We start from the raw sequence: 72,089 nt of genomic DNA, 5'->3' as shown, positions 1-72,089 counted from the left end.
GAATGTGGATAGTGTTCTTTCTCATAAATCCCTCCAAGTTGTTCAAGATCACTGCATTGCCACTGATGGAGAAGTCCATTACATTACCACAGTCTCTGTCTACAATGTTGTGCTGGTTCTGCTCCTCTCACTCTACACCAATTCCTGGAGATCATTCCAGTTCCCATGGAATTCTTCCAGTTTATTATTCCTTTGAGCACAGTAGTATTCCATCATCAACATATACCACAATTTGTCCAGCCATTCCCCAATTGGAAGGCATCCCCTCATTTTCCAAATTTTTGCCACCACAAAGAGCACAGTTATGAGTATTCTTGTACAAGTCTTTTTCTTTATCTCTTTGGGGTATAAACCCAGCAGTGCTATGACTGGATCAAAGGGCAAGCAGTATTTTAGTGCCCTTTAGGCATAGTTCCAGATTGCCCTCCAGAATGATTGGATCAATTCACAACTCCACCAGAAGTGGATTAATGTCCCAACTTTGTGACATCCCCCTTCAGCATTCATTATTTTCCTTTGCTATCATGTTAGCCAATCTGCTAGGTGTGAGGTGGTACCTCAGAGTTATTTTGATTTGCATTTCTCTAATTATTGGATATTTAGAAAACTTTTTTATGTACTTATTGATAGTTTTGATTTATTTAATTGAAAATTGACTATTCATGTCCCTTGCCCATTTATCAATTGGAGAATGGCTTGATCTTTTGTACAATTGGTTTAGCTCTTTATAAATTTGAGTAATTAGACCTTTGTCAGAGGTTTTTGTTATGAAGATTTTTCCCCAATTTGTTGCTTCCCTTCTACTTTTGGTTGCATTGGTTTTGTTTGTACAAAAACTTTTAATTTAATGCAATAAAAATTATTTATTTTACATTTGGTAATTTTTTCTAACTCTTGCTTGGTCTTAAAATCTTTCCTTTCCTAAATATCTGACATGTATATTATTCTGTGTTCACTTAATTTACTTATAATTTCCTTCTTTAGATTCAAGTCATCCACCCATTCTGATTTTATCTTGGTATAGGGTGTGAGGTGTTGATCCAACCCCAATCTCTTCCAGACTGTCTTTCAATTTTGCCAGCAGTTTTTATCAAATAGTGGGTTCTTGTCCCCAAAGCTGGGATTTTGTGATTTATCATAGACTGTCTTGATGAGATCACTTACCCCAAGTCTATTCCACTAATCCTCCCTTCTGTCTCTTAGCCAGTATCATATTGTTTTAATGAGCACTGCTTTATAGTATAGTTTGAGATCTGGTACTGCAAGGCCCCCTTCCTTCGCATTTCCTTTTCGTTATTTCCCTGGATATCCTTGATCTTTTCTTCTTTCAAATGAACTTTGATATGTTTTTTTTTAATTCAGAAAAAATGTTTTTGGTAGTTCGATGGGTATGGCACTAAATAAGTAAATAAGTTTGGGTAGGATGGTCATTTTTATTATGTTAGCTTGTCCTACCCATGAGCAGTTAATATTTTTCCAATTGTTTAGATCTATTTTTAATTGTGTGGAAAGTGTTTTGTACTTGTGTTCATATAGTTCCTCTGTTTTGTCTTGGCAGATAGATTCCTAAGTATTTTATATTGCCTAGGGTGATTTTAAATGGAATTTCTCTTTCTAATTCTTGCTGCTGAGATGTGTTGGAAATGTATAGAAATGCTGATGACCTATGTGGGTTTATTTTGTATCCCGCTAAAGTTGTTGATTATTTCCACTAGCTTTTTAGTTGATTCTCTAGGATTCTTTAAGTAGACCATCATATCATCTGAAAAGAGTGATAGCTTGGTCTCCTCATTGCCTTTTTTAATAGCTTCAATTACTTTTTCTTCTCTAATTACTACTGCTAGTGTCTCTAGTACAATGTTAAATAAAAGAGGTAATAATAGGCATCCTTGTTTCACTCCTGATATTATTGGGAAGACTTCTAGTTTATCCCCACTGCAAATGATGTTTGCTGATGGTAACTACATCTCAGGATGTAGTTACTTTCCCTATCATTTTCAAACAGATCTATTTTTACTTTGGCTTTGAAAGATATCATGATTGCAACTCCTCCCTTCTTTCTCTCAGCTGAGGCCAAATAGATTTTGCTCCAACCTTTAGTTCTAACCTTGTGAGTGTCTACCCTTCCCATGTTTGTTTCTTGTAGACAACATATGATAGGATTTTGGATTCTACTCCACTATGCTATTTGTTTTTGTTTTATGGGCAACTTCATCCCGTTCATGTTCAAAGTTATGATTGCCACTTGTGTATTCCTCAGCATTTTCATATCCTCTCCTAGTTCTGTCCTTTCTTCTTTTGCTATATCCTTTTAAACCAGTGGTTTGCTTTTAATTAATTCCCCCAATCCCCACCCTTAATATGCTTCCCTTTCTGCTCCCTCCCTTTTTGTTCCCTTCTATTTTTTTAGGGTCTGTTAAATTCCCTACCCCCTTCTTTCCTTCCCCTTTTGTATTCCCTGCCCCTCTATTCCCCTTAGTTTTCCCTTCTCACTATCCCTGTAGGGTCAGATAGAAATTGATACTCCAATAGATCTAGATGCTCTTCCTTCTCAGAATTGATTTCATTGAGAGTAAGGTTTAAGTATTACCTATTAGCACTCTCTTCCTCTCCTTCTCATAATAGTATTCTTCCCCTCCCCTTCCCGTGTGCATTTTTGTGTGGTATACATTAGCCTATTTATCTTATTTCTTTAAGTTTCTCTTGGTGCCATCTTCCATTCCCCCCTCCCTTTTTCTTTTCTTTTTTTTTTTTGTATATCATCTTATATCATTTATTATCCCAAACTCTTCCTGTGAATGATTCTTCTGATTACTATAAGAGTGAATATAATTTTTGAGAGTTAAAATAATATTTTCCCCATGTATTTATATAAAAAATTGATTTTATTAAAGCCCTTAAAGAAGAAAGTTTGAATAAAAAAACCTTTTTCTCTTCTCCCCTCTCTTTCTTATTTATATTTTCATAGTTCTCTTGATTTTTGTGTTTGGATATCAAACTTTCCACTTAGTTCTGGTCTTTTCTTTACAAATACTTGGAAATCTTCTATTTTGTTGAATGCCCATACTTTGCCCTGGAAGCATATAGTCAGTTTTGATGTGTAGGTAATCCTTGGTTGAAGACCCAATTCTCTTGTCTTTCTGAATATCATATTCTAAGCCTTGCAGTCCATTAGTGTGGAAACTCCCAGATCTTGTGTAATCCTGATTGGTGCTACTTGATATCTGAATTGTCTCTCTTTTGACTTCTTGTGAATTTTTCTCCTTAGCTTGGAAGTTCTTGAATTTGGCAATGACATTCCTGGGAGTTGTCTCTTGGGGATTTAGTATAGAGGGTGTCCTATGAATTCTTTCAATGTCTATTTTGCCTCCTTAAGGAAGTGTTTTTCTTCTATGTTTCTACTCCCACAGTTCTTTCTCTGGGTGTGGATAGCATTCTTTCTCGTGAGTGCCTCAGAATTGTTCTGTATCATTGCATTGCTGTTAGTAGAGAAGTCCATTACATTTGATTGTGCCACAGTGTATCAGTCTCTGTGTACAACTTCCTAATGGTTCTGCTCCTTTCACTCTGCATCAATTCCTGGATGTTGTTACAGTTCACATAGAATTTCTCCAGTTCATTATTCATTTTGGCACAATAGTATTCCATCACTAATAGATACCACAATTTGTTCAGCCATTCCCCAATTGATGGACACCCCCTCATTTTCCAATTTTTTTGCCACCACAAAGAGTGCAGCTAGAAATATTTTTGTACATGTATTTTTACCTACTATCTCTTTGGGATATAAACTCAGCAGTGGTATGGCTGGATCAAAGGTTAAGCAGTCATTTAAAGCCCTTTGGGCATAATTTCAAACTGCCTTCTAGAAAGGTTGGATCAATTCACAATTCCACCAGAAATGCATTAGTATCCCAATTCTGCCATATCCTCTTCAACATTTGTTACTTTCCTTTGCTGTCATGTTAGCTAATCTGTTAGGTGTGAGGTAGTACCATAGAGTTGTTTTGATTTGCATCTATCTAATTATGAGAGATTACAACACTTTTTTCATGTGCTTATTGATAGTTTTAATTTCTTTATCATAAACCTTTGCCAGAGCTTTTTGTTATAAAGATTTTCCCCCAATTTATTGCTTCCCTTCTAATTTTGGTTGAATTGGCTTTGTTTGTACAAAAACATTTTAGTTTAATGTAATCAAATTATTCATTTTACATTTTGTGATATTCTCTATTTCTTGCTTGGTCTTAAATTCTTTTCTCTCCCATAGATCTGACAGATATACTATTCCATGTTCAACTAATTTACTTATAGTTTCCTTCTTGACATTTAGATTATTTATCCTTTCTGAATAATCTTGGTATAGAGGATGAGATGTTGATCTAAACCTAATTTCTCTCATACTGTTGTCCAATTTTCCCAGCAGCTTTTATCAAATAGTAGGTTCTTGTCCCAAAAGTTGGGATCCTTGGGTTTATTATGTACTATCTTGCTTAGGACATTTACCCCAAGTTTATTCCACTGATCCTCCCTTCTGTCTCTTAGCCAGTACATATTGTTTTGATGACCACTACTTTATAGTACAGTTTAAGATCTAGTACTGTTAGGCCCCCATCCTTCACATTTTTTCCATTACTTCCCTTGATATTCTTGATCTTTTGTTCTTCCAAATGAACTTTGTTATAGTTTTTTTCTAATTCAGTAAAAAAAATTTCTTGGTAGTTTAACAGGTATTGCCCTGAACAGATAAATTAATTTGGGTGGGATTTTCATTTTTATTATGTTAGCTTATCCTACCCATGAGCAATTAATGTTTTTTTTTCAATTATTTAGATCTATTTTTAATTGTGTGGAAAGTGTTTTGTAGTTGTGTTCATAAAATTCCTGTGTTTGTCTTGACAAATTTCTAAATATTTTATATTGTCTAGAGTGATTTTAAATGGAATTGCTCTTTCTAACTCTTGCTGCTGAGTTGTGTTGGAAATATGATAGAAATATTGATGATTTATGAGGTTTTATTTTTAGTAATTTTGCTTAAGTTGTTGATTATTTCTACTAGCTTTTTATTTGATTCTCTAGGATTCTTTAATTAGACCATCAAATCATATGCAAAGATTGATAGGTAAGTTTCCTCATAGCCTATTTTAATAGCTTCAATTACTTTTTCTTCTCTAATTACTGCTTCTAGTGTTTCTAGTACAATGTTAAATAACAGAGGTGATAGTGGGCATCCTTGCTTCACTCCTGATCTTATTGGGAAGGCTTCTAATGTATCCTGATTGCAGATGATACTTGCTGATGGTTTTAGATATATACTGTTTATTACTTTTTAGGAAACATCTGTCTATTACTTTACTTTCTAGTGTTTTCAATAGGAATGAGTGTTGTATTTTGTCAAAGGCTTTTTCGGCATCTGATGAGATACTCATGTGATTTTTGTTGGTTTGTTTGTTGATATGGTCAATTATGTGTATGGTTTCCCTCATATTTCTTTTAAACTCTTACCTTCTGTCTTAGAATAAATACTGTTTATTGGTTCCAAAACAGAAGAATGGTAAGGGCTAGGCAATGGGGGTCAAGTGACTTGCCTAGGTTCACAAAGCTGGGAAGTGTCTGAGGTCATATTTGAACCTAGGACCTCCCGTCTCTAGGTCTGGCTCTCAATCCACTGAGCTACCCAGCTACCCCCAAGTTTTCCTAACATAGAGCCATCCTTGAATTCATGGTATTAACTCCACCTGATCATAATGAATAAGCATCATGATCACTTGCTGGAGTCTTTTTGCTAGTATTCTATTTAAGATTTTTGCATCTATGTTCATTAAGGAGTTTGGTCTGTAGTTTTCCTTTTCTGTTTTAGACCTGCATGACTTTGGAATCAGTACCATATTGGTGGTGTAAAAAGGAATTTGGTAGAACTCCTTATTTGTTTATTCTGTCAAATAGTTTGTATAATATTGGGATTAGTTGTACTTTGAATGTTTGATAGAATTCATTTATGAATCCATCTAGTCCTGGGGATTTTTTTAAGGGAGTTCTTTGATGACTTGTTCAATTTCTTTTTCTGATATGGAGTTGTTTACGTATTCTATTTCTTCCTCTGTTAATCTAGGCAACTTATATTTTTGTAAAGAGTCATCCATATCACCTAGATTGCCATATTTATTGCCACATAATTGGGCATAATAGTTTTTTTTTTAAACCTAATAACTTGTATTGTTACAATGAGCAACCATGATTCCAAGGGCCTGATAATGGAGCAGATTTATCTCTCTTTTTTTAAACATTATTTTATTTGGTCATTTCCAAACATTATTCACTGGAAATAAAGATCATTTTCTTTTCCTCCCCTCCCCCTCTCCCACCACCTTTCCCTCTCCCATAGCCGACACACGATTCCACTGGTTATCACGTGTTCTTGATTCGAACCCATTTCCCTGTTGGTATTTGCATTAGAGTGTTCATTTAGAGTCTCTCCTCAGTCATATCCCCTCAACCCCTGTAGTCAAGCAGTTGCTTTTCATCGGTGTTTTTACTCCCACAGTTTATCCTCTGCTTGTGGATAGTATTTTTTAGATCCCTGCAGATTGTTCAGGGACATTGCATTGCCACTAATGGAGAAGTCCATCACCTTCGATTGTACCACAATGTATCAGTCACTGTGTACAATGTTTTCCTGGTTCTGCTCCTCTCACTCTGCATCACTTCCTGGAGGTTGTTCCAGGCTCCATGGAATTCCTCTACTTTATTATTCCTTTTAGCACAATAGCATTCCATCACCAACATATACCACAATTTGCTCAGCCATTCCCCAATTGATGGGCTCGTTTTCCAATTTATGGACACCACAAAGAGTGCAGCTATGAATATTCTTGTACAAGTCTTTTTCTTTATTATCCCTTTGGGGTACAAACCCAGCAGTGCTATAGCTGGATCAAAGGGCAGACAATCTTTTATCACCCTTTGGGCATAGTTCCAAATTGCCCTCCAGAATGGCTGGATCAATTCACAACTCCACCAGCAATGAATTAGTGTCCCCACTTTGCCACATCCCCTCCAGCATTCATTACTTTCCATAGCTGTCATGTTAGCCAATCTGCTAGGTGTGAGGTGATACCTCAGAGTTGTTTTGATTTGCATCTCTCTGATTATAAGGGATGTAGAGCATTTTTTCATGTGCTTATTAATAGTTTTGAATTCTTTGGCTGAGAACTGCCTGTTCATGTCCCTTGCCCATTTATCAATTGGAGAATGGCTTGATTTTTTGTACAATTGATTTAGTTCTTTGTAAATTTGAGTAAGTAAACCTTTGTCAGAGGTTTTTATGAAGATTGTTTCCCAATTTGTTGCTACCCTTCTGATTTTGGTTACATTGGTTTTGTTTGTACAAAAACTTTTTAATTTGATGTATTCCAGATTATTTATTTTGCATTTTGTAACTCTTTCTAATTCTTGCTTGGTTTTGAAGTCTTTCCCTTCCAGAAGGTCTGACAGGTATGCTATTCTGTGTTCTCCTAATTTTCTTATAGTTTCCTTCTTTATGTTCAAGTCATTCACCCATTTTGAATTTATCTTGGTGCAGGGTGTAAGGTGTTGATCTAAACCTAATCTTTCCCACACTGTCCTCCAATTTTCCCAGCAGTTTTTATGAAATAGTGGATTTTTGTCCGAAAAGCTGGGATCTTTGGGTTTGTCATATACTGTCTTGATGAGGCCCCTTGCCCCCAGTCTATTCCACTGATCCTCCTTTCTGTCTCTTAGCCAGTACCAAATTGTTTTGATGACCACTGCTTTATAATATTGTCTGAGATCTGGGACTGCAAGGCCCCCTTCCTTTGTATTTTTTTTCATTATTTCCCTGGATATCCCTGATCTTTTGTTCTTCCAAATTAACTTTGTTATGTTTTTTTCTAAATCAGTAAAAATTTTTTTTTGGAAGTTCCATTGGTATGGCACTAAATAGATAGATGAGTTTGGGTAGGATGGTCATTTTTATTATATTGGCTTGTCCTACCCATGAGCAGTTAATGTTTTTCCAATTGTTCAAGTCTAGTTTTAGTTGTGTGGAAAGTGTTTTGTAGTTGTGTTCATATAGTTCCTGTGTTTGTCTTGGGAGATAGATTCCTAAGTATTTTATTTTGTCTAAGGTAACTTTGAATGGGATTTCTCTTTCTAGTTCTTGCTGCTGAGCTCTGTTGGAATTATATAGAAATGCTGATGACTTATGTGGGTTTATTTTGTATCCTGCAACTTTGCTAAAGTTGTTGATTATTTCGATTAGCTTTTTCGTTGAATCTCTAGGATTCTTTAAGTAGACCATCATGTCATCTGCAAAGAGTGATAACTTGGTCTCCTCCTTGCCTATTTTGATGCCTTCAATTTCTTTTTCTTCTCTAATTGCTACTGCTAGTGTTTCTAGTACAATGTCAAATAGTAGAGGTGATAATGGGTATCCCTGTTTCACTCCTGATCTTATTGGGAATGTGTCTAGTTTATCCCCATTGCAGATGATATTAGCTGATGGTTTTAGATATATACTGTTTATTATTTTTAGGAATGACCCTTCTATTCCTATGCTTTCTAGTGTTTTTAATAGGAAAGGGTGTTGTATTTTATCAAATGCTTTTTCTGCGTCTATTGAGATAATCATGTGGTTCTTGCTGGTTTGCTTGTTAATGTGGTCAATTATGTGGATGGTTTTCCTAATGTTGAACCAGCCCTGCATCCCTGGTATAAATCCTACTTGATCATGGTGGATGACTCTTCTGATCACTTGCTGGAGTCTTTTTGCTAGTATCCTATTTAAGATTTTTGCATCTATATTCATTAGGGAGATTGGTCTATAATTTTCTTTCTCTGTTTTTGGCCTACCTGGCTTTGGAATCAGTACCATGTTTGTGTCGTAAAAGGAGTTTGGTAGAACTCCCTCTTTGCTTATTATGTCAAATAGTTTGTATAGTATTGGGATTAACTGTTCTCTGAATGTTTGATAGAATTCACTGGTGAATCCATCAGGCCCTGGGGATTTTTTCTTAGGAAGTTCTTTGATGGCTTGATGGATTTCATTTTCTGATATGGGATTATTTAAGAATTCTATTTCCTCTTCTGTTAGTCTAGGCAGTTTGTATTTTTGTATATATTCATCCATATCCCCTAAATTGGTATATTTAATGCCATATAATTGGGCAAAGTATTTTCTAATGATTGCCTTAATTTCCTCTTCATCGGAGGTGCTGTCCTCCTTTTCATCTTTAATGCTGTTAATATGCCTTTCTTCCTTCCTTTTTTAAATTAGATTGACCAGTACTTTGTCTATTTTGTTTCTTTTTTCAAAGTACCAGCTTCTTGTCTTATTTATTAAATCAATAGTTCTATCACTTTCGATTTTATTAATTTCTCCCTTATTTTTTAGGATTTCTAGTTTGGTTTTCTGCTGGGGGGTTTTAATTTGATCGCTTTCGAGTTTTTTCATTTGCATTTCCAATTGATTGATCTCTGCTCTCCCTAGTTTGTTAATATAGGCATTCAGGGATATGAATTTACCTCTGATTACCTCTTTGGCTGCATCCCAAAAGGTTTGAAAGGATGTCTTGCCATTGTCATTTTCCTCAATGAAATTATTAATTATTTCTATGATTTCTTCTTTAACTAAACGGTTTTGGAGTATCATATTGTTTAATTTCCAATTGGTTTTAGATTTGGTTTTCCATGTACCATTACTAATCATTATTTTTATTGCCTTGTGATCTGAGAAGGCTGCATTCATTATTTCTGCTTTTCTGCATTTATATGCTATGTTTCTGTGACCTAATGTATGGTCAATTTTTGTGAATGTGCCATGTGGTGCTGAGAAGAAGTGTATTCCTTTTTATCCCTATTTATTTTTCTCCATATGTCTATTAATTCTAATTTTTCTAAGATTTCATTCACTTCCTTTACCTCTTTCTTATTTATTTTTTGATTTGATTTATCTAAATTTGATAATGGTTGGTTTAAGTCTCCCACTAATATGGTTTTACTGTCTATTTCTCCCTTCAATTCTCCTAGTTTCTCCATTAGAAATTTGGGTGCTATATTATTTGGTGCATACATGTTGATTAATGATATTTCGTCATTGTCTAAAGTCCCTTTTAACAAAATATAGTTACCTTCCCTATCCCTTTTAATCAGGTCTATTTTTGCTTTGGCTTTATCAGATATCATGATTACCACTCCTGCCTTCTTTCTGTCAGTTGAGGCCCAGAAGGTCTTACTCCATGCTTTAATTCTGACCTTGTGGGTGTCAACCCGCCTCATGTGTGTTTCTTGAAGACATCATATGGTAGGGTTTTGGATTCTAATCCATTCTGCTATTCGTCTACGTTTTATGGGTGAGTTCATCCCATTCACGTTCAAAGTTATGATTGTCATTTGTGGACTCCCTGGCATTTTGATATCCTTCCCTAATTCTAACCTTTTCTTCTTCGGCTCTACCTTTTAGTCCAGTGATTTACTTTGAATCAGTCCCCCTTGTCCCCTCCCTTGATGTTTCCCTTTTTAGTCCCTCCCTTTTTGTTCCCTCCCCCTCCCCCCTCTCTTTCCCTCCCCTTTTGTTTTCCCTCCCCCCCTCCCCTCCTTGGTTTTCCCTTCTCCCTACCCTTGTTGGGTAAAATAGAATTCAAGATCCCAATGGATCTGGATGTTTTTCCCTCTCAGAGTTGATTTCCCTGAGATTAAGGTTTAAGTAAAAAACCCTCTCTTCCTCTCCTTCTTATAGGAGTTTTCTTTCCCTCCCCTTCCCATGTGAATCTTTGTGTGAGAAAGATTATTCTATTTGGTCTTTCTTTACCCCCTATTTATACATTACATTTTCCCCACATGTTAGTATACATAGATTGATATAAATGTAGTCCTTATAGAAGCGAGTTTGAGTAAAAGAAGAAGATAACATTTTTCTCCTTTCCCCTTTCTTTAATATTTACCTTTTCAGGTATTCCTTGCTCTTTGTTTTTCGGTATCAAACTTTCCACAGAGCTCTGGTCTTTTCTTTGCAAAAAGTTGGAAGTCTTCTATTTTGTTGAATGCCCATACTTTCCTTGGAAGTATATAGTCAGTTTTGCTGAGTAGCTGATTCTTGGTTGAAGACCCAGCTCTCTTGCCTTTCTGAAGATCATGTTCCATGCCTTACGATCATTCAGAGTAGAACTTGCAAGGTCTTGTGTGACCCTGATTGGCATTCCTTTATATCTAAATTGTCTTTTTCTGGCTTCCTGTAGGATTTTTTCTTTTGTTTGAGAGCTTTGGAATTTGGCAATTACATTCCTGGGAGTTGTCTTTTGGGGGTTTAGTGTAGAAGGTGTTCTGTGAGCTCTGTCAGTGGCTGTATTACCCCCTTGTTCTAGAATCTCTGGGCAATTTTCTTTGATTATATCTTGTATCATGATGTCGAGTTTGGTGTTTATTTCTGGCTTTTCTGGAAGTCCAATTATTCTTAAATTATCTCTTTTCCCTCTATTTTCCAGATCTGTCATCTTGTTGGTGAGATATTTTATGTTCTCTTCTAATTTCTTGGTATTTTGGCTTTGCTTTATTAATTATTGTTCTTTTACAAGATCGTTGTCTTCCAGCTGCCTGTTTCTGGCCTTTAAAGCCTGGTTTTCCTTTTCACTTTGGTCAAACTGGTTTTGTAGATGCCTGAATTTCTTTTGCATTATTTCCCACTTTTCCTCCCAGAAGGCTTCCATCTTTTTGGTCATTTCTGATTCAAATTCTTCATGGGTTTGTGGAGAGTTTCCATTTCCTTTGGAAGGTTTCAGAGCATTTTCTTGTGTATCGTCTTCTATCTCCTCTGTATTTTGTATTTTGGTTCCATAGAATGTGTCCAAAGTCGCCCCTTTCTTCTTATTTTTCTTGGGATTTTGGGGCTTCTGTGCTTCTGTGGAGTTTGCCATCTCTGAATGTGGAGGATTAGCTTTTCTTATCTCTGTCTGGTGTTCAGAGGCTTTAGTCCTGGGCAGATTGTCGGTTCTATGAGCTTTCCCTGGGTTAAATTGAGTATGTCTTTAGGCAATGACTTTCACTGGAACTGGAATGGAAGGGTCGGACCAGGGGGCCACACTCTCCCCCGGCTCTATCTGCTTCCCTGCTGCTAAGGTGCCCCCTCGACTGGACTGGGTTGGGTTGTTTTCTGGAAGTTGCCTTCAGATTAGCTGGCCATGAGGCTGTTTTGTCGGCCCTGAGGGTTGCTGTTGTTTCAGACGACCCTGCTCTCTTCAGGGGGATGGGCTGCAGCTTCCCAGAGCTCCGAGGGCAGTGACTTTCACTGAGACTTGGATAGCAGGATCCAGCTGGTGAGGCTGTCTTGCCCGCCCTGAGGGTTGCTGTTGTTTCAGAGGACCCTGCTCTCTGAGGGGGGGGGGCGGGGCCTAGGCTTCCAGGAGCTCTGAGGGCAGTGACTTTCACTGGGACTCGGATAGAAGGCCCTGAGGGTTGCTGTTGTTTCAGACGACCCTGCTCTCTGAGCGGGGCAGGCCTGCGGCTTCCCGGAGACTTGGACTCTGCGCTCCTACCCCTTAGGTCCGAGTGATCTCGGGTTCTGGCTTTTGAGGGGGGCCGTACCTTTTGGTCCAGGTCCAGGTCCAGGAGGAGGATTCCCAGGGTTTGTGTTGTTGATCGTTTTGAATTTCGGCGCCTTAGGAGCTTATAGTTTGAGATTGGTCGGGAAGGGTTTTCCGGAGATCTGAACTTTAGCTTTCTCTAAGCTGCCATCTTGACCAGAAGTCTGTGATTTCCTCTTTTAATCCTGCACTTTCTTCTTTCACTATTTCCTTCCACACCAGTGTTTTGCTTTCATTCAATCCCCTTATTACCAACCCTTATGTTATTTTCCTTCCCACACCCTCTCTTCTTATTCCCCTCTTATTTTTATTTAAGGTCTATTAAATTCCCTCTCTCCTTCTTTTCCCTCCCTTTTGATACTCCTCGTCCCAGTCCACCCCCACCTTGGTTTTCCCCTTTCAACTTACCTGTAGAGTAAGATAGAATTATATACACCAATAGATCTAGCTGCTCTTTCCTCTAAGAAGTGATTCCACCAAGAGTAAGGTTTAAATATTACCTATTACCACTCTCTTCTTTTCCTTTTTTAATAGTATTCTTCCCCTCCCCCTCCCATTTACTTCTTTATGTAGTATAATTATTCTATTTTTCATCTTCTGTCAAGTTTCTCTTGGTGTCATGTTCTATTCCCACCCCCACCCCCCTTTTTTACAGATCATCTTAAACCACTTTGTATCTCAACCTCTATCTATGAATAATTCTTCTATCTACTATGATAATGAAAACAGTTTTTGAGAGTTACAAAGATCATTTTTCCATATAGGAATATACATAACTTGATCTTACACAAGTCCTTAAAAAATTTCTCCTTCTTTCTTATTTACTTTTTCATGTTTCTCTTGAATTTTGTATTTGGACTTCAAATTTTCCATATAGTTATGATCTTTTCTTTAGGAATACTTGGATATCCTCTTTTGTTAACTGTTCATACTTTCCCCTGGAAGTATACAGTCCATTTTGCTGGGTAAGTGATCCTTGGTTAAAGACCCAATTCTCTTGTCCTTCTGAATATCATATTCCAAGTCTTGTGGTCCTTTAGAGTGTGGGATGCTAAATTCTGTGTAATCCTGACTATTGCTCCTTGATATCTGAATTGTCTTTTTCTGGCTTCTTTCAATATTTTCTCTTTGTCTTGGAAGCCCTGAATTTGGCAATTACATTACTGCATGTTGTCTTTTGAGGATTTAATGTAGAGGGTGGTTTATGAACTCTTAATTTTTATTTTTCTCTCCTGTTCAAGAATGTCAGGGCAATTTTCTTGGATAATTTCTTGTAATGTGATATCAATGCCTCTACTTTTTCCAGGTTTTCAGGTAGGCCTATGATTCTCAAAATGTCTCTTCTAGACTCGTTTTCCAGGTCAGTTGTTTTCTCAAGAGATATTTCATATTTCCTTCTATTGCTTCATTCTTTTGACTTTGCTTTATTAATTCTTACTGTCTTGTGGGATTGTTAGGTTCTAAGTGCCCAATTTTATTCTTTAAAGACTAGTTTTCAGCTAAGATATTTTGATTTTCCTTTTTTTATTTGGTCTATCCTATTTTTCATGGCTCACAGCAAGTCAATTCTGGTCTCTAATTTGCTTATTATTTCATGTGGTTTCTGTTCATCTTTTTCCAAGTGGGATATTCTGTCTTTTAAAATGTTATTTTCCTTTTGAATTACTTTCATTTCTTTCTCCTACTTTTCTTTCTATTGTTTCTCCATTTTTCTCACTTGGTTCTTGAACTCCTTCTCCAATTCCTCAAGAGCTTGTGACCAATTTTCACTAATTTTGGAAATCTTGGATGTGTTTGCTTTGTGACTCTCTGCTGTTGCCTCTGTACTCTGCTGTTTTTCACCAAAGAAGTTCTCTAGGGTCAGAGGCTTTTTTCTATTGTATCTTATTAACTTTTTTTTTGTACTTGTGGATTGTAGTTCTTGGGTGTTAATGACCATTATTGTGTTATTTTTCTCTTCCCTTCCCAGGCATAAGTTTGAGTGAGGAGGGCAGGCAGCAAGAATTTTACCCTGAGGCTCTTTTTCCAGTTTCTGTAGAGTCTGCTGTGGCCCATCTCTACCCTATCTCTGTGCCCACACTCCATGCTCTTCAACCTCGATTCCCAAGTCTGGCTGCTAAGGCTTTATACCACCTTCAGGGGTAAGCCTGTGGTGTCCTCAGTCAGCCCTGAGAACCTAGAGATTGCCCCAGCCCTTGCTCTGACTCTGGCGTGGTAGGTGGTGTGGGGAGGGGTGATCACCTCATGCTTTGGTAGGTGTAATTTTACCCCCATATAGTGTGGAAATGCCCAAACCCTGCCTACCTTCAAGACTTCTCCCTGCAGCTGATCCCCTTTACTCATCTGATTTTGATTTTTGTCCTTTTGAGATGTTTTATCCCAGTAGCTTATGAGAAGTCCCTTCCTTCTACTTTTCAGCCATCTTAGCCCAGAAGTCCCAAACATTTCTTAAGCAGCTAATATATGTTGAGCTTCATGCCAGGCATTGGCACTTGGAAAATGAAAATACACATTTTTTGTCCTTGAATAACTTACAGTCTCATTAATCATCACCACCCTCATACCTTCCATTCAGTTCTTATATTTTTCTTCCAATTTTAACTTTTGGCTGGCCTTTGGTAGGTGGGGTTTGGGTGATGGTTTTGTGGACACCATCATTCATGACCAAGTTTGAGCCATGAAAGACTTCAAGAATCATTCATAAGTAGGCAACTTGCATGTCTTGAGCTTTCACACTCCATCCTACAACTTTACTGATGAGATAATGAGTATGAACCTTCACTCTTCTCTTTTGAAAATTTTTATTTTCAAGTCTAAGTTCTCTCCTTCCCTCCACTCCCTCCACTCCCTCTTCTACCCATTGAGGAGAGAAATACAATACCAATTATATATATGAATTCTGCAAAATTTTGAACCTTCACTTTTAATATATGATGTCAAAGAAAGAATGAATGGAGCAATCAAATCCTATGTACTCTACTACCTTCTTGCCTTTAATCCTCACAGGCCATCTGTCCCTAGAATCCATCTCTTTGAATCCTTCCCAACTTAAGTTAAATACCATTCTATCAAGAAGATATTCCAAAATTACTCCAGGTATCAATCCTTCCCTCCCATCATTTTGCATTTATTTTGTATACATCCTGTATTTATACATCCTAGAAACAACTTATATCCTATTAATAGATGATAAGCTTCTCCATGGTAGGTCTCAAAAGTGAGACTACTTTTGTATTTGTATATTTGCAGCAGCTAGCCCAGTGCCTAACACATAGCACTGTGAATGTTCATTGATTGAAAATAGATGAATTATTTGATTGTAAGTCACCAAGGAATGGAGGTAGTACAGGGAGTAAACTGTAAGAGGTGCTTGAATCTATATGCTCACTTACCACTTCATTGAATGACACAGTGAAATGAATACATAAATATTTCTTCTCTAGATTGAATAAATTATATTTATTTTCAAGTTACTATTTTCAAGTGTTTGTAGACCTTCAAGGAGGAATGAACTACAAATTCACTTAAAAGCATTCCAAATTCAGTGAAATTTTTTAATCGTGCATTTTTGTCTTCATTTATTTTATTTTAAAATTTACTTATTTATTTTTTAACCATGCATTTTTTAAGAACAGATACTAATAAAAGGGTATTATTATGTGACTGGGAAATTTTGATAGAGAGTTTTTTTAAACCTTCCCTTCCATCTTAGAATCAATACTGTATATTGGTTCTAAAGCAGAAGAGTAGTAGAAGTTAAGCAAAGGGAGTTTAAGGGGCTTGTCTAGGATCACACAGCTAGACAGTTTCTAAGGTCAAATTTGAACCCAGGACCTCTTGTCTCTATGCCTGGCTCTTAATCCACTGAGCTACATAGCTACCCTCTTGATGAAGAATTTAACTGACAAAATGCTAAAGAGGATATAATTTTGCAGGTTTCTGCCTATGTGGCCTACATAGTGTAAGGGTTAAAACAAATTAAGGTTGGACTAAATATATGAGTGTAGTTGCTGAAATTAATAGATTTCAAATCAAATGACTTTTTAGCAGTATTTATTTATAAAATAGAAGGAAAGAGTGAAGGCAGAGAAATGAGAAAGAGAATAGAGAAGGTACCTATCCTATCACTCTAGATAATTACTCCAGCCCAATTTGAATCAGGCAGGGCTCGTTAACTCTACTGAAGGACCATAGGTCAGAGGTGCTGGTGGTGAATAAAGCAAGGGTTACAACCATGAGGCCTCCTCCAAGGCAAGGGACTCTCTGGAAGCTAGTCCTTTCAGGAGTCAGGAAAGGAGAGTCAGGCTTTTCACTCACCCATGTGGTAGTCCAAAGAGAAGATCAAAGAGCAGTCTTACCAGGAGCAGTCCAAGATCCCATTCTGGAGGTCCTCTAAGGCCAAGTTCAAAGGAGAAAGAGCTGGTCACAGGAAGTTGCAACTACTTTTAAATACCCTTCTTTGCATCAATTCCTGTGCCTTCCTTCCACTTTACTTGGACCAATCACAATTTTCGAATTTCCTTAGGACAACTCAGGGGGAAATCAGTCTTTTCTGAGTTGTTGCCCAGTTTAGCACATGAAACATCCCCTCGCTTAAGGAAATGTGGGAGTGTATACACTTCTGGAGATTAAATCTAAAAGTGGGCAGGGGTGAGTTAATCTCATCTTCACAAAAGCAAGGTTTACAAGTAGTCATATGAGCTGATTTCTCCCACTGGTGATTTGTTTCACAGGATGAATATTACCAATGTTGAGTTGTTCCAAATTAGAATTCAGACCTTTGAGGAGCAACTTCATCTCTCTTCAAAAATCCCCATCAAATTCAAAATAGAATTAAAAGTATAAATACAGAATGAGGAGGAGAGTATGGTCTTTTCAGTCACCCACCACCTGAAAACCTTCCTCCCTCATGATAAGCACTCAGGCATAGGCAATGATTCCTGCCCTTATTGGATGAGAAATAATGTGTATAACCATCTATTTCCAGCAAGACTGAAGGCAGACTCTTGCTTCCTTTTCTCACTCTTCTCCCCAATATCCATTATAAACCACTTGTAGATCTGATTTGTAATTTCTGTCTTTTAAGAGTGTATTTTTTTTAATTGGGGAATTCAACACGAATATAAAGAAGTACAAAATTATGTGAGGATGGAGAGAGCATTTATAATCAGAGAAAGTAGGGAAGGCTTCAAGAGAAAGTTGCTAAATTGAGTTTTGAGAAAAGAAGGATCAGGATTTGAAAAGGCACATTCAAAGAAACAGCTTGAGAGAATTTAAGGGAATAAATGGAATGTTGAATCTAAGGAAAGCTAGTAGTCCAGTGTAGTAGGGATGTAAAGGGTGTATTAAAAGGGGATAGAGGGAAGAGCAATAGGAAATAAATTTTGAAAGGGCAGGTTGGAACCGGATAGTGGAAGACCTTAAATCAAAGTATAAAGGCATATATTTTATCCTTGAAGGTATTAGGATAGGAGAATGCCACTGGTTCATAGGATTTAGGCATGACAAACTTTAAAGATTCCCTAGTCCTTCTACCTTTGCTTTAGAAAGAATGTTAGGTAGAAATTTAGGTAGAATCAGAAAAAGGAAGAGAGTCCTATGGTATACAGGTAAAAGCATGAATGGATTCATATAAACACAGCAAGTTAACTCTTTTTTTCTTTTAAAATAAAAAAGATCAGTGTTTAGGGACTGAGTGAGAGCCAAACTGAGAAAGAGGGCAAGTCCTGGGTTCAAATCTAGCCTCAGACATTTCCTATCTGGCAACCCTAAGCAAGTCATTTACCTTCCACTTCCTAGCCCTTACTACTGTTCTGACTTGGAACCAATACACAGCATTGATTCTAAGATGGAAGGTAAGGGTTTAAAAATTTTTTAAAATGGTGAAAAAAAATTGCCATATCTAAATGTAGCCCAACTGTTTGTGACAAAGAGAATATATTTGACAGATAGTTTCCCATCCTGCTCATGCAAAAAGTGCTTGGGGTAGTTGGTAGATTAGAGAATTGGATTCTAATCTTGGTTCTGCTGCTAATATTCCTTCTTTGGGCCTCTCTTCTCATCTTTCAAAAAGGGCATAATCTCTAAAGCCCTGTCCAGTTTAAGCATTATATTCAGTGTACTAAATGTCCAAGTTTCTATTATTTCAACTCCAGTTCACTCCCTTGTTTAAAATTTGCTTCCTTTTGGGAGATCTGGGAAAACACACTAATATTCTTTCAGTCAAATAGATCTTGCTTTGTGTGTTTTTTTAAAAGTAATATTTACAGAGATCTCTTAGCTGGACTAGCAAGAGACTTGTGTCTGACATCTAAGGACCATTCTGGCCAAGCTAGAGAATGGGGATGCTCAATTGCCAGAAGGCTGGCTGCCAGCCAATGACTGTTTTTTGTTCATAGCAATTTGTCAAGAATATGAATGAGTATCAAGAAGGGGTTTTGCTTTGGGTCTGGGAGGGGGTATCACAGAAACTTGAAACATCAATGTTACATACTCAGCTTGCTTGTCATGAGGTGCATAGAAAATATAAGACATATCTTGGGTTGAGGGAAGTTATAAATAAAAAATCTGAGGTAGACTGTAAGGTCTAGATTTCCAACCACTGAGATATGAAGAAGACCAGAGAAGGCTGTGACTTTAAGTTCCAGATTTTATAAGATTGTTGGGGAGAGAAAATGAGATCTGGACATAAAGTGATAGTTTCATGGATATTGAAGCATTTCTATATTTAGAGTTGAGGAGATGGCATTTCAGGCTGTTGTGAGCAAAGAGAAAAGAATGAGCCTAATTTCTGCATGTTGGGACAAAAGGATCCTTTGAGAAATTACCCTGAAATTGTTATAGTGGGATTTTGTTAGGGGAAAGAACAAGAAGGAAACGTATAAAAATCAGGTTTATTTTTGGGAAAGGGAAGAGGGAACAGGATAAGGAAAATTATTATTTTCCAGATTTTGACCCTTAGGCTCCCATGTAACTCTCTGTCACATGCTCCTGTCAAACACTTGAAAGTTTGCATTGCAAAGTTCTTTTGTAAACATCCTCTTCCTATTACATTGTGGAAGGTATGGGGATGTGCATATGTGGGTATGTATAAATGGGGGGGTTGTATGTATGTAGTGTATTTAAGAGATTCTAAGAGAGGAAATTTTATAACAATGGCTGAAAAAAAGGCATACTAATTCTTATACAAACTACTTCTCAGAATTGTTGGGAGGAGATGGTTCTATAAATTATAGAGGGCTACAGAAATAAGGGCTAATGTCATTCCCTTATTACCCTCAGTGCATAATGATGGCTCCTTTCCATACACTTCCAATAGCTCTTCGTCTGTATGTGTCATAATGGTTCTTAGCGTGTTTATGGTGGTTCTTAGTGATTTTTCAAGATTGTGAATTTTGTCTCCATTTGTTTCTTAGAATCCCACGAAGTCATTAAATAGCAGAACTGGGATATGAAGTCAGATCATCTGATACCAAGTTAAGTTCCTAATCAAGATAATATAGCCTTACAAATTGAATCAAAGAGATGATGAGACCATTTTTTCTCTATACAGATTTTTTCCTGCTCATTGTTTCTCCTCTATCTTGGGATACCTTTCAGATTCCAGTCTTGACTTTAGCTGCTGATATCCACAATGATTAGGTTACTGCTGATTGGAAGGAACACAGTATTTATTGAGATAAATCTTTTAAATCTGTCATCTTCTCCAGGTTTCAAAAATGTTCTATTAGTGCTTTTCTTACAATACAGTATTATCTTTGAACCTGAAATGATGGCCTTCATTCCTTACTACCTTGTTATATGTGGGTTAAAAGAAGGGATCAAACTAGCTATATAAATAAAAATAAAAAAGTTTATTTAGATAAAGGGAGAAGGGAAGGGGATCAGGGAGTAACTTACTTCTAACCCACAATAGATATTTAAAACCCTTAAACTTTCTATAATTATTCTAAACTAATGATTTGAGTATTAAATAAAGTTAGGGAGGGATTAGTAGGGGCAAGGACAAAGGGACCCAAAGAATCTCACAAAACAGGAGTCCTCTTTGATTCAAATAGCAGTCCCAGTAAGATGTCACCAACAACAGCTGAAATCCACTTCTCTGTAGCAGCAGCAGTAGGAACAGACAGAAATGACAAGAAAGCCAAAGAAGAGGGAACAACTGACTCTCTGGGTCCACCCCAGAAATACCAGGCAGATACCCTCTGAGCTCTCCTGACTGCTAGAGACAGCAGCCTCTCCCTCCTCCAAGGTCCACCAACTGTCTCCAGCAACTGCCTCTGTGTTCAGTCCTAGTTCCTGGGACTTCTGAGTGGAATGTTGGTTTGCATTATCTTTTGCATTCAGCTTGCCCTGCTTAAATCTTTTACTACAACCTTCACTGGTCATGTGTCTTTGGGTTGACATCTCATTGTATTGTAGTCATTGTGACTTTGATGCAGCCTGGAGAGGATTCAGTGTTAACCAGTGGACTCAGAAATACCTGAGAAATGAAAACTCTACTCTGATTATCTTGGAAGGAACATTATGATCATGACTAAGAACTTTAGATGTGAGGGAAAGAGTCCTGGACCATGAGACCTAAATTCTAGTACTGCTCCCTCATAACTGATGATTTTGGGAAAACCAGTTCTTCTACCAGTTCTTTCTCATCCATAAAAGGAAAGATTGGACTTGTAGCTCCATAAAGATTCTTCAACTTCTTTCACTGGTGATTTGAGAATATGCTCATCTCTCTTGATGTATTAATAATGAATATTTACAAAAATCCTTAAGGTTTGATAGCATGCTTTATATGTATTATATTATTGAAGCTTCCGAATGATTAATCCTCTGATGTGGGCACCACATTGGCATCATCCAAGTTTTTTAGTTGAGAAAATGGGTTCAGACTTGTGGTCAAGGTCACAAGCTAGAAAAATATTGAAACTAGGATTTTAACTTAAATCTTCCTGATTTACAAGTCCGGTATTCTGTTCACTACATCAGTCTTCTTATTTTCTTCAGTCTTGTGCCAATAGATGATTGAATCTAAACTTGCCTGAACATTTCACCACCTGAACATTTCAGGAAACAAGCAAACAAGTTTAGAAGCAGCTGATCTACACTTGATGTCAAAGCTCATGCTGTTGGCCAGTTAACCCTATAAGGACGCACCTATCTAGATCTCTTGAGGACAGTCCAAGGGTGCAAATTCTGGTATTTGTAAAACATCACAAAATGTCCTTGAAGAGTGGAGAACTGAAATAAGGAATGTTGGAAATGTCTGAAGTTTCCTTTTCAGCCCCTTTCACTTCACTCCAGTGATGACTAGAGGCAGACTAAATACTGGAGAAGGAGAGAATTTGTTGGGGAAAGATAGAGATGGGACTCTGCCCCACTCAGTGAAAGATACTGAGTTTGTTATGACAGGTTTTAGGCAACCCAAAAGATGATATTCAATTCAATTCAACAAACATTTAAGTCTGGAAGATACAAAAATGAAGCATGGGGGGTAGGGAGGAATGAAGAAAAAGGAAGGGAAATGTGGATGATATTAATATAGTGTCTACCTCACAATATTAATCATTCTGAGGCCTAAGTAATGTAACATATATAAAATATATGGCTGAACTTTAAGCTTTTGTAAATATTCATTGTTTCTACATAAAAGAGATGGGCATATTCTCAAATCATCAATAGAAGAACATGAAGAGACTTCAAGAATCTTGAGGTACAATCCTTCCTTCTTTCCTTCCTTCCTTCCTCACATATGTATACATGTATATGCATGTATATACATATTTATGAGTATACATATATGTACAGTACACATATTCACATAAAACACAGATAAACACCCACGTGCACATATATACATGCAAATACACACATACACATATATATGCATATTATAAATATGAGTCACAAATTTAGAACTAGAGAGAACATTTAGCATGTCCAAAACCCTCACTTTGCACATGAGAAGGTTAAAGCTGAGTGATGAGTGACTTGCACCAATGGCACTTAGGTAATGGTAATAAGTCTAGGATTGAAACCGAAGTCATTTTACTCCAGTTTGACCACTGTTGCCCCTATACCATTCCATATAAACAAATAGCCGTTATCTTTCCTTAAAAATATGTCCCTGTTTCAAGGGGACACTGCCATTATTTTAGCTATCTACATGCGAACGCTTGAAATCATTTGGGACTGCTTACTTCCCTCAATCAACACACAGTCAGTTGGAAGTCAATTCCACTTCCATAAATTGCTTAGAGCGGGTCCTGGCAAACAGTAGACATTATATAGATGCTAGCAGTAGTACACCCAGCAGGAGTAACAGCAATCACAGCTGAAGAAAGGTCTCAGACTAGAGGCTTTATTAGAGGAGTATCAGACCTCATTCCCATTATAGAACTTACAGTATCATGGAAAAGACTTGTACATTGTGATCAACTATAAAAAGGGGCAGCTGGGTAGCTCAGTGGATTGAAAATCAGGCCCAGAGATGGGAGATCCTAGGCTCAAATTTGGCCTTAGACACTTTCTAGCTGTGTGACCCTGGGCAAGTCACTTAACCCCCATTGCCTCGACTTTACCAGTCTTCTGCTTTGGAACCAATACATAATATTGATTCTAAGATGAAAGATAAAGTTTAAAAGAAAGGAAAGAAAGAAAAAAGTGAGAAAGAAAGAAAGAAAAAAGAGGGAAAAAACCAACAAAAACAATCAATACATGAAAAAAAATCTAACATTATATATATTCCATACTCAAGAAGCTCTCCTCAATCCCCTGAACACCACTTCTGCAAAGTATATAGAGTATTTTTTTATATCTATTCTTTAGGGACATACTTAATCTTTGTAATTTTGTAGCCCCCATTTTTTCTCATTTTGAGGTAGTTTGTTATTTCCATTTATGTTGTTTTGGTTATTGTGCATTTTAACATCTCGGCTCTGCTTTCTTCACTTTATATTTTTATATATCTACATTATTTCCCAGTCTTTTCTACCACAAAAAATATTGTTATAAAATTTTTGGTGTATATCAAACTCTTCTTTTTGTCACAATCATCCTTGGGGTAAATGCCTAGCTATAGAATAACTGGGTCAAAAGTTAGGGACATTTTATCTATTTTATTTATATAGCTCTAAATTGCTTTTCAGAATGATTGTATTAATTCATAACTCCTCCAACAGTGCATTATTGTGCCTAACTTTTTTTTAACTCCATCACCATTGATTATTCCTCATTTTTTAAATTATGTTCGCTTATTTGCTTAGTATTAAATGAAAGTTCAGGGTTGTTTTGATTTGTATTTCTGTTAGCTATTAGTGATTTGAAACATTTTTAAATAAAGTTGTAAATGATTCACAATTATTTTGAGAATTATTTGTTCATATCCTTTGACTACTTCTCTATTCCCTTGTATATTTCCTGTTAGGTGTCTATATATTGTGGATTCCAAACCCTTCTCCAAAACATTGGAGAAGGATTTTTTTCCTTCAGGCAACCACTTCACTTCATTTTATTTTATTGCATTCATTTTATTTGGACAGAAGCTCATCAATTTCATGTAATCCAGATAACCTATTTTATCTTCTCTAATTGCCTTTTCCCATTATTTGGTTAGGAAAGATTTTCCCTCCCATAGCTATGAGAGTTATATGATTTACTTCTTTTTAAATTTTTTTGCATCCCAGTCTTTAATATTTATTGTAATTTTATTGTGGAATATGGGATAGGTATGAACCTAATTTCTATTGGACCACTTTCTAGTTTTCTGTCAAATCAGGAGCTCTTTTCTCAGTGATATATATTTTGAGATTTATTGTTATTATGCTTCATTCTTCCTCATTCTTTCTATTTCATATATCTACTTTTGTGTTTTTAGACAGTATCAAATAGTTTTGATGACTGTTACTTTATAATATAGTTGGAGGTATGGAGCTGCTATTCCACTCTCATTCCTATTTTTTTTTAATTATTTCCCTTGACATTTGAAATCTTTTATTCCTCTAAATGACTGTGGTTATTTTTGATACAGCTCTCTAAAGTACCCTTTTGGCAGTCTGATAAGTAGAAGTTAATTTTGGCAATGGTGTCATTTTAGAAATTATAGATTGTTTTGGTTATTTCTACTTTTGCTGTTCTATATACTATCGGTTGACATTATAAATTCTATGATCTTGGGAACCAGTGCCTTGTAGGAAGGGATGAGTGCAAAGAACTCAAGTGGAAGGGAGTGGTGGCCATGAAATTATTAATAATACTTAAAACTACTAGCCATAGAAATAAGGAAACACATTATCTGATTATGAGTTTCAAGATAAAAATATGTAGTAATGTGATCACTCTGCTGGCATCAGGGGCACATTGGGACAATCCACTTGATGGACAAATTAAAACAGAATATTGACCTGTACTACTCAACCCTAAAAGGAGAAGCAATTTAAAAGGTCACATGTTGAGTGGAGCAATTGTAAGCTTTTGGAAAGAAGATGATATGGACTCACAAGACCTTTGATTCTGGAAGACAAGCCTGGCAATGAGCCCATTTTGGATTGAAAGGGGGTAAAGAACAGGCAGGGAGAATTCTTTTAGGAGGCTGTTGTAACCATCTGCATGAAGAATAAAGGGTATTATTATCTTTCCTAGATTTGACTAGGAGGAAGAATTCTTAACCAAATAAGGGATAGAACTGGTCATAAAACACAAAATATATCATTTTAATTAAATGCACTTTAAGCAAGTAAATTAAAAAAAATTTGCACAGATAAAATAAAAAAGATAGGAAAAAAAGTCCACATAATATTCATAAAATACAAGAACCAAAATCTTTGCAGAACTGGCACGTGTGTAAGACCAAGAACCACTGGCAATGCACAAGCAAAGAGTATGAACAATACTTCAAATTGTAAACTGTCAATGTCTGCACCAAAACACATCTTCCAAATTGCTAATAAAAAGGCAAATGGAGATGAATATGAGTCTGACATACAAAGAATGCAAAAAAAAGATAGAAGTCAAATTTGGATGGACTGTGGGAAGACAAGATACAAAAATATACCTTTGTCTATATTGATTCAAATGTTTCTGTAAAACTTCTTGGAATTAAGCATGCAAGTCTTTAACCTGCCTCACTAATGTGAACATGCACTAAAGAGATGAAAAGGAGAAAAAAATTTCAATAAACCAATATATTTTCAGCAATACTTTTTGTTATAGTCAAAAATAAGGAGGAAAAAAGTGGATTCTGTTGATTTGGGAGCTAGATGAACAAAGCAGACTGTATAGGAACATAAAGGAATGTGATTATACAGCATAAAATCATAACTATGATGATTTTCAAGAAACACTTGAAGATTTCAGAGAAATAAGAACCAGAAGAATACTATGCACCACAGTAACAATTCAGTAAGAACAGAAAAAGAAGTGGACCCCTGAACAATTGTATTACCCAATCAGCTCCAGAGAACAGAAAACAGTACATACATCTCCTTCCTCTCAGTGCAGAGATAGGACTCCAGAGGTGGGATACTCCTTACATTCTGAGATGTAACTCTTTCCAGTTCATTAACTGGTTTTCTTGGTAACAAAGGACAGTTCCTTTTGGAGACTAATGAGGAAGTTCCACTCTATCATTGTAACTGTAGGAATAATCAGAAGCAGAGAGATGATGCAGAAATACATTTGAAACAATGCAGTAAATAACTGGGCCTATACTCTGAGTGAGAGAAGAGAGAAGAATAAAAACTATTTCTACAGCATTTAGAAGTTTACAAAGTGCTTCTCTCATAACAATTTTGCTCAGTGACTCCTGAATATATCTGTTTTTTAGATTAAAAAAAAAAAAAGAAATGACTCAGTGAGGGACATCATTCTTTTTTTTTTTTAATATATTTTATTTGATCATTTCCAAGCATTATTCGTTAAAGACATAGATCATTTTCTTTTCCTCCCCCCCACCCCCCATAGCCGACGCGTAAGTCCACTGGGCATTAGATGTTTTCTTGATTTGAACCCATTGCTTTGTTGATAGTATTTGCATTAGAGTGTTCATTTAAAGTCTATCCTCTGTCATGTCCCCTCAACCTCTGTATTAAGGCAGTTGCTTTTTCTCGGTGTTTCCACTCCCATAGTTTATCCTTTGCTTATGAATGGTGTTTTTTTTCTCCTGGATCCCTGAAAGTTGTTCAGGGACATTACACCGCCCCTAATGTAGAAGTCCATTACGTTCGATTATACCACAGTGTATTAGTCTCTGTGTACAATGTTCTCCTGGTTCTGCTCCTCTCGCTCTGCATCACTTCCTGGAGGTTGTTCCAGTCTCCATGGAACTTCTCCACTTTATTATTCCTTTGAGCACAATAGTATTCCATCACCAACATATACCACAGTTTGTTCAGCCATTCCCCAATTGATGGGCATCCCCTCGTTTTCCAGTTTTGGGCCACCACAAAGAGCGCAGCTATGAATATTTTTGTACAAGTCTTTGTGTCCATTATCTCTTTGGGGTACAGACCCAGCAGTGCTATGGCTGGGTCAAAGGGTAGATATTCTTTTGTCGCCCTTTGGGCATAGTTCCAAATTGCCCTCCAGAATGGTTGGATCAGTTCACAACTCCACCAGCAATGAATTAATGTCCCTACTGTGCCACATCCCCTCCAGCATTCATTACTTTCCTTTGCTGTTATGTTAGCCAATCTGCTAGGTGTGAGGTGATACCTCAGAGTTGTTTTGATTTGCATCTCTCTGATTATAAGAGATGTAGAACACTTCTTCATGTGCTTGTTAATAGTTTTGATTTCTTTATCTGAGAACTGCCTATCCATTTCCCTTGCCCATTTATCAATTGGAGAATGGCTTGATTTTTTGTACAATTGATTTAGCTCATTATAAATATGAGTAATTAAACCTTTGTCAGAGGTTTCTATGAAGATTTTTTCCCAATTTGTTGTTTCCCTTCTGATTTTAGTTATATTGGTTTTGTTTGTACAAAAGCTTTTTAGTTTGATGTAGTCAAAATTATTTATTTTACATTTTGTGATTCTTTCTATATCTTGCTTGGTTTTAAAGCCTTTCCCCTCCCAAAGGTCTGACATGTATACTATTCTGTGTTTACCCAATTTACTTATGGTTTCCTTCTTTATGTTTAAGTCACTCACCCATTTTGAATTTATCTTGGTGTAGGGTGTGAGGTGTTGATCTATTCCTAGTCTCTCCCACACTGTCTTCCAATTTTCCCAGCAGTTTTTATCGAATAGTGGATTTTTGTCCCAAAAGCTGGGATCTTTGGGTTTATCGTATACTGTCTTGCTGAGGTCGTTTTCCCCCAGTCTATTCCACTGATCTTCCTTTCTGTTTCTTAGCCAGTACCAAATTGTTTTGATGACTGCTGCTTTGTAATATAGTTTGAGGTCTGGGACTGCAAGGCCCCCATCATATGTGTTTTTTTTCATTATTTCCCTGGATATCCTTGATCTTTTGTTCTTCCAAATGAACTTTGTTATGGTTTTTTCTAAATCAGTGAAGAAGTATTTTGGTAGTTCAATGGGTATGGCACTAAATAGATAAATAAGTTTGGGTAGGATGGTCATTTTTATTATATTGGCTCGTCCTATCCATGAGCAGTTAATGTTTTTCCAATTGTTCAAGTCTAGTTTTAGTTGTGTGGCGAGTGTTTTGTAGTTGTGTTCATATAGTTCCTGTGTTTGTCTTGGGAGATAGATTCCTAGGTATTTTATTTTGTCTAAGGTGATTTTGAATGGGATTTCTCTTTCTAGTTCTTGCTGCTAAGCTGTGTTGGAGATATATAGAAAAGCTGATGATTTATGTGGGTTTATTTTGTATCCTGCAACTTTGCTAAAGTTGTTGATTATTTCAATTAGCTTTTTGGTTGAATCTCTAGGATTCTTTAAGTAGACCATCATGTCATCCGCAAAGAGTGATAACTTGGTCTCCTCCTTGCCTATTCTGATGCCTTCAATTTCTTTATCTTCTCTAATTGCTACTGCTAGTGTTTCTAGTACAATGTCAAATAGTAGAGGTGATAATGGGCATCCTTGTTTCACTCCTGATCTTATTGGGAATGCATCTAGTTTATCCCCATTGCAGATGATATTAGCTGTTGGTTTTAGATATATACTGTTTATTATTTTTAGGAATGACCCTTCTATTCCTATGCTTTCTAGTGTTTTTAATAGGAATGGGTGTTGTATTTTATCAAAGGCTTTTTCTGCATCTATTGAAATAATCATGTGGTTCTTGCTAGTTTGCTTGTTGATGTGGTCAATTATATGGATGGTTTTCCTAATGTTGAACCAGCCCTGCATCCCTGCTATAAATCCTACTTGATCATGGTGAATGATCCTTCTGATCACTTGCTGGAGTCTTTTTGCTAGTATCCTATTTAAAATTTTTGCATCTATATTCATTAGGGAGATTGGTCTATAGTTTTCTTTCTCTGTTTTTGACCTGCCTGGTTTTGGAATCAGTACCATGTTTGTGTCGTAAAAGGAGTTTGGTAGAACTCCCTCTTTGCTTATTATGTCAAATAGTTTGTATAGTATTGGGGTTAACTGTTCTCTGAATGTTTGATAGAATTCACAGGTGAATCCATCAGGCCCTGGGGATTTTTTCTTAGGAAGTTCTTTGATGTCTTGATGGATTTCAATTTCTGATATGGGATTATTTAAGAATTCTATTTCCTCTTCTGTTAGTCTAGGCAGTTTGTATTTTTGTATATATTCATCCATTTCTCCTAAATTGGTGTATTTATTGCCATATAATTGGGCAAAGTAATTTCTAATGATTGCCTTAATTTCCTCCTCATTGGAGGTGCTGTCCCCCTTTTCATCTTTAATGCTGTGAATTTGCTTTTCTTCCTTCCTTTTTTTAATTAGATTGACCAGTACTTTGTCTATTTTGTTTGTTTTTTCAAAGTACCAGCTTCTTGTCTTATTTATTAAATCAATAGTTCTATCACTTTCGATTTTATTAATTTCTCCCTTAATTTTTAGGATTTCTAATTTGGTTTTCTGCTGGGGGTTTTTAATTTGATCGCTTTCGAGTTTTTTCAATTGCATTTCCAATTGATTGATCTCTGCTCTCCCTTGTTTGTTAATATGAGCTTTCAGGGATATGAATTTGCCTCTGATTACCGCTTTGGCTGCATCCCAAAAGGTTTGAAAGGATGTTTCGCCATTGTCATTTTCCTTGATGAAATTATTAATTGTTTCTATGATTTCTTCTTTAGCTAAACGGTTTTGGAGTATCATATTGTTTAATTTCCAATTGGTTTTAGATTTGGTTTTCCATGTACCATTACTAATCATTATTTTTATTGCCTTGTGATCTGAGAAGGCTGCATTCATTATTTCTGCTTTTTTGCATTTGTGTGCTATGTTTCTGTGACCTAATGTATGGTCAATTTTTGTGAATGTGCCATGTGGTGCTGAGAAGAAGGTGTATTCCTTTTTATCCCTATTTATTTTTCTCCATATGTCTATTAATTCTAATTTTTCTAAGATTTCATTCACTTCTTTTACCTCTTTCTTATTTATTTTTTGATTTGATTTATCTAAATTTGATAATGGTTGGTTTAAGTCTCCCACTAGTATGGTTTTATTGTCTTTTTCTTCCTTCAATTCTCCTAGTTTCTCCATTAGAAATTTGGGTGCTATATTATTTGGTGCATACATGTTGATTAATGATATTTCCTCATTGTCTAGAGTCCCTTTTAACAAAATATAATTACCTTCCCTATCCCTTTTGATCAGGTCTATTTTTGCATTGGCTTTATCAGATATCATGATTACCACTCCTGCCTTCTTTCTATCAGTTGAGGCCCAGAAGGTCTTACTCCATCCTTTAATTCTGACCTTGTGGGTGTCAACCCGCCTCATGTGTGTTTCTTGAAGACAACATATGGTAGGGTTTTGGATTCTAATCCATTCAGCTATTCGTCTACGTTTTATGGGTGAGTTCATCCCATTCACGTTCAAAGTTATGATTGTCATTTGTGGACTCCCTGGCATTTTGATTGCCTTCCCTAATTCTAACCTTTTCTTCTTCGGCTCTACCTTTTAGTCCAGTGATTTACTTTGAATCAGTCCCCCTTGTCCCCTCCCTTGATGTTTCCCTTTTTCGTCCCTCCCTTTTTGTTCCCTCCCCCTCCCCCCTCTCTTTCCCTCCCTTTTTGTTCTCCCTCTCCCCCTCCCCCCCTTGGTTTTCCCTTCTCCTTACCCTTGTTGGGTAAGATAGAATTCAAGATCCCAATGGATCTGGATGTTTTTCCCTCTCAGAGTTGATTTCCCTGAGATTGAGGTTTAAGTAAACCCCCCCCCCCTTCCTCTCCTTCTTATAGGAGTTTTCTTCCCCTCCCCTTCCCCTGTGAATCTTTGTGTGAGAACCATTATTCTATTTGGTCTTTCTTTACCCCCTATTTATACATTACATTTTCCCCACATATTAGTATACATAGGTTGATATAAATGTAGTCCTTATAGAAGAGAGTTTGAGTAAAAGAAGATAACATTTTTCCCCTTTCCTTAATATTTACCTTTTCAGGTATTCCTTGCTCTTTGATTTTCGGTATCAAACTTTCCACAGAGCTCTGGTCTTTTCTTTGCAAAAAGTTGGAAGTCTTCTATTTTGTTGAATGCCCATACTTTCCCTTGGAAGTATATAGTCAGTTTTGCTGGGTAGCTGATTCTTGGTTGGAGACCCAGCTCTCTTGCCTTTCTGAAGATCATGTTCCATGCCTTACGATCATTCAGCGTAGAACTTGCAAGGTCTTGTGTGACCCTGATTGGCATTCATTTATATCTAAATTGTCTTTTTCTGGCTTCCTGTAGGATTTTTTCTTTTGTTTGATAGCTTTGGAATTTGGCAATTACATTCCTGGGAGTTGTCTTTTGGGGGTTTAGTGTAGAAGGTGTTCTGTGAGCTCTGTCAGTGGATGTATTGCCCCCTTGTTCTAGAATCTCTGGGCAATTTTCTTTGATTATATCTTGTATCACCATGTCCAGTTTGGTGTTTATTTCTGGCTTTTCTGGGAGTCCAATTATTCTTAAATTTTCTCTTCTCCCCCTGTTTTCCAGATCTATCACCTTGTCGGTGAGATATTTTATGTTCTCTTCTAATTTCTTGGTGTTTTGGCTTTGCTTTATTAGTTCTTGCTTTAAAGCCTGGTTTTCTTTTACAGTTTGGTCAAACTGGTTTTGTAGATGCGTGAATTTCTTTTGCATCATTTCCCACTTTTCCTCCCAGAGGGCTTCCATCTTTTTGGTCCTTTCTGATTCAAATTCTTCATGGGTTTGTGGAGAGTTTCTATTTCCTTTGGAAGATTTTGGAGAATTTTCTTGTATATCTTCTTCTATCTGCTCTGTATTTTGTATTTTGGCTCCATAGAATGTGTCCAGAGTCGCCCCTTTCTTCTTATTTTTCTTGGTATTTTGGGGCTTCTGTGCTTCTGTGGAGTTTGTCATCTCTGAACGTGGAGGATTGGCTTTTCTTGTCTTTGTCTGGTGATCAGAGGCTTTAGTCCTGGGCAGATGTTGGTTCTATGAGCGTTCCCTGGGTTAAACTGAATATGCCTCACTGGAACTGGAATGGAAGGGTCGGACCACGAGGCCACACTCTCCCCCTGGCTCGATTTACGGAAGTTGCCTTCAGAATCCCTGGCCGTGAGGCTGTTTCGTCGGCCTGCGGGGGGATGGGCTGCCCCTTCCCCAAGCTCCGAGAGCACAGACTTTCACTGAGACTTGGATAGCAGGATCCAGCCCGTGAGGCTGTCTTGCCCGCCCTGAGGGTTGCTGTTGTTTTGACCAGCTCTCTGCAGCGGAGGCCCCAGGCAGTAACTTTCACCCGGACCGACCAGCTCTTTGCAGCGGAGGCCCCAGGCAGTAACTTTCACCCGGACTGGGACTTGGGTAGAAGACCCTGAGGGTTGTTGTTCCTCAGACCCTGCTCTCTGAGCCCGGCGCGGCCGCTTCCGGGAGCCTTGGACTCTGCGCTCCTACCCCTGAGGTCCGAGGGATCTCGGGTTCTGGCTTTTAAGGGGAGCCGTACCTTTTGAACCGGGTCCAGGTCCAGGAGGAGGGTTCCCAGGGTCTGTGCTGTTGATCGTTTTGAATTTCGGCACCTTAGGAGCTTCTAGTTTGAGATCGGTCGGGAAGGGTTTTCCGGAGATCTGAACTTCAGCTTTCTCTAAGCCGCCATCTTAACCGGAAGTCGAGGGACATCATTCTTAATCCCCCGTGTTTCCTTTGCATCTGCAAACTGGACAAATGGTGGGACTGTTGTCAGAATTAGCAGAGGTCCTTTGCTTGGCTCCTTCAGATGACTATCTCCTAAAGGCCTTGTTAATGAATATCTTTTTTCTTCTCTCAGCCCAGAAGAAACTGTGATTGTCCATAGGAGACCAGTGAATGCAGCAAAATCATCTAAATGGGTAGCAATAACACAAACACATGTATTGAGGACAATTTCTTCTTTCTCTTAGAGTCTGGCAGTGGTAGATTTCCCTGCTACACCCAATGTACTTTACCATGGGACTTAGCAAAGTCAAATAAGCTCAGTTCTGCAGTCACCATTTGCTTCTTCAGAAAATAATGCAGGAAAAACAGAGGATTGAAGTTTAAGTAGGGTATAGATGGAAAGACAGAAGAGAAGGGGTTATGCTAGAGGGGAAAGAAAAGCTTAGCAGGAAAGAGAATAAGCAGAGGAATAGAACCATAATGAAAGAATCAGGAGCAGCTAGGTGGCTTAATGGATAGAAAGCTAGGCCTGGAGACAGGAGGTCCTGGGTTCAATATGACTTCAGACACTTTCTAGGCCCTGGGCAAGCCACTTGACCCCAATTGCCTAGCCCTTACTGTTCTGCTTTGGATCTGATACTTAATATCTAATATTAATATTAATATTTTTATAATATTTTACATATTTTATATAATATTATATATTAAATGTAAATTTAATATATAATACTTAATATCTAATTTAATATTAATATTGTCTATTTATTAATTATACAATAATTATAAATATAAAATTTTTATATTTATATATAATAAATATCAATATAAATAAATAATAATAAAAATAAATAATATTAATAATGTCTAAGACAGAAGGTAAAGATTTTTTTTTAAAGAAAAAGAAGAAAAGAATGAGTCAAAGATCTGCTGCCCTGTAGATAAGATGATAGAACTCATTAATAGACTACTTGGCACTTAGAGCAATATGTAAGGTTGAAGGCTGGCTCTGAGCTGGGTGACTGTGGGCACTTTGCTTTAGCCCTTCTGGATCTGCAGTCCTCATTTATAATGGGCTATAACGGTATCATAGAATTTAGAGCTAGATGGACCCTGAAATGTCACTGAGTGAAATTATCTTAGGAGAAAACTACAGTCCATAGTTACAAAGGAGGAGAGAAAGACCCAGTGCCTAGCACAAAGTAGGTGCTTCATAAAGGTTTGTTGACTGGCTGGCCATAGAAGTGACAGGGGCTTCTTGCCTGAGGTCATTCAAGTCAATTAGCAGGCCCAGAATCCCTGTTAGGCTTTTGGCCCCAAGGCCCTTTCTATGAGACCATGCTGCAGTCCCCATGTCAGTTGCCCTGCTTATTCTACAGGGTTGTTAGGAGCAAAGAACTTTTCCAGTCTTGAATCCATTAAGGACCTGGGATGTCATCAGGGCAGGTCCTCTCTCCACTCATACACAGAGAATCTTTTAGGAGATGTGAGGGTGCTTTAGGGGTCACTTTTGGCCATGATTCTCTCCAGACTTAACTAGACTTGTCATTAAGCAATAAAGAAGCTGGCATTGGGTCTATGCTTGAAGCCTTTGAAGTACAGTTGGAGCATCCATAGCTTATTCTCTGTGGCACTCAGTTCAACTCAATTCAAGTGCACATAGATTTATCACACATCTACCTTATGCAAGGGCGGCTAGATGGTTTAGTAGATAGAGCCACTAGAATTAAGAAGACCCATTTTCACGATTTTAAATCTGGCTTCAGACACTGTGTGACCCTGAGGAAGTCACTTAACCCTGCTTGCAAAATGAGCTGGAGAAGGAAATGGCAAACCACTCTGGTATTTCTGCCAAGAAAACCCCAAGTGAGATCTTGAAGAGTCTGACCCGACTAAAAACAAATAAATAGCAACACTTTATGCAAAGTCATATGTTGAGAGCTATAGATAGGTACAGAGTGGGGAAAAAGGCATTTCTTTGTCTTCAGGGGGTTTACATTCTCTCAGGAAATATATTAGGTACACAGATAGGTAAATACTCAATTATTTGAGGAGAGAGAGGGGTGTATGGGGTGCTCAGGGAGGAGTAATATCTTTGGTATGGAGGGCTTGTCGTGCTCTCCTAGGGCAGCTCTCCAGCCTCTGACCCCCACCTGACACCCAGCTCTCATTTGTGGCTCCTAGTAGGTGCTAGCATGCGGCAGCAGCCACACCCCGGGCAACGGCTTCGATAGGCCGGCTAAACCTTGTGAGGGTAGCCATTGGGTGGTCATCAACCCCTGGTGAACCAGGGCTTTGCTCACCCAGCATGTGAAGACTGCTTTGGCGGAACAGGCGGAAGAAACCAACAAGAAGGTTCAACGGCTGAGATGGCGATACAGCAAAGCACTGTGGAGTGCTTAGGGCGTGATGGAGCACAAAAGGCAACACAGCCATCCAATACAGCTGAGGAAGTCTCCAGGTGTAATAACTTTTCGTGCCACTGGACCCAGGCTTCCAACGCCGAGAGAGTGGGACTGTCTCTGTGCATCGACTTTTCCACTTAAATCTTCACGCACAAGTGTCTTTGTGCCCAAAACGCACAAAGACAATCGTCATCCTCGGTTACCGAGAGACTACTACTACTACTGGGGAGAGAGAGAGAATTCACAATTAGAAGGAACAGAGAAAAATTTTGTCTTGAATGAAGATACTTTTTCTACTAGGATATAATTGTGCAAAATAACTCAAAATAATTTCTTTAATTTCCTCTTGATTGGTTACACATTAGCCCTTTTCATTTTTTTCTCTTTGTGCACATTTTTTATTTTAATTTATTTTTAAAAATTTAATTAGATGATTTAGAATATTTTTCCATGATTACAAGATTCATGTTCTTTCGCTCCCTTCCCTCCATCTCCCTCCTGTAGCTGATGCGCAATTCCACTAGGTTTTACATGTGTCATTAATCAAGACCCATTTCTATATTATTAATATTTGCACTAGGGTGGTCTTTTAGAGTCTACTTTCCCAGTCATAGCCCCATCAACCCATGAGCCCTTTTCATTTTTGATACTGGTAATTTGGTTTTCTTCTTTCTTTTTTTTTTTCAAACCCTTACCTTCCATCTTAGAATCAATACTGTGTATTGGTTCTAAAACCGAAGAGCAGTAAGGGCTAGTCAAAGGGGTTAAGTGACTTGCTCAGAGTCACACAGCTATGAAGTATCTGAGGGCAGACTGGAACCTAAGATCTCCAGTCTCGGGGCCTGACTCTCAATCCACTGAGTCACCAAGCTTCCCCATTCTTTTATTTTTTTCTTATCAAATTAAACAATGGTTTATCTAAGGATAATTTCTTTTTATGAGATCCTTCTAGTTAGAAATTTGAAGGAAGAGATGAAATGTCATGTTTAAGGATCAGTTTTTAGTTCAGTTTTGTAAAAATACAGAGTATACAAAGGAGGAGTAAAAGAAATTTGGAAAGGAAGGTGAGAGTCAACTTTTGGAGGTTCTTAACTGTCAAACAAAGTGTTGTATAGTTCATCCTACAGAATATACAGAGGCAGTAAAGGCTTCACATCCCAAGTGTGACCTGGTTCATAGAATTTAGAGTGGTCAAATACCTTAGATCCCTTGCTTTCAGGTCTACCTCCCTTATTTTATAAAGGAAGAAATTTAGGAAAAGAGAAATAGATTTAACCGGGGTCGCATATATAGTAAATAACTGAGCAAAGATTTGAACTTGGGCCATTTGACTCCAAATTTCATTAACTTTCCACTTTTCAAGACACTTCAAGCAAGTTTTAGTTACATTGCTAAGAACTGATCAGAAGTAGAATTTAAGGATAGTTCCCCATCACTTCCAGTCTACTTCCCTGAGTAGTTCATCTGACCAATGTGGCCTTCTCTTTCCGTGATGAGCATGGATTGTTCCTCTCAGAATGACACAAAGGTCATAATTTAAAGCAAATTCTCTTCCAGGAATTGATGCAGAGTGAAAGGAGCAGAACCAGGAGAACATTATACACTGTAGTACAATCGAAAGGACTTCACCATTAGTGGCAATGCAGTGATCCTGAACAACTTGGAGGGATCTCTGAGAAAGAACACTATCCACATTCAGAGGAAACACTATGGGAGTAAAAACACCAAAGAAAAACAACTGCTGGATCACATGGATCCAAGGGGATGTGATTGGGGATGTAGACTCTAAATGATCATCCTAGTGCAAACACCAACAACATGAAAAAATTTTGACCAAAGACACATGTAAAACCCAGTGGAATTGTATGTTCATTACGGGAAGGGGTGGGGAGGGGAGGGAAAGAATATGATTCTTGTAACCAAGGAATAATGTTCTAAATTGACTAATGAAATACAATTTTTTAAAAAAGCAATTTTCCTTAAATGTAGGGAAAAAAAGCAAGTTATCTACTTTGGAGCGGAGACCTCCCTCACTAACTCTTTCAAGGCTCTCACTTTCCATGCTCCAAATCTGTTCCCTCTCACTGCAAGAAATTTACTCATACCAAGGGTCCTTCACCTTGGCTTTCTTCATTAAAGCTTCAAGTGTCGAATGACAGGCAGGCTAACATTGATGCCTCTTTAATTTCCCTGTCACTCACCTTGCCTCTCCCCTCTGGCAATGCAATCATCAGTTATTGACTTTGGAGGATGCTTGAAAGCACCACATGTAACATCTTCCAAATCATTTTCTTGATATCCATCATCAGATTCTCATTGAGTTTCCTGCTTCGCCTGAGAGGCCTTGCTATATAAGGGCTCCTGGTGTGCAGTCTAGCTAGAGGAGGTAGAGAAGGAAATTTGGATTCCTGCTGAGATTCCTTGGAGAGATCCAGGTGAGATCCAACAGTCCAGTTCTACCCTCTTCTGGGGCTCTAGCAGAGGGCAAGAAGCTTCTTTGCTACTCACATCCCTTGGGGAGCCTTTCAGAGACTGCTGTGGTCTAAACTCTTGCAGTTTTCTGTTCCTAGTTGGAGTATCAGGTTGAGTGAGGAACATCTCAAGGATTTTCCTGTGATTCATTTGGTCACCTGCAGCCGATCTTAGTGAGGGTCTTTTAAAATCAAATAGGGTATATGAATTCATGGGGTAATAGACATTTGCTAGACTTCAAAAAACTGACCAATATTATTGCTTCCTAAATGACACAGATGCTGTGTGTCAACCTGGTCAAGTCCTTGCTTCTTCTTAAGCCTCTCTGTAAAATGAAATGGTTATACTAGGTAGTCTCTAAGCTCTCATTATTTTGGTCATTTTGGTCTAATAATCAAATAATGTATTTTGCAACTTTAGAAATAAGGAATTAGAAGATTTCTCCATAATAGTTTTATCTTTGAGACAAAGTATAAAACTTTTAAGGATCAACTTTACTCAATTAATTTAAAAAATTTTTGAGCTGTCTTAGAATCAATATTTGGTATAAGTTCTAAGGCAGAAGAGCAGTAAGAGCTAGGCAATTGGGATTAAATGACTTGTGCAGGGTCACCTAGCTAGGAAATGTCTGAGGCCAGACTTAAACCCAGGACCTCTTGTCTCTAGTCCTAGGTCTCTATCTACTAAACCCCCAATGGCCCCAATTCTTTTGTTTTTCAAATAGTTTAAGGCTTACAATACTGAGTACTCAAGGCTACCCAATGGATGATTTTGACTGGAGCCCAACCATTTGCTGTTATCTTCAAAAAGGTGCTGTAATCAAAAGGAAACATAAAGGACTGTGTTTTGATTACTAGACATTTGCATGAGATCTTGAGGCATCTACCACTGGTATCCTGGTATAGAATGTCAGAGTAGGAAAAGGGATTAGCCAGTCAGTAGTAGGAATGCATGAGGGTCCCAGGATCTGGACTCCCCGTTCATAGAGCTTTTTGTGTCACATGATGCCTCCTTTCTGACTGTGAAGCTCTGACCTATGGGTGCCTAAAAGGAGATAGAGGAGAGCCACAGGAGTCAGTGAGGTGTCTTTAGAAGTAAGAAATCAGTGATTTTAGGGGAAAATGGTACTCCAAAGCAAATCAGAAATATTTGGAATTCTATTCCTTGAGCCAAGGTCTTTATATTTGCCTTAGTCTGAATGGAACTTACAATGAGATTATTTAGAGAATTCTAACAACTATAAACATGTATCGATGGAGAATTTTATTTCCCTTGTGTTCTTTAAATAAATATCATCTAACATATTTGTTTTTTCTTTGCATATTAGACATGAAGACCTTACTGATTTTAGGACTTGTGCTCTTCTGTGGCCAGTTCACACTGAACTTGGCCCAGGAACAATCCTCTGAGCCTGCCCAGGCATCAGGGACAACAGCAACTGGAACAGATGACAACACAAAGACTCCCTCAGACCCCATCTTGTATTTAAAAGCTAGTAAGTTCCCACCTGACCTTGGACAGGTCACTTTCATGGAGATCCTAGGCCTGAAGTGAATGGACTCCTGGAACAAAGGCTGGTAATAGTGTAATATTGGAGGCTGGTGGTGAGACCAGCCGTGGAGAAACCTTGGAGCTAGTTCAGAGGAAGAGAAGGGCCTATTGATTCACATAAACTTCCCCCTCATGCCTCATTATAAACATTTACATAGTGCTGACTGCGGAAACATTTATATAGTGCTAGACAACATGCAAAGTACTTTACAGTTATTATTTTATTATATTTATTATTATTATTAATATTTATTATATTATTATCTCATTTGATCCTTATAAGAATCCTGGGAGATAGGTGCTATTAGTATTCTCATTCTGTGGGTGAAAGAATTGAGGCAGACAGTGATTAAGTCATCTAGCTAGGGTCACACAGTGTCTGAAGCTACAATTGAACTCATGTCTCATTTAACTAAAGACTCGGTGCTCTCTCCACTGTGCCATCTAGCTGCATAAGCATTAGTAGAGTTGAGAGAGAAGAGTAAGGTCCTTCCCCTTCCACAGGACCTCTGAGTATGTTTGCATTTACTAATTCAGGAAAACATGGTGCCACAGGGCTTGCATTTGGAGTCAGATAATGTGGTTTCCATCTAGCCATTAGTACAAAAAAATTGCTATTTCTTGTCTGTATGACATAGAACAAGTTGCCTTCTCTCTTGAGCTTCAGAGTTTTCATTTATAAAAGGCCAGGGCTGGATAAGAGCACCATTGAAAGAATTCAGACATTGGGTCTTGACATATGGAGCTAGAAAAGGAATCGTGCATTTGATAGATGAGGAAACTCAACCCGAGGGAGGAGAAACCATCAAGGAGGCCAGCACTGCAGGTGGGATTAGAATCCATATACTCTGATCCCCAAACTGGACTTCTTTCCCCTGTGACATAGTCTCCCTCAACAGTGGGAGAGATATTAGGAAAGGTGCGGTGACGACTTCAGGCATGTTGAGAAGTGGATAATTCTGGAAAGTCAGTGGGTTTGTGACACCTCCCCTTCCTCTTTTTTGTTCTTTTAGGAACTCTCTAACCTTTACAGAATCCAAGGACTTCAAAGCCTTTCCATTATCTAGAGGAAATCAACCTGGTGGTGTCCTTCACACTTAATGTTAGATCCTTCCCAGAAAAATCATGGGAATTTCTCAGGGTGCAGAAGGTGATGCTTCAGCCAAAAGACTAGGCTTGGAATATTTGGAACAAAGAGAGGTTGAATCTAGGAAGAGAGAGGATCTTTAGATAGGAATTGGAGGCACTGTGGTTTTAGGATAAGGTTATTTTGGGTAAATAGATCTGATTTTCCTCAATGGAGAAGTTAAGTCCTCTCAGGACACCATTTGATTAATGAATGAAACCAATCTATTTATAGTATTATAAGAGCAAAGCCAATAGAGCTGTGAGGGATGATGAAGGTTAAATAATCCAGGGCCCTGTTTTGTCAATGAGAAACCTGAGGCTCAGAGAGGAGATCTGGTCTTATAAGTAGAAAGTAGTAAACAGAGCTGTGATTCAGACTAAATTCAGGGTTGCTAACATGACATCAGATTGTCCTCCTTCCTCTATATGGGAGAGTCAAACTTGAATTTCTTTTCCAGACATACACCTTGAACTGTTGAAGAAGCTTCAGAAATTCTATGAAATTGTTAAGAAAATACCATTTTGGGGAGATATTTTGGGAATGTTTAAGTGAGTATTTCTTTCTGATGAAGTCATGCTCAAAGTCAAATGTGGTAGCAGGCCATCCCACCCAGTGGGATAGAGAACAGCACTATTTAGGAAAATGTTTAAGTGAATGCAGGAGGCTAAGAGCATGTCCATAGGGAAATGGGGCAAACCATAGAGGACAGGGAGGGAAGGGGGATGTTGCCAACTGGACTTTCTACCTGGATTTGCTTAATCATACTTCTATTTCCCAAAGTATTACAATCCCATGGATTGGACATAAGATCATGAAAATGTAAATTATGTCCAGGTTCAAAATCTATGGGTCATTTGGGTGAAAACACCCTCTTTTCCTGCCCTCAGAGACCACTTACTTTGTAAGAGAAGAATGACATTTAGGAATGTTGGGGTTCAAGATGTATTGGGACAGGGATGGGTCTATAAAGTTGTCTGTTGTTGATGTTTCCCCCTCATTGTGGCTTCTCTGTGCAGGATTGATGTTTCAAATGCCAAAATCTTGAATATTGACATTACACATAAAACCGGCAGTAGCAGTCTGTCTGCCAATATTCCCGTGGATTTTACATTGCACATAAGAACGTAAGTGATTTTTGTGAGCTCTGGAGGCTCTATTGAATGGAATGTGGGAGCTCTGGGAGGGTTGCACTAGCATTGTAGAACCAGATCACTATGATTCCAATGTTTCCTCAACATATCCAACATGATGAAGCTATTAGGTGAGCAAGGAAAAAAACACAGAGAAAAGCACATCCATTTCCTCATTTTGTCTCTCCTGGGCTTTTGCTATACTAAGGACAAATTTTTGTCTCAGGAAGATCACAGACAAGAGTCATGGACTAATCTAATCTAATCTGATGTAATTGAAAATCCCCTTCTCTTCCTGGAAACACTCTTCTTTCTTCTCTCTCATGTCTCTTCCTGACTAGATTCTAGCTCTCCCTGGGACTTAAGTCTTCTCATTATAGTCTGAAGCTGTAGTCCCTTTCTGACCTTCCAATCATTTATGTTTCTCCCATTCATACATCTCAGAAGCAGGAGTGGCTGAGCCTCAGTTTCTTGATCTGGCAGACTTGGAAAACCATTCTTGTCAGACCTACCTCACTGAGTTATTGGAAGGAAAGTGTTCTGTAAATTAAGAATCAATGGGGAAGTATGCAGCAGAATTGTTGTTATTCATATTGTTTTTATGAACTCATTTTCTCATCTTTCTTGATGGGGATCAGAGAGAAACAATTTAATTAAATTGTTTTATTATTAATTAATAATTAGTAAAATATTATATAAAATAATTAGTAATTATAACAATGGCAAGTCACAAATGTGATCTTTTTTCTTTTGTGATCATTTCAAACTAAGATAAAAAATGGCTTTGTGTGGAGGAATGGGAGGCTCATAATTATTATCTCATTCTCTTCATATTGTGATGCTCATTTCTTCCCTGGTCAGCACTTTATTTCTAGTTTGTATTGGGAAGCAGAAACCAGAATTGGTCATATTTCTTTCTTGACACAATGAGGGGAACAACAGAATCTTGGAGGAAGGATTTTCCCTGTATTATTGAGCAATGTGTTTAACCTCTCAGTTTCCTTATCTGTAAAAGGGGCATAATATTTAGTCTGTCAATCAAGCAAGTGTCTTGAGAGAACCATGTAAGGAAATAAATGGGACATTGCTTAGGAAAACAGGAAAGATTTGTAAAGGGAGGCAGTGTGGAAGATAGCTAGGATCATTGCTGTTGTCCTTAGTTTGGGTCTCCAGTTTCCCCTCGTCTCTCTTAAGTTTCTGTGATGATAAACAGTGTTTATCTACTACCTATATCTCCTTTCTTTAGACTCCTACACCAGATTTCAGTCCATGTCAATGCAAACACATCACTGGTTCTCACAACTGAAGAGAATGGAAATGGAAAATATCATATGGTTGTTTCTAAGTGTCATTCAAGCCCTCAACTTATGGAAATGAATGGTCTACAAACGTGAGTCACCCAAGAGCTCTGTGCCCCCTTATTGCAGCATCTAGTACCTGTTCTTGGTGGATATACTTACATGTTTTTATTCTCTTAGTTTACTGTATTGAAAGGAGGATAGGGTCCCATTTCGGCACATAAGAGATCTGGGTTCATTTCTTCTCAGGGATATTGCCTCTTAAAAGGTCTTCTAGTGTACCTGGGAAAATGGACTTTTTCTTAATCAGAGAAATACTGCAATAATAAGGGCACTATGAAATATGGAATGGGAAGAATTGGAGAAGCAAATGGTAAGAATGAGATCCGGGGACTCTGCTGGATAGAATTTAATTGCTTTAAAGGGAGGGAACAAAAAAAGACTTGTCTACCTGTAGTGGAGGGGGTGATGTGGGCAAGAACAAGGACAAGAGACTAAGAGGAGAGGTTTCAAGATGGAATTGGAGATTGTATAGACCAAATGAGAAGACTTAAAACTCAAGGGCCTGGGCTATAGTGACCATTCCTTGAACTGATGCAAGCATCTGAGGCAGTAGAGAAAATAATAAAGTAAGAGTCCTGGATTTATGCTCACACCATTGTCATTTCTCTTTTATTGGAAACTGACCCAGTCATCATTCCTCTGGGAGTCTAACTCAGGTCTATAAATTAGGGTCAACTTTTGCCACATAGTTGTGATTATTCTAAATTAGGTCACACAGGAGAAAATGCTTTATATACCAATCAAATCTTACCAAAAGTCCTGAGAGTGTTATTATCAATGCATGAATTTCTCTCTTCCATACTTTCTACTCCAGTAAGAGGCAGGGATATGGGTTTCATCCTATTAAACTGTGAACTTCAGGAGTGCCAGGTCTTTACTGCTCCTTTGAGACCTAGAATATTTCTCTACACATAGTAATCACTTTATAAACATTTTCAAAAACAAGAATAAAGCTTAACTGAAACTCTGGTATTGGAATTACAGTTTGCTCTATTTTCTCTGGGGAGTCCTTATTAGTAAATCTGGCTTTTCAACCAAACCAGCTCAAAAAACATGATGGAATATAGAGTCTCTGTTCCCCACCTCCATCAAATACATGTTATTCCCTTTGGGCAAACAGAGCAAATGGAACTGGTTACCAACAGATGTGAGCTGCAGTTTCTGTTTGATCACTTGGTGTCCATGTAAACTTGGATGAACCACTGACTTTTAGATTCCTCACCTATAGAAATGAAGAAACAAATAGAAATAGAAAAGAGTGAATTCACTTTAATTCACCAAGCATTTGTTAAGTTTTTCCTAAGTGTCTGGTACTAGGTTGGACCAAATTATCTTGTAAGTAAGTCCCTTCCAATAAGGACTCTTACGAATAAATATCTTGCTATGAGAGGACTCCTTGTCTGGCTTTGAGAGACAGACTCTGCGGAGAAGCACATATCCTCAGTCCTCAATTAAGTTTTCTTTGCTAAGTTAGTCTTCCCATAGGGACAAGAAAATCCTGCCCACACAGCAGTTTCCTGGGGCCTGTTGAGCTGTTTCTCATAAGGGTAGGAAGTAGTGGGCTTCTGGAGAAAGGAGATTTACCTGGAATTCTCAGTTGGTTGGCCAAATTCTGTCTCTATGTTCTTTTTTTCAGGAACACTTTTAAAGATATGATGAAAATTATAACCAATATTGTGGATATAATTGTCCAGGAGGTTGGTTCTAAAATAGTAAGTATGAAAACGTGGATTTGATTTGGTTACTTAAAGTCAGATTTGTTAGTTCTAAGCAATACAAAGAGGTCTAGACTAAAACAATCCAAAGACCAGGAAACTGGCCTATGGTTGGTATGTTTGGCTTATGGAGTAAACTGGGGGAGGGGAGCCCCTTTTCCTCTTTTAATTGGTGGAGAGTTAGGTAGGATTGTGTCTAAGAATCCTTAGGGTTTTGATATATATATAGTGTGGGCTCCTGTTTGTTCATGAGGTCAGATTGAGCCAAACATTCTCAAGTTTGATGGGACCATAGACCAACTCGTAGATCAGATAGTCTTGGTGATGATATCCCCTCTGGCTCTTTTTCTTTGCATACTCACCTCACTTCTTCCATCCCTACCTCCCAACCCCCTCCAGGTGTGCCCTGGAATAAGATTTGTAACCACAAATTTGATGACTTCAGACAAGGTAGAACTCTTAAGTAAGTATCCACTCTCATCAATCTCTTTCTTGCATCTATTATTGGCTGAGTAACCCAGAGCAATTTCCTTTGGGTCATTGTTGACCTGTAGGTTTAAGGATTTCACCCCCAGAAGAAATAGTTGCTTTGACTGCTAATTGTTAATTTTTTCTTATAATTCCATCTTTTTTTTTCTTTTCTTATAATTCTAACCCCCCTACCTCCTATGTAGTGACTGAGAATTGAGTCAAAACAGGCCCATGCTCCTTAGTTTTCTTGAAATTCCCAGGAAAATGCTGGCTCAGATGCCCCACCCTTCCAATTGCCAATGGACTGGGTACAGTCTGTGGCATCCAAAGCTTTCCTGAGCTATGAGAACTAGTTTATCCTTTGCTCCCAGGTATTCTGTATTTGCCAAAACTGAATGAGTAAATGATTGAGTGAACGGATGCTATTGCCAGCATATAGGGAAGTCTGTCCAAACATATATGCTGCTGCTATCTCCTCTCATGAAGTGCAGTTCTGTCTCTTCAGAGCCACTGCACTGGGAAGGGACTGAGCAGTGGCAGTATAGACTGACCTTTTCTGATTCCCTCAGCTCTATCTTCTAAAAGATGGCTTTCTTCTCCCTTCATTTCCAATATTAGCATTTGATGGAAGTCCCCCAGTCCTTCTTATTTCCTTGCCTACATCCCATCTGATATATATGCTCTTTCTTTTAGACAAAATGTATTTGAGCGGCAGCATTACTGCCTAATTCTTCATTAAATGGACAGCTTTCCACCTCCAAAGAGGTAAGTATTGTATTGAAAATTATATATTCTCCTCTGACATTGATTTTGCAAATAATTTTTCTGAGAACATAGAATTCAAGAACTTTAGAATCTGAAACCCAGAGAGAGAGAGACAGAGAGAGAGAGAGAGAGAGAGAGAGAGAGAGAGAGAGAGAGAGAGAGAGACAGAGAGAGACAGAGACAGAGAGACAGAGAGAGAGACAGAGAGAGAGACAGAGACAGAGACAGAGACAGAGAGAGAGACAGAGAGAGAGACAGAGAGAGAGACAGAGACAGAGAGAGAGACAGAGAGAGAGAGAGAGAAAGTACTAAGCACTAGCTATATATCAAGCTCCATATTCAACACTAGATATCAAAGCAACTCAAAGAATTTACTTTCTAATGAGGGAAAACAAAACTTAAAGAACTAGTAAGTGAGACATCAGATGGATACCTAGTTGCTGGCAAGATGAGGCAAAAATTCTCATACTAGTATCCTAGAACCTAAAACCCTGAATTCTAGAATGTGAAACAAAGAATCCTATACCCTTAGAATTAGAAAAGGAACTCAGCAAGGTACATAATCTAGTACTCATTTGAAGTTAGAATGTCATGATCTTTAAGAGTTTCAAAAAGAAATGAGTTGGGTCAACTAGGTGGCTCAGTGGTTTGAGAATCAGCCCTAAAAGATGGGAGGTCTTGGGTTTAATTCTGGCCTCAGACACTTCTTAGCTGTGTGACCCTGGTCAAGTCACTTAGCCTCCATTACCTAGCCCTTACTGCTTTACTGCTATGGGACCAACATACAGCATTGATTCTAAGACAGAAGGTAAGGGTTTAAAAAATGGAATAAAATTTTGACTGATAAGATGATTGGTTGGAAAAGAAAGAAATGAAATAATGCAGAAAATACTGAATATGAAAACTGGTCACCAAGATGTTTGTTGCCTTTGCTGCATTTTCACCTGACAAAAGAATCTTTTTCTCTTCTCTTTCTTCTGCATGAAGCCATTTAAGTCCAGAGGACAAATTGCTGGATCTTGTGTTTGAGAGAAAATGTTTTCCCTTTGCTGACTCCTGCCACAGTATCCTTACTTGGGCTTATTGGAGCCACTTTCCTTGTATGAAGATTGTCTTTGGACAGTGAATTCCTTCTCCCAGTTTCTCCTACAATAAACTTCCCACTGTTTCAGCAGGAGTAGAGTGGTCATTGTTTATTCTTTCTGCCATGTCAAATCCTCTCTAGCTGGTGCTAACTGAGATTAGACTTGTCTGTGTTTCTTGGAGAAGGGATTGCCCAGTTGGTTCATAAGTGTTGGGTAATGGTCAATTTAGAGCCACAAGTAGGAATTTTAGTACCTAGTGTGTGGGATGAGATTCAGTGTGTAATTCTCAGAGTAGTATTTGGCTTGTAACCTCAATTTTCAAGACCCCTTAGTATTACTGTTCCTTAGACTAAACCCCACCCCAATAAAATTTTTAGTTTCCCTGACCTATTTTCAAAAACCTTTAGAAGAGTTTATCTATAGCCTGGGAAAATTGCCAACTCTAGGAAGAGGAGCAATATAAGCTAAAGGAGGGAAAAGCAGCAAAATTCAATTGTATCTTTGCTGTCCTAGGATGAAAAATCCCATAATAGTCACAGGTTTTTTTGGATCATGAGGGTCTTTAGAAGTACATAAATGATGAAAATCACATGCTCAAGATTTGAAACATCACAACCTCCACCATCACCACCTGTGGGATTGGATAGAGGGAAGGAGGAGAATCTTGCATCAGGATTAGTATAAAAGTCTGTAATTGTACCTAAAAGAAGAGAGGACATTTTTGCCCTGAACAAGCAGCTAGAGTGGACAGAATCCCTTTTCTTTTCTTTCCCCTCACCCTTCCCCCATTTTTCCCTGCTGTCCATGGTTTTCTCCAAATAAAGCTGCTTTTTCTCTGCCAGCATCTTATCAAGTTTCCTGCCTGCTCATTAGACTGATTTCTGAGGGTACAAATCCTCCCCCCAATTCCACTCCACATACTAGGGAAATTTTAATTTAATATGCATTGAAGTGGGAGAAGAAGAGGGTTGAAGAAATGTCCATTTCTGTATAAGGGAAAGCAAGACTGCAAGTCATGAGAGTAGAGGAGGGTGAAAAATGAGCAGGGGAGAGAATATTCTGTCTATATAGCTATTGGTGTGGAGATGAAGATTATAAATAAGGTCCTGGATTTATTGGAGAAGAGGCAGAGTGAAATGTAGGTTCATAGAGATCCATAGAGGACAGCAACCAAAATCTGATTAAGATTGAGTAAACTTAAAGAATGGAAGAGTATCTGCTGAATGATAATGGGCTATGGGATGGTCTAAAAGTGGCTGTGGGAAGTTGAGGGTAGCAGACAAAGGAAGCATTAGCTACACTTGAAGAGGGTCCTAGGAGATATAATTTCATCAGGAAAAACAAAACAAAACTCTGGTTCAGTAAGCACAAGAGGACCAAATGTGAGTGGCAAAGATATGCAATGGTGTAGAATTTGTTTACTCCAGGAGTTTCATGAGAGCATTATGAAAAGAAAGAACAGGAGATAATGACTTGGGAAAGCTGCAGAAATTTTGCTGGAGTCATCTCCAACAGGCTCAAGAGAACTGATTGTTAAAATTTTATTATAAGAATTTACACCTCTAAAATTGGCAAAAGCTACAAATCAGGTCTGGATTTTGGGTTTTGCTGATTGTCTAAATTTTAAAAAGTAATAAAGAAAATATAATGCAAATTAAACTTAAAAGTATGTTTTGCATAAATTCTTTTTTGGAGACCTGGTTACTAATCATTCTCCAGCATGCCTCTAAGAGCTAGAGCTCATAGCAGTGATAGTAATTAATTCCTGGGATCTTTGTACCTTATTCCTTTCTCCTAACTCAATCCTCTCTTGTGGAACTTGAATGTCCTGTGTGTTACACATCTCAAAAACAGTTGGCAAATCTGGCCAGAAGGTCCTACCAGCCCTGGCAACTTATGGGTGACAGTTTAGGTGCTTGTGATAGAGAGCTCTGCCTGGGAGAAAGGGACTTCATTGGGAAGGGGATGCACTTTGTTAATGGAGGCCTGGTTATCCTGGGCTAATTTCACCTCTGGGCTACTTTCTTCAACTAAGTAGTTGTGCCTGCTTCAATAAATATCTTAACTACCCTGGGCCAGTTTATTTATCAATAAGACAATAATTCACTTGCCCTCCTCATAGTTTGACTCCCTATTCTGACAGAAGGGTGCTGCCAAGGATGACCACAGATCCTGAGATCTTCCTTTAAAGAGACAAAGCCAGCTCATAATTTCTCCTTTTAAAAACTCAAATGCCCTCTGATTTACAACATCAGTAGATTCTAAGGAAAAAATTTGCATAGAAGGATACTCCTGAGTATCTCCTACAGTAAAGTTATCTATTCTTTGAGGTCTGATGCTTATTTGCATCACTTTCTCCCTCCCCTTTTCTTAAATATTACCTGAGAAGGCAGAACAATTAGTTACAGGTACCTACTCTTGGTTTCCTTCTTTAAAGTATAAAATATATTTAACACTCCAATCATGGCCATTCCTCTTTAAATAGATATTTAAATAGATATCTTATCTATTTAACAGGAAAGTTCTCATTTGCATCTTTTTCCTAGTATTTTTTTAAATTGTATAGTATTTTATTTGATCATTTCCATGCATTATTCATTAAAGTCAAAGATCATTTTCTTTTCCTCCCTCCCACCCCCCCGTAGCCAACGTGTGATTCCACTGGGTATCACATGTGTTTTTGATTCGAACCCATTGCCATGTTGTTAGTATTTGCATTAGAGTGTTCGTTTAGAGTCTCTCCTCTGTCATGTCCCCTCAGCCATTGTAGTCAGGCAGTTGCTTTTCCTCAGTGTTTCTACTCCCTCAGTTTGTCCTCTGCTTATGATTAGTGTTTCTTCTCCTAGATCCCTGCAGATTGTTCAGGGACATTACACTGCCACTAATGGAGAAGTCCATTATGTTCGATTATACCACAATGTGTTTGTCTCTGTGTACAATGTTCTCCTGATTCTGCTCCTCTCACTCTGCATCACTTCCTGGAGGTCGTTCCAGTCTCCATGGAATTCCTCCACTTTATTATTCCTTTTTGCACAATAATATTCCATCACCAACATATACCACAATTTGTTCAGCCATTCCCCAATTGATGGGCATCCCCTCGTTTTCCAATTTTTGGCCACCACAAAGAGCGCAGCTATGAATATTTTTGGACAAGTCTTTTTGTCCATTATCTCTTTGGGGTACAGACCCAGCAGTGCTATGGCTGGATCAAAGGGTAGACATTCTTTTATCACCCTTTGTGCATAGTTCCAAATTGCCCTCCAGAAGGGCTGGATCAGTTCACAACTCTACCAGCAATGAATTAATGTCCCTACTTTGCCACATCCCCTCCAGCATTCATTACTTTCCATAACTGTCATGTTAGCCAATCTGCTAGGTGTGAGGTGATACCTCAGAGTTGTTTTGATTTGCATCTCTCTGATTATAAGAGATTTGGAACACTTCTTCATGTGCTTATTAATAGTTTTGATTTCTTTATCTGAAAACTGCCTATCCATATCCCTTGCCCATTTATCAATTGGAGAATGACTTGATTTTTTGTACAATTGATTTAGCTCTTTATAAATTTCAGTAATTAAACCTTTGTCAGAGGTTTTTATGAAGATTTTTTCCCAATTTGTTGTTTTCCTTCTGATTTTAGTTACATTGGTTTTTTTTTGTACAAAAGCCTATTAATTTGATGTAGTCGGAATTATTTATTTTACATTTTGTGATTCTTTCTATGTCTTGCTTGGTTTTAAAGTCTTTCCCCTCCCAAAGGTCTGACATGTATACTATTCTCTGTTTACCCAATTTGCTTATGGTTTCCTTCTTTATGTTTAAGTCTTTCACCCATTTTGAATTTATCTTGGTGTAGGGTGTCAGGTGTTGATCAATTCCTAATCTCTCCCACACTGTCTTCCAATTTTCCCAGTAGTTCTTATTGAATAGTGGATTTTTGTCCCAAGACCTGGGATCTTTGGGTTTATCGTATACTGTCTGGCTGAGGTCACTTGCCCCCAGTCTATTCCACTGATCCTCCTTTCTGTCTCTTAGCCAGTACCAAATTGTTTTGATAACTGCTGCTTTGTAATATAGTTTGAGGTCTGGGACTGCAAGGCCCCCCTCATTTGTGTTTTTTTTTTCATTATTTCCCTGGATATACTTGATCTTTTGTTATTCCAAATGAACTTTGATATGGTTTTTTTCCAAATCAGTAAAGAAATTTTTTGGAAGTTCCATGGGTATGGCACTAAATAGATAAATAAGTTTGGGTTTATTTCGACTCCTGCAACTTTGCTAAAGTTGTTGATTATTTCGATTAGCTTTTTGGTTGAATCTCTGGGATTCTTTAAGTAGACCATCATATCATCCGCAAAGAGTGATAACTTGGTCTCCTCCTTGCCTATTTTGATGCCTTCAATTTCTTTTCCTTCTCTAATTGCTACTGCTAGTGTTTCTAGTACAATGTCAAATAATAGAGGTGATAATGGGCATCCTTGTTTCACTCCTGAACTTATTGGGAATGCATCTAGTTTATCCCCATTGCAAATGATATTAGCTGATGGTTTTAGATATATACTGTTTATTATTTTTAGGAATGACCCTTCTATTCCTATGCTTTCTAGTGTTTTTAATAGGAATGGGTGTTGTATTTTATCAAATGCTTTTTCTGCGTCTATTGAGATAATCATGTGGTTCTTGTTGGCTTGCTTGTTGATGTGGTCAATTATGTGGATGGTTTTCCTAATATTGAACCAGCCCTGCATTCCTGGTATAAATCCTACTTGATCATGGTGGATGACCCTTCTAATCACTTGCTGGAGTCTTTTTTGCTAGTATCCTATTTAAGATTTTTGCATCTATATTCATTAGGGAGATTGGCCTATAGTTTTCTTTCTCTGTTTTTGACCTGCCTGGTTTTGGAATCAGTACCATGTTTGTGTCATAAAAGGAGTTTGGTAGAACTCCCTCTTTGCTTATTACGTCAAATAGTTTGTACAGTATTGGGATTAACTGTTCTCTGAATGTTTGATAGAATTCACTGGTGAATCCATCAGGCCCTGGGGATTTTTTCTTAGGAAGTTCTTTGATGGCCTGTTGGATTTCTTTTTCTGATATGGGATTATTTAAGAATTCTATTTCCTCTTCTGTTAGTCTAGGCAGTTTGTATTTTTGTATATATTCATCCATATCCCCTAAATTGGTATATTTATTGCCATATAATTGGGCAAAGTAATTTTTAATGATTGCCTTAATTTCCTCTTCCTCAGAGGCGATGTCCCCCTTTTCATCTTTAATGCTGTTAATTTGCTTTTCTTCCTTCCTTTTTTTAATTAGATTGACCAGTACTTTGTCTATTTTGTTTGTTTTTTCAAAGTACCAGCTTCTTGTCTTATTTATTAAATCAATAGTTCTATCACTTTAGATTTTATTAATTTCTCCCTTAATTTTTAGGATTTCTAGTTTGGTTTTCTGCTGGGGGGTTTTAATTTGGTCACTTTCGAGTTTTTTTATTTGCATTTCCAATTGATTGATCTCTGCTCTCCCTTGTTTGTTAATATATGCACTCAGGGATATGAATTTACCTCTGATTACCACTTTGGCTGCATCCCAAAAGGTTTGAAAGGATGTCTCGCCATTGTCATTTTCCTCGATGAAATTTTAATTATTTCTATGATTTCTTCTCTAACAAAACAATTTTGGAGTATCATATTGTTTAGTTTCCAATTAGTTTTTGATTTGGTTTTCCATGTACCATTACTGATTGTTATTTTTATTGCCTTGTGGTCTGAAAAGGCTGCATTTATTATTTCTGCTTTTCTGCATTTGTGTGCCATGTTTCTGTGACCTAATGTATGGTCAATCTTTGTGAATGTGCCATGTGGTGCTGAGAAGAAGGTGTATTCCTTTTTATCCCTATTTATTTTTCTCCATATGTCTATTAATTCTAATTTTTCTAAGATTTCATTCACTTCTTTTACCTCTTTCTTATTTATTTTTTGATTTGGTTTATCTAAATTTGATAATGGTTGGTTCAAGTCTCCCACTAATATGGTTTTACTGTCTATTTCTTCCTTCAGTTCTCCTAGTTTCTCCATTAGAAATTTGGGTGCTATATTATTTGGTGCATATATGTTGATTAGTGATATTTCCTCATTATCTAAAGTCCCTTTTAACAAAATATAATTACCTTCCCTATCCCTTTTGATCAGGTCTATTTTTGCTTTGGCTTTATCAGATATCATGATTGCCACTCCTGCCTTCTTTCTGTCACTTGAGGCCCAGAAGGTCTTACTCCATCCTTTAATTCTGACCTTGTGGGTGTCAACCCGCCTCATGTGTGTTTCCTGGAGACAACATATGGTAGGGTTTTGGATTCTAATCCATTCTTCTATTTGTCTACGTTTTATGGGTGAGTTCATCCCATTCACGTTCAATGTTATGACTGTCACTTGTGGACTCCCTGGCATTTTGATATCCTTCCCTAATTCTAACCTTTCTTCTTCAGCTCTACCTTTTAGTCCAGTGATTTACTTTAAATCAGTCCCCCTTGTATTTCCCTTTCTACCCCCCTCCCTTCTTATTCCCTCCCTTATTTTCCCCTGTAGTCTTTTTAAAAATCCCCCCCACCCTCTCCCTCCCTTGTACTGCTTCCCTCCCCACCAGTCTGTTTTTTACCCTTCTACTCCCCTATAGGGCGCAAATCTATTCTCTTCTCCAATGGATTGGATTGTTCTTCCCTTTTTGGGTCAGTTTCAAAGTACGTAAGAGTTGAGTATTTCCTATCTCCAACCTCTTTACCCTTCCAGTGTATTGATGTTCTCCCCCTCCCGCCATGACCTTCTTTGTGACATATAAATTTACCCCCATTTGTTTCTTTTCCCATTTCTTTTAGTCATAAACTCTTTTCTTTTTTAGCTTTAGTCATGTGTATATATATATATACATGTATATGTATTTATGCATGCATATATCTATATACCTATTTATGTCTTGTCCTTTCATCCTATACAGTTTGTCACTGTTCCCTCTGAGTGTAGTTCTTCTAGCTGCTTAGGTGATAGCAACAGTTTTTAAGAGTTGCCAATGACCTCTTTTCTTATAGGGATACATATCATTTTAACTTATTGAGTCTCTTAAAAAAAACCTTTTTTGTTGTTGTTGTTGTTTTTCCCCTCTTTTTTAATTACCTTTTGATGATTCTCTTGAATTCTGTGTTTGGACTTCGAATTTTCTGTTCAGGTCTGGTCTTTTATTTATGAATGCTTGGAACTCTTCTGTTGTGTTAAATGAGCATACTTTCCCCTGTAAGAATATAGTCAGTTTTGATGGGTATTTTATTCTTGGCTGTAGGTCTAGTTCCCTTGCTTTCCGGAATATCATATTCCACGCCTTTCGGTCCTTCAGTGTGGATGCAGACAGATCCTGTGTTATCCTCACCATGTTTCCATGGTATCTGAATGGTTTCTTCTTGGCAGCTTGTAATACCTGTTCTTTTATCTGATTGTTTTTTAATTTGGCTATAACATTTCTTGGTGTTGTCAGTTGGGGATTAAATTCAGGGGGTGATCTGTGGATTCTTTCAATCTCCACTTTCCCCTCTTGTTCTAGGATTTTGGGACAGTTTTCCTGGATAATTTCCTCTAGTATTAGGTCCAGGCTTTTTCTTTTGTCATGGTCTTCTGGTAGTCCAATTATTCTTAAATTGTCTCTTCTTGAACGATTTTCTAAATCATCTGTTTTGTGAATGAGATGCTTCACATTTTCCTCAATTTTTTCATTCTTTTTGTTTTGTTTTATAGTGTCCTGCTGCCTTGTGAGGTCACTTGATTCTAGTTGTTTTACTCTGGTTCTTAAAGATTGGATTTCATCTTTGGCTTTTTGGTCGTCTTTTTCCTTCTGGTCTGAGTTTCTTTGAAGATCGTCTTTCATCCTCTTTATCTCGTCTTTCATCTCCTTTGCCTCATCTTTCATCTCCTTTGCCTCATTTTCCAGCTGGATGATTTTGGCTTTCAGGACACTATTTTCTTGTTTTAGTTCAAGTGCCTCTGTTTCCAGATGACTTATCTTAATTTTTAAGTTCTTTTCCCAATTGTCTTCAGCCTCTCTTAGTTGTGTTTTGAGTTCTTCCACAGCCTGTATCCAATTCGCTGGGATTTCTGGTTTATTGTTTGCTGATCTCCCCCCCTCTGTTCCATTTGGTGAGTAGTAGCTGTTTATTGTAGTTTCTTTCTTCTGTTTCTGTTGTTTGTTCAAATTCACCCCTTCTTTCCTCCCCGTATTTGTCTGTGCTCTTGTTCCTCTCATTTTTTTGTTTTTTAGGGACTTCTATCAGTCTCCCCTCTTGGAGCTTTAACAGAGGATCTCTTGGTGTAGTCTCTGAGGGAGGGTTGTTGGGGGTTTGAGCTTTCCTGTCCTCTGGAGGCTTTTTATTGGCTTAAAGTCCAGCAGTCAATGAGGATGGATGGGGAGCCTGGGCTTCCCTGTGTTCTGGAGACTTTTGATGGGATTGAGTTCAGCTTAGTTGGGCTGGGTTTACTCTGAGTTTTAAATTTCCTGGATGGCTGGAGCAGATATGGAGGATCTCTAAAGCTCTGGCCAGGCTGCCAGGTCTATGCTCCTTCTAGGCTACCATCTTGACTTCACCTCTAGGTTTCCTTTTTTTTTTTCAGAAGACCCAGCTCTCTAAGGGGGGAGGGTTTGTGGCTTGCCTGGACTCTGATGGCTCCTGATGGGATTAGGTTCAGGTGGTGTGGGCCCAAGGATCCCGGAGCCAAAAAAAAGAAGAAAGAGAAAGCAGCAACCTCCTCTTCCACAGTCTGTGTTGAGTCCTAGTATTTTTTAAAAGGAGTATATCGTTATATCTTGTTAAAAGGTTTATCTACATTTATTGGATTGACTTGCTTCTCACTTCTCTTTTTTGTGAATCTCAGTATTTAAGGGTATAAATATCCCCCCCCAATGATTGGTTTGGCTGCAAAACTTTTTAAAAATTGACTTTTTCTTCCTTCCAATTTGCCCCCCACCACATATGACAAAATAAAACAAAGCAAGGAAATTTGTTTAACAAATAAACAAATATACATAGTCAAGCAAAACATTTTCTCACATTGACCATATCTAAAACATCTCTTTTATTCTGGGCCCTGAATCTTTCACCTTTCTGTGAAGGAGAAGGCAACATTCTTCATTATTGGTGCTTCAGAATCACAATTGGTCATTTTTTTGATCAGAGTTCTTAAGATTTTGAAACTATTTATCTTTTCAATGTTTTGGTGGAAAATGTCCTCTTGGTCCTACTTACTGTATTGGGTATCCATCTTCTTAGGATTATCTGCAACCATCACTTTCACATTTCTTACAAGTCAATAAAAACTAATTTCATCTCTGTACCAAAATCTGTTTAATCATCATCCAATTGTGGGTCAACTTCTCAGTTTCCATTTTGTTGCCATTGGCAACAAAGCTACTCTAAGTATTGCTTTTCCTATGGGTCTCCTTTCTTTGATTTCTTTAGAGTATAGGTCTAGCACCAGAATTATAGGGTCAAAGGGTATGTCTAGTTTAGTAACTTTGGGGAAATAGTATAAAATTGCTTTCTAGAACAGTTGGACCAATTCAGGGCTCCACCAACAATGCATCAGTGTGTTTACTTTTCTGTAGCTCCCATCTTTATTTTTCATTTTACATTTTTGTTGAGTTTGCTGATTTGGTGGCCATGAAGTTGAAATTCTCATTTGCTTTACCTTGCATTTCTCTAATTATTAGTGATTGAGAACATTTTCATGTACCTATTGATGGCTTGGATTTTTCATAAGCCATTTCATATTTTTTATCATTTGTCAACTGGAGATTAGCTTTTAGTATCATGAATTTGAATCATATATGGTGCATGCATGTGTTTATGTGTATACACACTGAAATTTGTGAAACCAACAGACTAAGATACATTCAAATCTGTCCAAGTTTTGTATCTATCTACAAATATTCATTGTATACTTTATCAAATATTAATCTAGAACTATTTTGTGCAGGCAGCTTTCTAATTTTTCAAGTGTTTTTTTGTCAAATAATGAACCCTTATCCCAGTAGATGGAATAATTGGAGTTATCAAATCAAGGCTTCTGTGTTCCTCCAACTATTCTATATTTTGTTTGCTCACTGACTTCTCTCTCTCTCTTCTTCTTTTTTTTTAATAAACCCTTACCTTCCTTCTTGGAGTCAATACTGTGTATTGGCTCCAAGGCAGAAGAGTGGTAAGGGCTAGGCAATGGGGGTCAAGTGACTTGCCCAGGATCACACAGCTGGGAAGTGTCTGAAGCCAGATTTGAACCTAGGACCTCCCATCTCTAGGCTTGACTCTCAATCCACTGTGCTACCCAGCTGCCCCTCTCTCTCTTCTTTTTAACCAAAAGCAAATTATTCTAATTGCTGCTTTTTAGGATAGTCTGAGACTTAGTATTGCTAAGCTTCCAAAATTCCCACTTTCCCCCATTATTTAACCTTGGGGTTCTTGATAAATAGATAAATGGATGAACAGAGCTTGTATTATGTGCTTACCACGTGCCAGTTATTCTAAGTGCTAGGGATGCAAAAACAAGAAATCAAGATAGTTCCTGCTTTCAAGGAGATCACTTTGTAATAGGTAAAGGAAAAATGGAAGAGATATGAAAAGCTGAAAGGGAGAAAGAGGAAGAAGGTACTTGCTCAGAGGAAAGCCAGCCCCTGGTGACTTGATGGGGTGATAGAGTACACAAGAAGAGAGAAAAGTGAAGTAGTCAGCTTGGCTGGATCTCCTCAAGATTTTTTTATTCCCAGAAAGAGACTCAGCCATCTTGAGTTTTTGTTTCTCTGGATAAATGTTATTATTATTTTGTATAGTTATAGATTTATATTTTAATATTTAAATGATACATTTATGTTATAATTTGTGATTATTTTTACTAGTGATTATTGTTCATTAAATTTCATTTTTAAACAAAGATCCACCTCCTCCTTTTCAGCCTTTCTCCCCAATGGAGAACACTAGAAGAAGAAAATCTCCCACTGAAAACACATATAGTCATGCCAAAATCTTTTTACATTGGCCACATTAAAAAAAATCACTCAATTTACACACTCAGTCCATCTTCTCTCTATATGAAGGTGGAAACCATGTCTCATTACAAGTGTTTTGGAAGCTTGGATTATTCATCACTCTAATCAAAGTTCCTCAGACTTTCAAAGTTGTCCATCATTACGATATTGTTGTAGTTATGTAAGTTGGCCTAGCTCTGTTTATTTCACTCTATATTGTATAATATACATCATACAAGCTTTCTGGGTTTTCTCTGAAACCATCCCCTTCTTCACAAAAACATCCCTTCACTTTCATATATTTGTTTAGCCATTCCCCAATTGATGGTCACCCCTTTCAGTGTTCATTCTTTGCCACAACAAAAAGAGGTACCAAAAATATTTTTGTTCATATGATTTTTCCCCTTTTTCTTTGATATCTTTTGGTCAAAGATCTAATAGTGGTTATTGCTAGGTCAAATACACAGTTTAAGAACTTCAGGAACATAATTCCAAATTGCTTGCCAGAATGGTTGAAGAAGTTCACAGGTCACTGATGTACTTGTTTAACTACAGTCCTTCCAGTATTTATTATTTCTTCTTTTTGTCATCTTTGTCAATGTCATGGGTATGAAATGCTACTTCAGGATTGTTTTAATTTGCATTTCTCTTATTGTTAATGATTTAGAGAATTTTTTAAATATGGCTATTGCTAGGTTGGTTCCCCCCCCCTCTGAAAACTGCCTGTTCTTATCCTTTGATCATTTATTAAATAAGGAACAGTTCTTATTCTTATAAATATGAATCAGTTCCCTGCACATCTTAGAAATGAGACTTTTATCAGAGAAACTTGCTGCAAAGATTTTCCCCCATTTCCCCATTTCTCTTCTATTTTTTTTGTGAATTGCTTCTGTTTATGCAAAATCTCTTTAATTTTATGTACTCAAAATTATCCATTTGAGACCTACATGAACCAATGCAGAGTGAAATAAGCAGAACTAGAAGAACATTACACACAGTAACAGCAATATTGTATGATGACCAGTTTAGAAAGATTTAGCTATTCTCAACAATGCAATGAGCCAGGAAATTCTGGAAGAATTATGACAAAGAATGCAGTCCACCATCAAAGAAAGAACTGTTGGAGTCAGATGCAGATCAAATCACATACTATCTTCCACTTTAATTTATTTAGGCTTTTATTTTGGGGTTTTAGTTTTATATGAGAATTCTCTTACAACAATGACCAATATGAAAGTATGTTTTACATGATAATACATATATAACCCAGACCAAATTGCTTCCCACCTCTGGGAGGGAAGAAAGGAGGGAAAAGGGGAGACAATTTGGATCATGTAAGTTCAGAAAATGTTTTTTTGAAAAGTGTTATTACATGTAATTGGGGAAAATAAAATATTTAAAAAAGTAAAAAATTATTTTATTTTCTGTGACCCTTTCCAGCTCTTATTGGATTGTGAACTCTTCTACTACCCATACATCTGATAGGTCATTTATTCCTTGCTTTTCATATTTATTTATGATGTCACTTGTTATTGTGTACATATTTGGAGCATATCTTGGTAGATGGTATTAGATATTGGTCTATAATTAGTTTCTCCTGAAATAATTTCTAGTTTTTCAATAGTTTTAGTCAAATAGTGAGTTCTTACCCCAATAACTGGGATTCTTATAAATCACCAGTTCTTAAAAAAACATTTTTATTTATTTCTTTACATTTTAGTTGCCTATAAAAATTTTTAATAATCATTTTTAAAAATTTTGAGTTCCAAATTATTCCTGTCTCCACCCCTCCTCCCAACGTGAGAAGGCAAACAATTTCATATCAATTTATACATGTAGTGTCATTCAAAACATATTTCCATATTGGACATATTGCAAAAATAAATGAAACAAATAAAAAAATAAAATAATGAAAATAACGTTTTTAAAGGCATGCTTTAATTTGCATTCAGAATTCATTAGTTTTCCCCTTGGAAGTGGAGAGTATTTTTGATGATGAGTCTTTTGGAATTGTCTTGGGTCATTACCTTGATCAGAGTAGCTAAGTCTTTCACAACTGCTTATCACTACAATGTTGATATCATTGTGAACAGTGTTCTCCTGATTCTACTTCTCTGAAAGAGTTCATATAAACCTTGCAAGGTTTTTCTGAAATCATCCTGCTCATCATTTCTGACAGCACAATAATATCCCATCACAATCATATACTACAACTTGTTCATTCATTCCCCACTTGATGGGTAGCCTCTCAATTTTTGTTTCTTTGCCACCTCAAAAAAAGAGGTGCTATCAATATTTGGGCATGAATAGTTCCTTTTCCCTTTTCTTGTATCTCTTTGTGATATAGATGTACTAATGGTATTTCTAGGTCAAAGGGTATACACAGTGTCAACTGAGACACAGACTATGAGACTTAGGTCTCTTTTCTTCCAAAGGGGAGCTATTCCTCAAAGCACTATGACAAGTACAGTCTTCAACTTGGAATTCTGTCCCTCCCCGCCCCCCCCCTTTTTTATAAATGCATACAGAATTTATTGATTGATTGGTATAAGAAAAGCACTTTGTAAAGCTTTATACATCACTATTAGAAACTTGAGTTACTAAGATTTTCTAGTCATTTAGTGGCCATTTATTAAACTAGGTGATAGATAAAAATGCAATTAAAGCAATTATTCATATAGTGTACAATAATTTAGGACACGAAATACATACAAAGCATATACAGAACTATAATGCAAATAGAATATATAGAAACATTAAATCAGGTACAAAGGGCAATTCAAGAATGAAGGAGGGAAAGCCCATTTCTTACTGGAATTTTAAATTAGGTTTCCTGAAGGTGGCATTTTTAAAAAAGAGGTAAACCTTTAAAAAAAAAACATTTTTAAAGAGGTTAAACAGTATAAAGAGGAGAGAGGAATTATTTCCTAGGACATTTAAAGCATAGGGAATAGTTAGAGAAAAATCATGGAATTTAACTATAACTCTCTCCCAAGGTTAATTTTTATTCTCCCTGCATTCATATGTTGGCTACTGATATTGCTGGGACACCACAAAATGACTCAACTTTTTTCAAATCAAAGCCAAGCAAAGTACAAGTCCTATCTGAGCTTTGTAATGTAAAAATTAAATTATATCTCTAATAATAAAATATTATACTTTTTGAGGTTTATTAAAGATCATTAGAAATCAAGGAATAAAGGAGGATACAAAATAAAAACTATGTGCCCATGACTGATTAGCCCATTTAAAATCCCTGCACTTAGTTTACCACCATACTTGCTGAATCATGCAAGAAGAGAGAGAGTGGGTGGTGTTACTGCCAGTTAAATACCAATAACATAATCTTGCCAATGTGGAGACGCAGGAGAGATTATAGGGAATTCTGGGGTATACCAAGGACTTCTGGGGAATGAAGTCTAAAGTTTAAAATATCCATTTATACACCCTCCCCCTGAGAGCAGAGGAAGACTAGTCTCTCCAGTGGGTCTTGTAAATATACCAGCTATGAAATTACAATAATTTGAGGATAAGAGGAAAAGAAAACAGAACCAATGATTGCTAGACACATTGACAAAAAGCTAGTTAGGGGGCAGTCCCCTTTGACATAAGAGTATACATACAAAACAAATGCATTTAAACCCTACACATTTCAAATCACCACATCTCAAAGTTCACTCTGGATCTTCTGGTGCAGGGTGCTGTCTGTGCAAGCATTGTAATGGTGTCTTCTCCAAACAGTTCACTTTCTGGATTCAGAGAGGTAGCATGTTTCTTATCCTAAAATTACTCTCAAAAAGAATTTAAACTTTGCAATTTAGAATAATTATACATTCCCTCCTGAAGAGGGTGTTGAAAAACACAGGGATAACTTGGGAATGCATGGCTGAGTTATGATGTGTATGAATCAATTGGCAAGAGAAATCAAAAACATCAAAAAAATCAAAATAAAAAATAATTTGTGGATGAAATATAAACTATCAAAATCTTATGTTTAAAAAACTCTAAGTAAGGGAAAAATAAATCCATAACAGGTCCTTGAATCAGGGCCCAAATAAAGTGATTTCTATCCCACAAGTCTGTAGAACAAAATGTAGTAATATTTCACTAACCCTTTTGCAGCCAGACTACAAGAAGTTGCCATACTATAAGAAATAAAAAGGGACTGATAGGGAAGTGTCAGTCCCTGGTCTGATTTTATGTATTTTTCTCAGGGATACTGGAGCCAGAAAAATTGATGTTATGTATTGATATAGATTGTGTGTTACAAGGAAGTCCTGCACTTAACACATGTTAAACAGCCATAACCTTGAGTCTCACACATGATCAAGTTCTTGTGCTCTTTGCACAGAATGTCATCAATCCACATAAGATTGGTTTGGTCTCTTTGATCTTGTGCTCGATTGGCACTATGCAAATAGCTTTGTGCTTTTTTGGCACTGTTCAATGGCTCTTTTTGTATTCCTGTCTCCTGGAATCAGAGAGGATCATTAAGCAAAGTCCCATAAATTTTTTAAACAATCAGTGGCATAATTTTTATAGTCTAAGGCTTTTTGGGTATGCCTTGACATTAAGGCAAATGTATCTTAAACTTATATTACTGCAAATTCAAAAAAAGTTAAAGAAAATCTTCTCAATACTGGTGACATGTGCTTCAAATACAAAAAAGGAGAGAAAAACTGAAATAGTATATTGCAAATGCAAGCAAAAACAATAATAAAAGAGTTTTGAAAATAAAAAATATAGCTTATAATCATTGACACACTTTATCAGGTAAAGAAATGTAGAATACAAAAGTTTCTCACCAAAAAAAATGAGATCCATTTCCTTTTTCAAACCTGGCCATGATCCACTGTGAGGACAAGCAAATGATTTTCACAAGTAACAGTTTTTTATAAAGAACAGTAGTACAGCATGTAATGCACATTCAAAATGTATCAAAATCCCCCAAAATATAATAGCCTATTTAATGACAATAGCAAACAAACCCACTAACATACTTTACATGCATCTGCTGTATGGCATATAAGGGAAAAAACCCTTAGAAGCTAATGGATACTTGTCACAAGTTTTTCAGGTGTAGCAATGTTTCAACCTTGGCTGAGATATTTTTTAAAAATTTATTACTATCATCATTGCAAAAATGTGGCAGAGGGTCTAGAAAAAAACCAAACCTGTTGATGTTGGGACTAAGAACATCCCCCAAAATCTAGAAATCATTCTGGTGAAAGGGTAAAGTGAACTGAGGAGTTACAAATGAGAGGTGCCCCTCTTTGGGGAGCCATCCAGGGTACCATGTCCTGGGATCAACTTCCCAGCTCTTTTGGTATGAGACTATAATGTCCCATCGGGAGGTGGGGATTATAATTGTACTTCACTTCAGCTACTAAAATGGACCTTACCTCCTGTTAAAGGCAGGCAAAATGATAAGTTGGTGAAAAAAAATCTAAAATTCATGTCTAAAGGCCCCTTAAGAGCAGAACCAGTAGAAAATTATACATGGCAATGATATACTGTGGTACAATGGAATGCAATGGACTTCTCCATTAGTGGCAATGCAGTGATTCAAACAACTTGGAGGGATCTACAAGAAAAAAACACTATCCATATTCAGAGGAAAAACTGCGGGAGTAGAAAGAGAAGAAAAAAAAAACCTGCCTGAATACATGGGTCGAGGGGATATGGTTGGGAATGCAGACTCTAAATGAACATCCTAATGCAAACACCAACAACATGGAAATGGGTTTTGATCAAGGACACATGTAATACCCAGTGAAATTGCACGTCAGCTATGGGAAGGGTGGGGAGGGGAGGGAGAGAAATAATATGATTCTTGTAACCAAGGAATAATGTTCTAAATTGACTAAATTAATTAATTTAAAATTAAAAAAGATAAAGACCCCTTAAAATCAATTTGAGATATTAGCTCATTAAATTTTCCAAAGGTTGTTATATAATTGTAACCAGTTTGATGAAGTTCATCCATCCTCTATGTGACAAGTTACAAAGCCAAAATGGAAAAAACAAACAAACAAACAAACTTTTTTTATATGGGGTTATTCAATAATGTTTATTCAGTATAGTTATGGGGGAAAGCAACAGAATATAACAGTAGTTAAAACTCAGTACATTAAAATGATTCAGCAAAATACAATAAAATAGAGAGGCTTTTATAAAACATTGGAGTCTGAAAAGGCTCAAAAATTTTCACCTCCTGTCTCTTTAAAGTTCTTTTTTTTATCCATTCAGATCCCTTTTGTCAGTACTGAAGTATCTCCCATAGTGAGGAAGAGCATGGGTTTTAGGAATCTCAAACTGGACAGGCCCAAATGGCAAAGAGTTGCAGGGAGATTAATTTCTTCCCTGCATTTCAGGTAAGATAAATAAAAAGATAAGAGCACTCATGAAAAAAAAAAACATCATAAAGCTGGAAGCTGTTTGAAATAGTCAATACACTGCTCTCTCATAGAATAAGTCATGCTTATTATCAACTTCCTGTTTTGAAAAGTCTTTTCCTTCTCCTCATCTCCCTCACCCTCTCCCCACCCCGACTGCCGAGGTCCCCTGCCATGTGTTGCCTAAGGAAAGAACACCTCAGTTTTTACCAATTGGTTTGTGATTCCAAAGACACAGTGGCAGCTACCAGCAGCCTGGGTCATGGGGCTGGGCCTGGGGTTGAATGAGCGAACTGGGTCAAGAAGGTCAGGAGTGGATGGCTGGAGGCAGGAGCGGGGATTTAGCAGCAGGAGTGAGCTAAATCAGGAGAAACTGTTTTGCGAGGGTGGGTGAAAAACCTTGGCAGGAGAAACGTGGCTTAAAAAAATTATCTGGGGGGGGGGGCAGCTGGGTAGCTCAGTGGATTGAGAACCAGGCCTAGAGACGGGAGGTCCTAGGTTCAAATCCGGCCTCAGCCACTTCCTAGCTGTGTGACCCTGGGCAAGTCACTTGACCCCCATTGCCTAGCCCTTACCACTCTTCTGCCTTGGAGCCAATACATAGTATTGACTCCAAGACGGAAGGTAAGGGTTTATAAAAAAAAAAAATTATCTAGGCTATCATTTAAAAAAATGAGAAGTTTTTGTCTGATTTGTGGTTGCCAAAACTTCAAAAATTAAAGTATATCTCTAATAATAAAAAAATTATAGTTTATGAGGTTTATTAAAGATCATTAGAAATCAAGGAATAAAGGAGGATACAAAATAAAAACCATGTGCCCATGGCTGATTAGCCCATTTAAAATCCCTATGCTTAGCTTACCACCATACTTACTACATCATGCAAGAAGAGAGAGAGTAGGAGGTGTTACTGCCAGTTAAATACCAATAATGTGATCTTGCCAATGTGGAGATGCAGTAGAGATTATAGGGAATTCTGAGAAATACCAAAGACTTCTGGGGAATGAGTCTAAGGTTCAAAATCTCCATTTATACATCCAATAGACATCAATGGACCTCTATTTGCCCTGTCTTTCTATCATATATTGCAAATTATATTTGCTAATAATAATACTATGTTTAGTCCTGATACCTCACTAGACACTCTTGGGTCCTTAATTCTTGGGTTGTGTGGTTCCAACTTTTTAGTGCTACCAATGAGCTGAACCATGGTACTAAAAGATACAGAAGAGGCTAGTAAGTTCTTGGACCAAATCCAGCTCTTGGTTTAATTTTATCCATCCTAAAAGGGATCCTAAAGTTGAGCTTTTTCTCCAATTAACATAAAGAAATTACAGTTGGGTACTTATCTTCAAAAGAGAAATGCAAAAAAAAAAAAAACCAACAACAAACAAACAAACAAAAAAAAAGAGAGAGAGAAATGCAGAAGGTAGTCTCAGTCCAGAATTACTCTGTTCTGTGAAAAGTAAAAGCAGATGTTAATGGCAGATTATATGAAGCAACTGTTTTAATGAGGTGGTACCATGAAGAGTGACAACATGGCATAGGGTACCTGTGTGCTGGGTGTAGCTAAGTAAGAAAGCTAGAGACATCCTGATAGAGACATGGTTGAGGAGTCCAACCCAGAGTATTGCCTATACCGACCTACCAGTAATTTGTAAAATTCCTCATTAGAAATAAAGTCAGTGGGCAGCTGGGTAGCTCAGTGGATTGAGAGCCAGGCCTCGAGATGGGAGGTCCTAGGTTCAAATCTGGCTTCAGACACTTCCCAGCTATGTGACCCTGGGCAATTCACTTAACCCCCATTGCCTAGCCCTTACCCCTCTTCTGCCTTGGAATCACTATACAGTAATGATTTCAAGGTAAGGGTTAAAAAAGAAAGAAAGAAAGTAATTTCCTCCTGTTAATAGCTAGCTGGAAAAAGTATGTTTTTATAGATAAAGGAGTCAGAGCATAGGGCACTGGTTAGGAACCAGAGGCACCACCTACCAAAAGGTACCATGAAAGGACTATTTGTCTTGGGAGAAAGGGCTATCAGGCCCAGGGTACAGAATTATAGTTTCACAATTTTGTCCTAGTGGAAATTTTTGACTATCTGGGAAATAATACTTCTTTTGTTTCATCTGTAGCCATAATGCTATACATATAGTAAAACCTTAGTTCACTGGCTAAAATTAACTCAGGAGGCCAAATACATTGTTTAACTACTTCCTGACCACTTGCTTACCCAAACCCCTGTAATCTTGTGGCTGCTACTCACACTCTTATGAAACTATTCTCTAAAGTTACCAGACTTCCTAATTGCCAAACCAAATAGGACTTTTCTAAGTCCTCATTCTTACCTCGATGCAAAATCTGACCCCTATGACCATCTCCTACCCCTTAAATATTAACTTGGTTCCATCCTTGCTCCACCTCCACCCCATGAACCTTTCATTCTTGACCTCATCTATTCCCAGAGCTATTGACCTATACAAATGTATCACAAATCTACCTCCAGTTCTTCCTTACCATATTTAGAAATATTTAATGTTTTTTCCTTCCCTCTCCTCACCCGCCCCCCCCCCCGTAGCCAATAAGCAATTCCACTGGGTTTTACATGTCTCATTGATCAAGACCCATTTCTATATTACTAATATTTGCACTAGGGTGATCCTTTAGAGTTTACATCCCCAACCATATCCCCTTGACCCATGTAATCAAGCAATTGTTTTTCTTCTGTGTTTCTACTCCCACAGATCTTCCACTGAATGTGGATGGTGTTCTTTCTCATTAGTCCCTCAGAATTGTCCCTGTCTATCTCCAGTTCTGACCCCTCCCTCTACATATCTCTATCTGCTTGCTGTACAGCTACAACTAGACATCACAGGAGTCCTTCATCTCATCCCTTTTCATTAAAGAAAGCTTCAAGTATTGACTGACAAGCTGATATTTTCTCCTTCATTTGTCTCTCATTTGAGTTTCCTGTCCTCCCTAGAAGAACAATAAGTAATTATTGACTTTGGAGAAAGGCAAGAGATACTACAAATATTATATTCCATACCATTTTCTTGAAATCTGTCATCAGATTCTGAATTTCCTGCTTCCTCTGGCTGTCCTTGATATATAAGGGCCCCTTCTATGCAGAGGTTGATAGGAGGAGGTAGAGAAGGAGAGCTTGGATTCCTGTTGAGACTCCTCAGAGATTCAGGTGAGACCCCTCAGGCTAGCTCTGCCCTCCTTGGCAGAACTTATCCCTAAGGTTCTAGGGGCTAAGGCAAGAAGCATCTTTTGTTGCTTAAAGGAATGAGGGAGTTGGGATGGGGATAAAGGCCTCCCTCTCCTAAGCTCCTGCTGATCTCTGCTCCTAGATTAGAATATTAGGCGGAATTAGGTATGTCTCCTAAAGGATTTTTCTTTTGATCCTTGACAATCTTAGGAAATTTAAAAGTCAAATATAAAATGTAAATTTCTAGGGAAATGTATGGGGCTTACTTTTAATTTATATTTGTAAGCTCCTTGAGGACAGGGGCTGTTTTTTACTCTCTTTGTGTCTATATCCTTTAATGCTGGGCCTTGCATATAGTAAATACTTAATGTTTGCTGACTGTGTTTGTTGTTTGTTGGCTGGCTGATTGATTTGTTTGATTGATCAATATTAGGGCTTTAAAAATTACATAGAGTCATTGGAACCATATCCGTTCCTCATACTGGACCTCAGTTTCTTCTCTGTAAAATGAGAGGAGTGTAGAACAGGAGTCTAAAGTTTCTTCCATTTTTGATGTTCTGTCCTCTCAGTTCAGAGATGTATATATAAGAGGGGATATTTGGAGATACAGGAAGAGTTTATGTTAGAAGATAACTATAAAACTGCTAAGATTAGAATTCATTCAATAAGAGGCAGCTTGGTTGCCCAGCGAAAGAATGAGCAAGGAGCCAGGCAGCTGGAGGGACAGGAGGACAGCAAAAGGACAGAGGGAGGGGAAAAGGGGAAACAGAGAATCAAGAGAAAACAGAGAGACCATCTCATGTCTCTAGGAAGAGGCAATGTGTTAGAGTAGAAAGAGCCCCAAACTAGGAGGGATTCAGGAGGTCCCAGGTTCAAATGTGACCTCAAACACTTCCTAGCCCTTTGAAAGTAAGGGTTTTAAAAATTAAAAAAAAAATAAAAAAGAATTCATTCATTCAATAGGGTTGTTTCCAATAAAAAGTAAATGGTATGCCTGATGGAATCATCCCTGTTCAGGGATCCTCAACCAACTATTCTGACCAAGGTCCAAACCCTTGAGGAGGATGTATGTTAGAAAAACCCTGGTAGCAGAACCAGAAGCTTTATGCTAGGTTGTATTGAATAAGACCTTGGAGTTGGAGAGTCTGTGCTTAGTTTTCACCTAGAAGGCCAGAACTAGGGGTGGTATTTTAATTCTTGAATGTGTAGTGAGTTTCTGTCTGAGCTGGGACAAGAAGCCAGATCCTAGCCACACTAGTGCCCTTTTTCCTGAACCGTGCTGCTTCTTTGTGTGCAGTCTAGGAGATAATAAAAAGCACTTGAAGGGCAGCTAAGTGGCTCAATAGATCAAGAACCTGACCAGGAGATGGGAGGTTCTGGATTCAAATCTGACCTCAGACACTTACTAGCTGAGTGATCCTGGGCAAGTCACTTAACTCCCATTGCCTAGCCCTTACCATTCTTCTGCCTTGGAAGCAATACTTAGTATTTATTCTAAGACAGAAGATGAGGGGTCTTAAAAATTAAATTAAGTTAAATTTTAAAAGGTGCTAGAAAAGGTCCAAAAGAGGAACCTCTATCACTTTTAAGCAACCAGAGAAAGCATGTATGGTTTTAGCATAAAGCAAGGAGAGGGATAACTTGCCTAGAACTGAAGAAATGTGAGATATTAGCCTGAAAGATTTGTAGGGACTGGATCTGTAAGTTCATTGATATAGAGAGAGGAGAAGCATAGTACTAACAGGTTAGAAGACTTGATTGTGATTTCATAGCCAAAAGGGATCAGAGATAAGACTGGAATTCAGGTTTTTCTGACTTCAAGTTTGGATGGCTATCCACTATACCATGATGCATGTCAAAGGACTTATACACCTTGGAAAAGAGAAAGGAAGGGAAGGAGAAAGAGAAAGAAATTTAGTAAGTCTTATAAGGTGTAGGTACCTTACTCAGTTTATAGGAAGAAACATGGTATTTGTGAGTTGATCCTCACAATAATCCTGGGAGGCACTAAGTACTATTATTATCCTCATTTTACAGATGATGAAAGTGAGTCAAACCCCATCTCATCTTTCTTCTAACACATTCTGCAGGACCCTAACTTTCTGTGATGGAGAGGCCTTTGGAGCTGCCGTGTGTGTGTATGTGTGTGTGTGTGTGTGTGTGTGTTCTTTTCTTCTTTATTCACATTAATTTTAGTTTTTAACTCTGCGTTTGAATGGAAAGAAAAGCAAAATTATTTAGAGTATTCTATCACAAGCCGATCTGGAAAGAAAATCTCATACTGGCATCACATTTTAATTTTGGAGAAAATGTTTTTAAAAATTGTTTTAATTAATTCTTTTTTAATCAGGAAGATGCTTAAGATTTGGGGCCTCATTTTCTTCTATGGACTGCTCACTCAGAGCTCAGCCCACAGAGGAAGTCATAAACTGGTGTCTGAATCACAAGCAGAAATATCTGTTAAGGCAGAAGCATCGGCAGGAACAGAAGCCTCAGCAAGCTTACTCTTAGAATTGTCTACAAGTAAGTTACTATCTGAACGAGTCCCAACTCTTTCTAGGGGGTCTCTTACCTGATGTGAAAAGTTCTCTGGAAAGAAGGCTGGGAATAGTCAAAGGTATATATGACAATATGCAAAGCAGGCGGAGATTTAAAATGAATCAACATAATCTTTTCCTAAAGATGTGAATTCCAATCCCAGTACTACCATTTTCCACCTGTATGACCTTATGCAATTTAATTAGCTTTTCTGGTCAATCAGATCTCTTATCTAATAATAATAATAGTTAATATTTATATAGCACTAACAATGTACCAGGAACTGTACTAAGCACTTTAAGATGATTATTTGATTTAATTCTCACAATAATCCCGGGAAGTTAAGTGCCATTATTAGCCTCATTTTACAGATGAGGAAACTGAGTCAAGCAAAGATTTAAGTGATTTAACCACAGTCACACACTTAGTAAGTATCTGAGGCCATATTAGAACTTGGGTCTTTCTAATTCCAGTTTTGGTACTTTATTCTCTGTGCCATTTACATGTCTCATCTATGAAAGGAAATACTTAGCTAGATGATCCCATTGGCTCAAAACCCATTTTCCTATCACCAGATGCCCTTTTAAATCCTTTACAGGACTCTATCTGTACTGCTGCTATAATAGCCTAGAGGTGTTTGTTGTTGTTGTTGTTGTTGTTCAGTTATTTCAGTCATATTTGACTCTTCCTGAGCCCATTTGGGGTTTTCTTGGCAAAGATACTGGAGTGGTTGGCCATTACCTTCTCCAGCTCTTTTTTCAGACAAGGAAACTGAAGCAAACAGGGTTAAGCTACTTGTTCAGGGTCATATAGTTAGGAAGTGTCCGAATTCAGATTTGAACTTAGGAAGATGAGTCAGGAAGTCCTGACTCCAGGCCCAGGATTACCCACTGTGCAACCTTGCTGTCCAGTGAAGTATTGTAGACATCAGGCAACCTAAACTACTTTTTCTTGGAGCTGGTTTCTGATTCAGTCTTTCCAATGCCCAAGTCTTTCTACATCACAGTTGAGGACTGTAGGGATTCTGGGCATTTTCCAAATGCATGAGACATTTAATTTGAAGAATAGATTTTCATACTTTGAGTTCTAGTCTCTCTCCCTATTGTAAAAGAAGAAGCAAAATGGAGAGAGAAAAATGGAGGGGGATTTCGCTCTTTTCTTACTGATGGAGAGGGGTACACAGGATTTAACTCACTGGACGGAGTGAGGGTGAGGGTGAAAGGGAAATATGGAGGTAGAAGGATGTCAGGAAAGCTGGAAGTCTGTGGAGAGATGGCTGTATCCCACTTTCCCCAAGGTTAGCTGACGTCAGGTCTAAGGATCACACAGAGAGGAAGAGAAGGAATCTGCTTACCTCTCTTCCCTTGATTGTGAGCTCAAACTGTTGGGAGGATGTGATATCACAGACAGGCCCTGCCGGGGATAAGGGTCTTTGTGGTGAGACCCTTCCCTATAATCCCAGTGACAAGCTGGCTCTTTGCTTGTCCCAGAAGAAACTAAGGTTTCACTTTTTGATCTTGTGGCCACAGACCCAACCTCTAACTCTTAAGAAAACTCTAAACAATCTCTAATTGGCAGTAATTGAAATTTATCTTAAAAGAGATGGGCAATGAAGGCAGGAGAGATCAGGAAGCATTAGGATGGAAGTATTAGGAGAGCCTGAACAATTTAAATTCAACAGATGTTGAAATCCATGGTCCTTGGCTGTAGGCTTGGCGCCCCACCACCCTTTTGACTAAACACCCTGTTCCTTATCTCCTAACTATTCTCTAACTTAGCTAATAATTTATTATCTAACCAGGGAATAGTGGAAAGGTGAGAGACCCAAATGAGAGAGCAGATTGGCCCCTGCCTCAGAGTCCAACTGACTCTTGGTCAGTCTTGAGTAGCAGGAGGCTAATGGTGAGGGGAGTTGAGGAGGATTTTCTAGCTGGAGACAGGTAAAGAGCAAGGTGGAAATCAGGATC

General features: G+C 37.7%; 1 protein-coding gene across 1 annotated transcript; it reads left to right on the top strand.

Annotated features, from left to right (window-relative positions):
- Positions 1 to 37,635: 37,635 nt before the first annotated feature.
- Positions 37,636 to 47,006, top strand: LOC103100574 (uncharacterized). The gene is made up of 9 exons (XM_007474384.3): positions 37,636 to 37,676; positions 39,041 to 39,208; positions 40,851 to 40,941; positions 41,410 to 41,517; positions 42,770 to 42,913; positions 44,521 to 44,596; positions 44,999 to 45,062; positions 45,764 to 45,835; positions 46,823 to 47,006. Exons 2-8 carry the CDS (start codon positions 39,043 to 39,045, stop codon positions 45,796 to 45,798), a joined length of 684 nt encoding a protein of 227 aa, XP_007474446.1. The 5' UTR covers positions 37,636 to 37,676; positions 39,041 to 39,042; the 3' UTR covers positions 45,799 to 45,835; positions 46,823 to 47,006.
- The last annotated feature ends 25,083 nt before the right edge of the window (positions 47,007 to 72,089 follow it).

Source organism: Monodelphis domestica, chromosome 1 (assembly GCF_027887165.1).
Source record: "Monodelphis domestica isolate mMonDom1 chromosome 1, mMonDom1.pri, whole genome shotgun sequence".
In the NCBI taxonomy this organism is placed as follows: Eukaryota; Metazoa; Chordata; class Mammalia; order Didelphimorphia; family Didelphidae; genus Monodelphis; species Monodelphis domestica.
The sequence above is the reverse complement of the archived record's forward strand: the minus strand, read 5'-3'. Positions and strand labels throughout refer to the sequence as shown.

Coding starts and splice junctions, on each gene's coding strand:
- LOC103100574 (XM_007474384.3), top strand. CDS start 39,043: ATGAAGACCTTACTGATTTTAGGACTTGTGCTCTTCTGTGGCCAGTTC. Junction 39,209..40,850: donor CATCTTGTATTTAAAAGCTA/GTAAGTTCCCAC, acceptor TTTCTTTTCCAG/ACATACACCTTGAACTGTTG. Junction 42,914..44,520: donor GAAATGAATGGTCTACAAAC/GTGAGTCACCCA, acceptor TCTTTTTTTCAG/GAACACTTTTAAAGATATGA.